Consider the following 72,089-nt stretch of genomic DNA (forward strand, 5'->3'; position numbering starts at 1 on the left):
AAACAGTTTTAGCTATAAAAAGGCCAATCAATCTCTGTAACGGGGGTTAGACAAATGTTGTAAAAAGCACTGGAAATACAAAAACAAAGAATCAAAAGCAGTTTTTGGAAGGTGATTTGTTTTTCTTCTCTTCGAGATTTCTTCTCACTGTTTTCATTTTTCGTTTTTTTGAAAGAATAAAAAGAAGAATAAAGAATGAAAGGGGCGCTTACCTGGGTTCGGGCGCTGGTTTCGAATGCCGTGTGCGGTGGCTCCACAACGGCGGCGGCATGAAGGGGCTAAGGCCGAACCCTAGCAGAGAGCCACCTCTTTTTTTCCCCCTCTGTTGTTTCTAAAAAAGAAAAGAAGATGATGAAATGAAAATGTTTGTTTTTTTGAAAGAAATTTTGGTTTTAATACTAAAGTAAAACGGTGCCATTTAATGGCTATGGATCTGCGTGTTTTGGCCCTTGATGGGCTATTTGCGCGTTGGGTCTTCAGTTTTTATGAAGTATGTTTAATTATTTTTTATATATTTGTAATTTTAACTACACGTTTTATTTATTTTTCAATTCGGTCCATGTTGCTGTGCAGTGTTTGGGATGTTTGGGTAAATTTCTCTTTGGGTCCTCCACTGTTGATTGCGTGTTCTAAATGGTCCATTCGTATTTTATTTATTTCAAATTTGCCCCGAATTTCTGTTTTAAGTTTAACTTAGTCTTTTTTTGTTATTAGTGCTATTAAATAATTTAATTTCAATTGAATTGTTATTATTATTATTATTCTTATATTATTATTATATTTATGCATATGCACGCATATGTTTTTTATTTTTTATAGTATATATGTATATATTCTAAATTTCTTTAAATGAATACACATACATATTCTATTATTATTTTATTTTCTTAGTTTTTACATACATATACATACATACGTACATACATTATTATTTTATAATATTTATACATTTTCCATATTTTTATAATCCTATATATATTTCTTTTATAATCTGCATATTTATACATTATTCAAAATTATTATAAATATATTTTTCGCATGTTTTTTGTGTATATATTTTCATATTTTCATAATTTACTAACATATTATACTTTTATTTTATTTTTTGTAAATGTATGAATATACCTTATATGCATTTTATTATTGTTTTATTTTCATGACTTTTGTATTCATATATATATATATATGCACCAACATTTTATAATACTTATGCATTTTTTATCTCATATTCATACACATACTTGCAAAATTCACTTATATATCATACTTATATATACATATTTTGTAAACATGTATACATATAATTTAATTTAAAATATTTGTTTCATATCACATCAATATTTTTTAACATACCTTTTAAAAAATATACATTTTGATTTTGTCAAAACATCTAAATCATTTTCTTTTGATTCAAAGGCTTTTAAAATAAAAGTGATATTCAAAGTTTGGAATTTTCGAGGAAATTGAGCCCTAACGTATTGGGTTCTGATTTTCTTTGCTAATCCTAAGTAACCGAGAATATTCTCTATTTAAAATGTATAAGTATAAAAATCATTTTCGAAAACTTAATTTGTGGTGTCCTAACGTATTGGGCATGACATATTGCTTTCTCGAAATGAAGATTTTCTTTAAAAACTAAAAAGCGATATTCAAAGTTCGAGGGTTTTGAGAAATTGTGCCCTAACGTATTGAGTCTCGATTTCTTTATTTAACTTGAACAATTGATTATCCTTTTCAAGTTTCATCATTTGAATTTTAAAATATTTTTAACCCTCGACATTAAGACATCAAATAATCAATTTGGTACTGATTTTTGGGCGTTACGAGGGTGCTAACCCTTCCTCGCGCGTAACTGACTCCCGAACCCGTTTTCTCAAATTTCATAGACCAGAATCGTTTTTAAGGTGAGCCGATCACACCTCAATAAAGGATCGGTGGCGACTCCAATTTTTATTTTTTAAAGTCGACAACTAAAATTTTTGTTTTCAAAAAAATAGTTTCGACAGTGTAATTGGTAAACTTCAATACATATTGTAATACCCAATTCTAATCCAGGCCCAAAACCATAAATACATAAACACCAAATTAAAACAAATTATAAGTGTCCAGTCCATTTACAAATCCAAACCCAATTCGGTCCAAATTATGTGGCCCAAATTATAATTAACCCCAGTCCAAATTACAGACCCAAAATCTGACCCAACTCAACTAACCCAAATACCCACAAAACCCAATTAAACCCTAGCCCAATTTGAGATGGCCTAAATTCAAGTTTCCAGAAACCCTAGGGGTTTTTGGAACAGTCGGCGCCGCTGAACGCGGAAACCAGGCCATCCACGCATGCGCTTCCTCCCTTCCACGGCCTCTGCACCTGCGAATAAAATGGAGCCAAGCAGTGAATATACCAATACAGCGCAACAATAACAGAAATATAGGAAATAATTGCGGAAAGATAACAAAAATGTAAAAAAGAGTTCTCGAGAATTACGTTTTTCTTTCTGTTTCGGCTATAAGAGGAGCCGATTAAATTTGTAAAAGGGGGGATTCTCGAATGAATGAAAAAAAAAAGAGAAAAGAATACAGATATTAAGAAAGGAAATTGAATAGCAGTTTTGGAAAAGAAGTGATTTTCTGATTGTTTTTTCTTTTCTTTGTTTTTTTTTTCCTTTTTTGCAAAACAAAAAGAGCAAAAGGGGATATACTTACCTGCGCGGAGGCGACGACGGAGCCCTATTTGCTCCGTCCAGGTCGGAGCTAGATGGGGCTTCGAATTGTTTGAGGCGGGAGACAAGAGAATGGGCCATGGGGCTGCTGTTGTTTCAGAAGTAAAGGCAAATGGCTTAGGGTTTTCTGATTTAGGGTTTAAAATAGCATTTATAGGTGCTCGAAACGTCACCGTTTAGGGCCAGACTCAGTGGCTCCAAAACGGTGCCGTACAGGCCGTTGACCCGAGATCCGACCCGAACCAAGGCCAGATCCGCGCGTTTCATCCTAGTGGGCTATTTTTTCTTTTAATCCTACTAATTTGTTCCATTGTTTTAATTTGGTTTTTCTTTATTTTCTGAATTTGCCCCGTCTGTTTCCAATTTTATTGTTTTAATCCCCTTTAAAACGCAGCATTCTGAAGGCAGGGGAATATTTCCCTTTTAATCCTCGCATTATTCGTGCATTTTGTTTCAGCCCCTTCATTTTGATTTTATTTCCATTTGTTACCTTTAATTTTACTTTAAGTTCAAATTCAACCCTTATTAGGTTATTTTTATTTTTAATATTTGTTATCCTATTATCATTTAAATATAATTAATTCTGAATCTAATATTATTTTAATATTTATACTTCATATTATTTTAAATTTATCATATCATTATTTAAATCTATCGAATATTATTTTTATGTATATATATTTTTATATAGGCTTAATATAATTGGTATGTATTTTATTTTAATAGTCTTATTTTATAATGTATTTATTTTTAAAATTTTCTTTTATATTTTTACATTTTAAAGAATTATATGATAGTATTCTCATACAATATTATTATATATATAATCACTTTTTTTATTCTATGAATATATTGTTATTTTTATATTATTATAACTATAATTTTTTTAGTTCCCCTTTTAATACTTTTTTTTAAAAGCTACTTATATGTATATAATTTCATTCTTTAAAATACCTTCTTCTATATTTTGTATATTTCAACTTTTACATGTTATTACATTTATCATTATTTATATTGAGTTTTCACTTTATACATATCATTTATTAGATTAATATATGTATATTATTTTGTATAGTGCTTATTTTAATTTTCCTCACATGTAATATTTATTTTAAAATTTGTTTAAATATTATTGTCTCACATAGTATTTATTTTTAACTCAATTTTTTGGTTATTTAAATTTCTTGTATATTATTTATTAAAATTTTTTCGTACATATTCTTTATTGATTTACAATTTCCATTTCTTTCATGCCATTTGTTTTTTTAATTATTTCAAAACTTGTACATTTGGTTTGCATTTGCATTAATTGACTCATTTTTTATTAGCTTTTGAATGTTGATATTGATATTGACATAATGTACAATTGAGATTATTGTTGCTATGTTTATTGGTATTTTTTATTATTGATTATTCATTACTCATTAGTGTGCATTTTATCTTTGAATTATTCTTTTGCGTAATATGTTGCCGTTCAGTCACACTACATTTATTTTAAAAATTATGTTTCATTAAAGCATTAAAATCATCTTATTTTGTAAAATTTTAAAATACTCAGTATTCACGATTCTCGAGAAGATTATGCCCTAACTTACTGGGCTTTAATTTTTGATGAATTTAGATAGCCAAGTATTTCTCTTGCAATAAAACCATGCAAATTTTAAATAAAAGTTTTTCGGGATTTCAAAATGTTGGATCCTAACTCACTGGATATGACATTTTGCGATCTCGAATTAAGAATTTTAAAAATAAAGGCAATATTCGGTATTTAGGAATTTAGGGGAATTGAATCCTAACTTATTGTGTTTTGATTTTTCATTTGACCAAAATAATTAAATATCCTTCTCAAAATGCATGGGTTTTAAAAGTCAAAAGATAAACTTAATTTTGAAGATTAAAAATGTTACGCCCTAACTTACTGGGTGTGACATTTTATTTCTTTGAAATAAAAGTGTTTTATTATTTAATTCAATTTATTCAAGTTAAAAGGATCGTATTTTAAAATCTTTTTAAAATTTCGACACTAAGACATTAAACAATCAAGTCGGTACCAATTTTGGGCGTTACGAGGGTGCTAACCTTTCTTTGTGTGTAACCGACTCCTGAACCTATTTTCTCAAATTTCGCAGACCAAAATCGTTTTTAAGGTGAGCTGATCACACCTCAATAAAAGATCGGTGGCGACTCTATTTTCAGTCAACCCCATCTTTTTAAATAAAAAAATGGTTTTGACACATATCTTTTACACGACCTTTCATTATTTTCTTTATGAACAAACTTTCCCAATAAATGGATGCACTCTCTGAGTAACATTGGTAAACAACAAAAAGGACACCAAGGTAACTTCGTGGTACTTCTCATTACGGCCTTCGTCTCATCAAAAGAAATTATTTTAGTCTGCATACATATTCCAATTTTAATTGGGTTAGAGACATTGAAGATCGTAGCTCAACCTTGGGGCACATTCTATTCTTTGGGCTTAACCCGATTGCTTGGTCCTTGAAGAAACAACATACTGTTGTGTTGCTCAATCTTCCACTAAATCTAAATATCGTTCTGTTACAAATGCTGCCGGTAAAACTTCTTGGGTCAAAAACCCTGCTATTAGAACTCCGCATACTACTACAAAAATCTCCCACGGTCACTTGTGATAATGTTGCTATCACTCTACTTTTGTGAGAAAACAATAATTCACAGCATAATGAAACATATTGCTGTGGACTTTCACTTTGTTCGCAATCTAGTCTTATGCAAGCAACCTAATGTTGTTCACATTCATGCTGCTGACCAACTCGCAAATACATTCACCAAACCACTCAGAAAAGCAACATTTAATCGCCATCTATTCAAGTTAGGCATTTTAGCACACTGCCTACCTTGAGGGGGTGCATATTGGCGTGGACCGAGTCTTAAGTTGTTGTCTAACAATCTTTGTTTGAATTTGATTAAGTTGTTTTTCATTTGAATAAATCATTTGGATTTCATTATCAGATTATTATATTGATGTGTACAAGGTAAACGAATAAATCATTTGAATTTCATTATTCATCCATCAATTTATAGATGTAATTAAGATGAATAAATTTGTTGGTTGCAAGTCAAAATAATGAGCTTAATTGGATTGAAAATCCTAAATTTTGTCAAATTTAGAGATAACCCCCCCCCAACCCCCCTGAAAATAGTAGTTGTATATCCTGCAGGAGTTGCACTGAACACTAGCAGAATACTAAAGCAGTGAAAGCCCCCGAGGCATTCAATACAGCAGTGGCATAGGCATCAGATTTTCATGCAGGTGTTGTTATCCGGGCACTTGCCAGTGTTGTTGCCACCATAGAGATCATAGGTTTTTTGCCTGGATTGATAACTTCTGCGTATTAGGCATCCTACAGTTAGATTATGTTAGCTGCTGAGAAATTTTCTCTCAACTGTCCGGCTTATGATGTATCACTTCCATTTCCTAGAAGCTAAACTTGCTGGAACACTAGAAACAGAATCTTGATATTTCATTATTTTACAGGAAAGAAAACTGAAGCTTTATTATGTCTAGTTTACATGAAATTATCATTCCTAGGAGAACTACCTAGAAAGATACAAACCTTCCATTGTTATATGTCTCCATTGACATCCAATAAAAGTGATGGCAGAAAAATAAGAAAAAAAAATGGGTAAAGTACTAGTCATCAACCAACTACTCAACGGAAAATAGTCATGGTACATGCGTTCTGCATACCACTCTGTCAGCAAGCCTCCTTATGCAGCAAAATCAAACTGTATCAGAAAGTATTCAAACTGCCTCGGTTTAACCTTTCCTGTCAAACATGTCACAAACTTGGTAGAATAAACTTCCCCATCCTTGCGCTTTCTCTAGTCTCTCTTCACTGTATAACATTACTTCTCTTGTAACTCTAGTGCTTAAACCCTTGGCTTTGAACAAAACATTCAGTATCCAAAAAAAAAATTTGTTTTCTTCAACTTGTAACCTCAACAACCTCAGCTTCACCGTCACTATAATCTCCCCAACACTTGCTCAATTTTGCATCAACTTGTATTTCACTGCAAGCTTCTTTTGCCAGAGTAACACCACCAGTCACAGGAACCACATCTGCAGGCTTTCCTTCATTTTCAAGAAGCTTGCTTTCATTGTCTAAAGATCGATCTTCTGGTGGTTTCTGCTCACTTGATTGATTTTCACCTTCAACATATGTGGAGGAAACCTCCAGAGTCTGCTCCGCTAGTAATTCTCCACTTCTGTTTTCAGCTTCAATATCAACAGTTATAACAGCTGGTGATTCTACTGATCCTATTGGGGACGTGAGAAATCCATTTTGTGTCACAGCAATACCATTTGGTGTCATTGGAGGCATCGGGTAACCATTTGGCGAAATTGGCATACCATTCGTAGAAGCCAAAAATCCATTTGGAGAGACAGGGTAGCCATTAGGAACCACCCAAGGTTGGCCAGGTACAAACTCAGCTGCATGTGGATTCATTATTCTCGGAGGACTGTAATGGTTCCCTTCTCCAGAATGTTCACTGCTGTGGTAGCTAGACTTGTTTCGTGGAACCCGATTTCCAGATCTGTTATAGCCTCCAGAGAGTCTGGGTCCATATGGAACTCTAGCTGTTGCAGATTGATGAGGTGATCTACGGGCAGAGTTGACTTGAAGCATTGGAGGTATATGCACGGGAGGGGCAGGAGTCCTCCATGGTCCTTGAAACTCGGAACTGTGACAGAGCTAAAAACTGGAATTGTTGACGGATTAAATGGGGGTGCAGCTGCAGAAAGTTTCTTTGTAGTCTCTTTACCTATCTCTGATTCCTCCTTTTCTCCTTCAGTTGGCAACTGCTTAACACTAACTTCAACTGGCAGATCTTGAGGATCTTCATCAAACACTTTTCCTGAGGGAATAGAGGCCTCTTGTTCTAGTGACCGAGCTGTATTTTCAGTTACAAAATCCGACGGTTCTGGGTTGGAACAAGTAACTTGGCATTTGTCTAAAGATCCAATTTCCGATGCTTCAGTTTTTGAACAAATAGTATTTGACTCCTTGGAAGAATCATAATGTGCAGACCCGTTAGCAGCTTCCTCTTTGATGGTTTCAACACCACTTTTAACTTCTACAGTCCCAGCTTCTATTTTGATTGCAGTGCTGCCTTTTTCCAGGGAAGCTTCAGTCATCACTGATTCACTTATCTGCTTTTTTCTTTCTTCATTAACAGTGCTTTTCATTTCTTCCTCAGAACCTAGAAACTCTTTGTCTCCAGTTGCTTTTGGAACTTCTTCACTAGCAACCATTACTGTTGCCATGTCAATAGGTGTGACATCTGGTGCTGTCTCCAGGCTTGTCTGAGCATTTTGTTCTGGAAGAGGATTTCCTTTTGGCAACTGCTCTGCAACTGCCTTTACAATTGTCCCAGGTGGTGCCAAAGCAACTTCTTTGTATGAGAATAGTTTTCCAGCTGCCTGCACACTGATTGGACTTGCTACTTGAGTAGGCTTGGTAACTTGATCAGTTGAAGCTGGGCTACCTGGGGCTGATTTTGGGTTTACCAGTTTTTCCACTCCACTAACTGCACTCAGGTTATTGAACTTTGGACTGAAGCTTGAACTTTTTACGAACTTTTTGGAAGCAGGAGGACTAGGTCCAGCGGAAGCAGTAGGCTCATTGGGGCTTGTTCTCGGAGATGTGAAATTATTAGGCTTTGCACGGTATCTTGAGGATTGGGACACATTCATAAAGTTTGTACTCAGTTTGGCTAGACTTGGCCTCCTTGAAGCAGAAGATTTACGAGCTGCAGGTGAACGACCTTTAGGAACAGCTTCTTGCCAGCCTTCATCTGAGATGTCATCCTGTTCTGGGTCAGCAATTTTAACCAACAACGGCTTATCTGCTTGCACTGAATCAGGTTTTTCATTACCAGATTCCACGAATTCAGCTTCAGATTTGTTTTCTTTATCACTAGAATTTTCTGTAACAGGATAAGTTGGTGATGGAATCTCATCATTCTGATATTCATCTGAGGTTGTCTCCCAATTTTGGCCTGGTTTGCCTCTAATCTGTTCATTGAATGAAAATCTTTGTTTAGATATGTTGTCAATGAGATAACAAATAAGCAAAAGGACATGTTAGGTGACAAACCTTTGCACGGGCTTTCTTTTGGGCATCTCTCACTCTCATATCTGTGTCCGGGGTTATATAATCCAAAAGATCTGATACACTGATACAAAGTAGGAAACCAATGTAAATAATTCTTACCAACACCTACAACAAATGAGAGGTGCAAAAACACAAGGTGACTCCGCAATTAAATCTATCTCTAGTATAAGGGGTTTCCTTTGAAGAAGTTCATTCTTCTCAAAAGGTTAACAACAAAAAACTGTCCAACAATTATAACAGCAAAATACAAGTAAAGATCAGGAAAACTTTCAAGCCCACAGTTCAAACATTTTGAATTGTCTTGAACAAACCATGGATGCAACTGAATGTATTCTGCTAGTAGATTGTACCTTAAGTGGCCTTTGCTGGAGATTGATGCATCAGGCTTTGGAGTACCATTCCGTGCAGCTTCTTGCTGCTCTAAAGCCTTAGACTCAAAGTACTCAAGCCATGCAGCCGCATCCTTCAGAAGAAAAAAATATCAAATTACCTTAGGACCAGTAATCACAATACAATTGGATTCAATCATAAAGCATCAAACATCAAATTACCTGTGTACGTAGGTCCTCAGACCCTAGTTTTGCCTGCAATATCTGTAGTGTAGTTTGTTCATGTTGAACACTTAAGGAGTAAGCTTCCATCAAGGAGAGGGCAATAGCAATGGCATGGTAGCTGGCAGCAGTCTGTAGAAGCCAGAAACACATTAAACATGTACCTTATTTCATGTCTACTTTCAAGTGAATTTAGATTGAGATTCTTTTGTGTTAATTTTGTAGAAAGATGCTCAAATTCAGAATAAAAGTTTCAGTTCATTCACTAAATACAGTATTCATCTTAGTAACGAACATAATTCAGTCTAGCACATCTAATTAAATAACAGACAGACAGATTAATTCACACTCAGTTGTTAATATGATAGTTTACCTGTATATGATCAGCTCCAAGTAGTCTTTGGTTGCACTTGAGAGCTTCATGGAGATATCTAAGAGCAACATGAACATTTCCTAACCCTTCTTCCATCATTGCTACATTAATATAGGTGGCTGCCGTATTTGGATGAGATGGTCCACATGTTAAATGCAAAAGATACAATGCACGATTTACATACCTAGAATGAGAAAAAGGACAAGATTAGGCCCAAATTCTAATGCAGTATTCATTCAATGACATGTCTTACAATGAAAGTCATATGACAAAATATTAGAACATTTGCTTCTCAAAGACACAGGCTTTGCTTCTCAAGAACCATGTTTCAATTCTAATGGGCATAAGTTTATGGCTGATCTAAGTTTTCCTAATAATTTCTACCAACACCACTCTTAGGACACAAATACCGTCACTGGAAATGCTAAGCCTCATAAAATATTATTTTTATGAGGTATAAGTTCTATGATTACTATAATGATTGACATTTATGAAGTCAGTAACCATATAAAAAATGGATGTTTATGAGCTTCACAATGTTAGCACCTATATTCTTTAGGACGTACTAACTTTTTAATGCAATATAAAATTTTCAATCACCCAGTTAACAATTGAGAATGACTAGTTTGATCAGATTATAGCTGATAATGGTCAACTTATGCAAAGCTGAAATTCTTGATGTTATTGAACAAGTTGTAAATTTGAACTTTTTTACCTCTATAAGAATTCCTAAGCACTAAACAGAAACAAGAAAAACACTATCTATCGCATGATTAAGTATATGACATAAATTCCGCAGCACAGGAATACCAAATAAACATGTACTTTCTATATCATATGTGCATAAGCATAACTCAATGTCTTCCCCTCTTGATCAGTAGCATGCATTCTTTTGACAGAAAAAAGAAGGTTGACTTCCTCTTTCCGTTAAGGCTTAGGACTAATTTTTAATCTCAAAGTTAAAAACAATGGGAGCTAAAGCAAATAAAGTTAAAAACAGTGGGAGCTAAAGCAAATAATTCCTTTAACTAGAAAGATGTAAAAGCATACTTTAATGCTAACTCTGTATGTTGAAGGCGGTAATAGAAGACAGCTAGGTCTCCATAACTCTTCATCGTGTCAGGATGGTCAAGACCAAGCTCTCTTTCATTGATATCCAATGCTTTCTGCTGATAAATTGTTGCCTAAATAAAATGAAAACAGATCAGTATATTGCACAACAGGGAAAGAATTATTGATGCGGGATAGAGATCAAAAGGTAGTAGCATATTTCTAGCAAGCATCAATCCTTGGTTCAATACTTCAAGAATCAAATATATAATATTTAAAAAGAATATACCAAATTGCCTAAGAGACAAAATTCCCAAAAATTAAAAGATGATTTTCACTTTATTCTGTTTTACATCTTTTGGTAATCAGTGGATTTCAATGGGTTCAAAAGTTTTGAGTCATTTGGTCATGTGTTGCATGGATAGAAATGTTAAAATATTTTAAAGCAAATACCTGATTAAAGTCCCCAGTATGGTAAAGCACAACAGCCAAAAGACTGTATGCTCCTGCAGTCATCCGATGGTAAGGACCACAAACCGACACAAGTTTTGAAAGTGCCTTTAAAATCAAAAGTCAAATATCGGCTTAGATGTTATTTATATATTGCTGAAGAATAAAGCATTTAAAACAACATACAGAGAGATACTTCATCATACCTTAGTGCCATAATTGACTGCATCCTCCAATTTACCCTTATCCAGAGAAGTCTTGGATGACTCCAATAGCGTTCGACCATCTGCTGATGAACATGCAACATGCTGCGGGAATGAAACAATGTCAACCAAAGTCCAAAGTAGAACTGCAAGACAAATTTTCCAATTTTAAATTCCATTTAGTATTTATTTACCTTGTATACGGGGACCATGCTTATGATATCAGACTTCCTAAAAGGAAATGGAGTATCCATGTCATAGTCCCTAGGAACAACCTCAAGCCCCACCTGAGAAATTATTATTTCATTTAGAAATGGAGATGAAGCATACATCTTAAGACTCCACATACTATGCCAAGATGACCATACCTTATGGGATAATCCACGAAGAATGGCGAACTTTCTCAGATCCTGACAGCTTTCTGATTTCCACTGCCACCCAAACCTCTTTGAAAGAAAGGTATCCACCCATCTCCATTTTAGTTTTTCATCATTAGTGATATCCATGTCACCGTTTTCAGCTGATGGTGTTCCCAACAATATATTTAAACATGCCGCTATTGATGCAGCCAAATCATCAATACTTTCAACTGATGACACAACAGCCTGTAACACGTGTTTATAGGCTCGAACAACCATTTCATGTATACAGAGTGACTGAACATGAGGCAGCTTGTCTGCAAGCTCAACCTGAAATGACAGGAAAGAAGAAAAGGTGAGGATAAGAGATGGGGGAGAGGAGATGTCAAATTTTCATCAGTATTATAGCTCATTAATATGTAATAATATAGAAAGCCAAGCCTCCTATCTGCTGTACAACTTACATGAGATCAGATACTCTTGAAAAAAAGGAAAAAGAAAATTCATTACAAGATAGTTTTGGACAATAACATGGAAGACCAAAATATCCTGTCAATTCTGACCACAGTTACATGAAACCATTTTTTTACGGTACAGATAGAAAAAGAACACAATGATCTTATAAATGCATTAATTAACATAACTGAGTTGGAAAAAATTACCAATAAGAGTTCAGAACAACAATCAGTAGAAAATTTTATTAATGGCATGGTTATAAAGGGTATGTTTCATATCTATGTTGGGAACTGATAATGACATGATTGATCCCTACTTATGTTTCATATCTGGAAGCATCCACGAAGAAAGAATTATTTGAGAAGAAAAAGGGGAAAAAGTCGCATTGCATTGCCGATTTTCCTGCATTTTTTTTTCATGATTTAGTAGGTTGAAGATGTATAGCAAATTAGTTTTGTTTATTGTAGATGTTGAAGTACAAGATTGTGTGCAAGATAGATGTTCTTAAATTTTCATGACTTTATCAGCCGTGACAGATTGGAATAAATCTAACTAAAATCTTAATGTAGTTTTCAAAACTAAATAAGATATAAGACCTCTCTAGCCCCTGTCAATTTCAATATTAAGCAAATTGATCCCTCTAAAAAAATCAGAGTAATTTAATCTCTATCAATTTTGAGAGTTAATCTCTATCAATTTCAAGAGTGAGAAACTAACAACAACTAATCACAAAGTTAATGTTTTTGTCAATTGTACATATTTTTCATTGATATAATAATAAATTTAGCCCTCAAAGTTTACATATTCTGCCAAATTGGTCTTGATTTAACAAATTTAGCCAATAACATTTACACATTTTATCAATTTGGTCCTGATTTAACATATTTAGCTTGAAACATTTACACATTCTATCAACATTTACACAAAATATATAAACATCGAGAATTAAATTTTTTCTTATACCAATCAAAATTATGTGCAATTGATAGAAAACATTAGCGTCATGTTTAATTGTCCTTGGTTCCTCACTTTCAAATTTGATAGGAATTAAATTGCTCCAATTTTTTTGTGAGGGGCCAATTTGCTCAATATAAAAAATGAGAGGTCCCGAGAGGTGTTTTTCCCAATAAATAAATAAAGTAATTTTGGTCTTGGCCCTTTCATTGGGTATTGTTCAACAACTTCAAAAAGGTGAAAACAATTGAGACAACCTATATTCCTCTTTTTATTTTATTTTATTTATTTATTATCTTTTGAGGTTGGATTGCACTAGTCTAAAAACTATTCAGATTAACTATTCAAAAGAAATTACATTTTCTTCAAACATATTGTACAAGGTGCATGACCTAATTATCTCCAACAATCATTTACCTTAATCATCAAAATATATTATCTTTTGACATTTGGTTGACATACTTTTTGATAGAATGGCAGAAGAAAAATAATACCATTGTATTAACTTTAATTATTTGTTGGATAATTTGGAACCATTAATATTACTATTATTTTCTTTTTGTTTCTTTGTGTTTCTACTTGCTACAGGCATAAAGAATGTATTATTTGGCTGGACTAGGAGTAATTGGAATTTCAGTAAGAAAGCTGACGCATGTTATATAGCTATATGAACATATAGATATGTGAGTGACAGAAAAATACTGAGATGGCTTATTTACCACACGCCCCAGGGAACACATTTGCAAACCCCTTGTATGCATAAAATCCGTCAAAGTCCTTCCATCAACTGGTGAAAGTTCAAGGGAGCCAAAATCTGCCACCTAGAAGATTTGAAGTCATACCAGCAAAATATGTTATGCCCTAAAACATCTCAGAGAAAAAAGGAACATTGATTGATAAGGGACTAACCAATTTTGGAAGAGCAGTATCAGCATAGTACTTATGTGCCATTTCAATCAACTCTTCAGGAGACTGGCATATAAACAGACAGAAATATTAATATATAAAAAATAAAAAAACTTACAAGCACCATGTTTTTCTTTATTTTGAGAGAGCGAGATACAGAACTGCTTAAAGTGCAAGAATTTTAGTAGTCATTGTTCTGGGAAAGTTGCAACTAACCTTAAGGTGAAAGCATTGTTCTGATTCTTTTAGTCTCAAATATGCTGCTTCAGGAAGCAGTTTTTTCCACATCATTTCTATTTCCTCATCTTGCTTCTCAAGTCCCTTTTCATTACTGACTTCTGATTTCTTCTTCATATCAGGGTTGTTACCTGTAGAAACCTCCATATTCTGATCATTTTTACCACCTTTGGTGTCTGTTTTCCTTTTTATTTCCTTCAGCAATGCACCCTGCTTTCCGAGACCCTTCACAGCAGGCTCTGGCTTAACATCTTCATTTTTCTTGGACTCGGTTTTCCCTGAAGCTTGATTTTGAAGATGTTGCACCCAGCATGCCCCTAGCTCCCATCTGATAGGCTTGGAGTTATTAGAGGGTTCATTCTGCAACTTCTGCAAACTAGCCTCTAACACTTTCCTCACTGAAGCCCTAGCAGAATGCAAGCTCCCAAAATCTGTACTCTGTGATCGTTGAGCTGTTGCAGGCGTGGATGACTTGTGCAATAGCATCCTTAAGCTGAAAAGTATTTGTAAGAAAGAGGCATTAAGATCTCACAATCCTATAGCATAAGCTTGGGGTCATAGATACCAATGCATTTGATTTTTTTTTTTTCCAAAATTAAGTGTGTGCACATTTCCCTTTGTGTATGCATTCATACTTTGATTTTTCTGTGTTATGGAGGGATAGTTGGTGCATAAATGTCTTTGTAATGAAATGGAGACGAAATAAACATTGACCTATTGACATTTAAAGCATTTGCCCCTCCTTCAGGCTGGTCCTCGATGTCAATTTCTTGAGGAATGGGATTCCCCTCCCAATTTACTTCAGCTGAAACTTTTACTACAGCTGTATAGCCACAATGTCTTACAACCACAACACCTAAGGTAGAAGTATCCTACAAGACCAAAACAAAAAGAAAAAGTAAATTTAGCAATGCATAGCCTCTTTCTCTGGTCCGCCGTAATCATCCAGCAAAAATTGTTCACTCACATGAACAGTTGCACTCTCATCAGCAGTTATGCCTTTAAGTAAATTTCTCCGAGCCAGCTCCTCTTGTGGCATTCCTAGAACCTGACTCCCCTCATTTTTACAATCTAATTTCACACTTGCATCAGGAACATCTCTTGTCACCTTAATAATCAAATCTCCCACTTTTTCTTCATGCAAAATTGAAGCAGAAGGGCCATTTAAAGCATCCTGATTGATTTCAATGATGTTCTTGATCGCCGCAATTGCTTTTAAAACTGAGGTGTCAACAAATAAACTATGAAGTAGAAAAGCTTTCCTATCTCGTATTTGCCTCTCTTCTGCTGTTTTGCAAGGCATAGCTGCCAAAATTGCAAACTCTTTTGCCCATTGCCTATTGTCATGTTTACCATCTCTTCCTTGTCCACCTCCATTTCCTCCCCAATTTTCATCTTCCACCGGAAGTGGGGGAAAAACTGACGGATTATCCGCTACTACGGGAGAAACAACCCATGTATTTGCCCGAAAACCGTAAGGAAGGTTGCCAAACTGCAATTTTAAATACAAAAACGATAAGAAAATAAAACAAACGTGAGTTCCCAACCATATTCTTGTAATCCATATAAAAGATGCAGCAACTCAATGGAAGACTTTACATACTTTATTATGCTCAGCGAAAGCTTTCATAAGAGCCTTGTACGCCTGCAAGGTAAATCAGTGATCCTCGCCATAAATAAATCATATACACAAAAAAAAATCAAAGAAAAATGAAACATATTCAAGGAGATGCAATGGAACTTACAGCATCAAAAACCCTGCTGATCTGCTGCAGAAGAGTGACTAGAGAGTGACAGAGAAGCGGTCGCTTTCCGGCTGGGTAAAACCCTTTCCGAGAAGTAACTATGGTCATCGGCTTCCCACTACAAACTCGAACCTACATTTTTAGTTGGATTCCATAGAATCTAATTAGCCCCAAATTTTGAAAAAAATAATCAAAGAAAAGGGAACAATTGATGGAATCACTTATACTCCACAGTGAACAGAACGAAAACCCAAAAAGGAAATAAGAAGATCAAGTAAAAGAATCCCACTTACATCAATTTGGAAAAAGTCATCTTCTGTTTTATCCTCCAGGAATGGACGACTCGATCTTCTAATATCTGTAAAATATAAAATGAATAAGAAAATAATTTCAACAACGAAAAAGAAGAAAAGAGTGCACACCTCTAAAAAAATATTACATTGGATAGGAGGAGTGAGGTGAGAGAAGGAGAAGAAATCGTAAAACTGGCCAAGCCGCGGCGGAGGACACATCGACACAGCTGCCGCAGTCGCCTCCGGTTTTTCTTTCGCCTTCGAGTTGTCGGGAGATTCAACCCCATTGGTTGGAGCGTCGTCGACAGCAGCCGATCCCTTAGAAGATGATTCTTTGGGAATGGTTCGAGTAGCCGATTTCGGCGAACCGAAGGAGGTTGTGCAGGCAACAATGTCGAGGAGTCGTCGGATGTGCGCGACTGCTAGGTCCTCCGTGTAGTCCTCTTTACCAAGTTAAAACTGTGTGGGTTAGAATTAGGTGAAAACATGAGTAACTAAAGAAACTATAAGGTAACTGCCGGATGGGGAAGGTACCTTGGACGATGGACAGCTGACAGGGTTTAAGAGACACGATGTCCACGGATTCCTTAAGTTGATTTCCTCGTACCTGTCGAAACACAAGGTATCAAACCATTGATGAAGTGGTTAAAGCTGGTTTTATATTTTTATTTTTAATTTTTACCTCGTGAGACAGGGAGATGTTGGTCAAATGACATGTCTCAACGTGGACCCCTAACAGTTTTCTTATATCCAAGATCTTGTCAGAAGATATTCCCTGCATTAATGTAAAAGGAACAAGTTTTATTATCTGAAAAACAAAAAACTCGACCAAACAATATATATTAAGATCATTTTTTGAATGGTATGAGAAAAGATTTTACATTCCTCCAACAGTGTGAAAAATGAGCATAAATTTTAACGTTTACTTATGAAATTTTATACATTATGTTCGCAAAATGTAGTTTAACATCTATATATAGAAATAGATACGAGAAGAAGGGAGGGATACCTTGAGAGTGACTTGGGATTCTTCAGGTGTTTCTACGGTAATTTCGATTACAGTAGGCAAAACTGTGAGCAAAATAAAATCCGGAGATAAGGTTTCCTTTTTCTAAATATTAAAAATCCACGATTTTAGGAACAAAAATTTTGAACCATAAATGATGATAGGGATAGGATAAGATAATATTTTTGAACCCTACGATATACTAAGGTCATATTAAAATGTCAAAGCAACAAATACCGATCAAAATCAACGTATCTCGGCATGATTACCGAGTTTTCTTGGGTTTTCCTTCATTTTCTCAGAGAATGGATTGGAGAGTAAAAACAGTACCTCTCTCTTCTTTTTTCTTCTTGTCTCCCTTAGCTTTGTGCGCTTTCATCTTGCCTGTCTTGGGAGCCATTTGTGCACCACAATTGAGGGATTGTTTATAAAGATATGGAATTTGTTTGGCAGCTTCAATTGATTAATCTTGGACGATAATAACTATGACCCAGATTGAATTTATCGACTGCTTTCTCTTTGCATGAGAAAATCTCCGTCTAAACACTCAAACCACCAAATACTGATTGCTAGAAGGAAAATAAAACAACCCACAGTCTAACTCCAGAGAAGCAGAATTTTGTTTTTCTTTTTCAAAGAAAAAATGTAAACAAGAGCATTGAAAAGATAAGATCATGTTTGGGAAGAGAGAAAATGAGGGGTGGATAAGATAAGATAAGCCCCTCGTCCAAGTCCTTTTGTTGTGATACAAATAGAAGGAAGAAGTAGAAATGTAAGGGGCTGGTACTGAGAGAATATAAATGAGTGAGAAAGGGAGAGTGTTCCGCTTTGATGCTAAGGGAAGAAGATATATAAAGAGAGAGGTGGATAGGATAAGGTGAGCCCGTAACTCCTTTTCTTGTACACAATAAGCAATCCAAAAGCCAAATGAAAATGTAAGGCTAGCAATTTCAGGCCTCTCATTTTTATTTCTTTCTTATTTTTCAACTTCTTCCTTAACACCTCAACCTCATCATCTGTCTCTCTGTTCCTTTTGTTTTTTTCTTCTTTTTTTTTAAATTTCTTTTCTATCTTCTATGGCTAGATTTTGGAAGGCTGTGATTGGACACTAGAAGCTGCTATATAGGTGGTGGGATTACCACCGTTACCTAAACATGATAACATTTTCATACATAAAAAACAAAGAAGAAAAAAAGTTCAGCAGTATATATAATCATTTGTGGGATTGAAAACCAAAATTTTCATTGTTGTTCGCTGGAATACATACAGTCTAATGCCAGAAAGCTAAACACAGAATATTGGTATAGCATTATGTTTTATAGGAAGGAAAAGTGAAGCTTTATTATTGTGTAGTTTACATGAAATTGATGGCAGAAAAATAACAAAAAGAATTGGGTAAAAAGGAGAGAGAGCTAAAGGTACTAGTCATCAGCGAACTACTGAATAGAAGATAGTGATGTGGAGCAAAATCAAAGTGTCTCATAAAGTATTCAAACCACCTCTTACTGTCAAACATGTCCCCAACTACCCTTGGGTTTCGACATATCATTCAGTATCCAAATTTAATCTCTTTTCTTTTACTCCTAACCTCAACACTCTTTATTAATCTCCTCACCACTTCATCAATTTCATACCAACTTGTATTTCAATATATTTGCAGATATCCACATTGTTAGTAATATAGAATAATCTGAATTTAAGTTAAAAATAATTTTTGACATTATATAAAAAAAAAACTGATCTTCCAATATTGGTTTTACCAAGCAGCACATATAGATATACAAATAAGTAATGTGAAATTCAAATTACCAAACTATTCAAGTGGTCCTTTATGTTACTAACGAACTCATTCATTACCCATCACTCTTTCCTTTTTAGTCTTTACCCCCAATGTTTTGTCACTTATCAAACCTCACTTCTTTTTCTCATTGAATCACTTGCTACCCACATAATTCATATTCCATTCATGTATCAATTTTTTTTATCCGTGAATAGTGTGTATTAATTATATATTAAATTATTTAAATTTAATGGATAGTAAAAAATTAAAATAAAGTATTTGAAAAATAATAAATTCAAAAAAATAGAGTAAACTATCAAAATAGTCACTTTTGTTTATCTCGTGTTACATTTTAGTCACTTATGTTTGAAATTGCGTTTTAATCACTTACGTTGTCGTGTTGTAACATTTTAGTTACTGAGTCGTTAGTTGCCATTAACGGTGTAACGGTAAGTTAACGTGGCACATTAAATCATCATTTCAAACGAAAATTTTAGGTTAAATTCTACAATTGGTCCTTATATTTTTTCATTTTGAGAAATTTGATTTTTTTTTCTTTTACGTTCTTTTAACTTTCCTTTTTTTTCTTACTTTTCATTCTCTTCTGCTTCTCCCTTTGTTTTCCTCCCTTCTTCATTTCTTTTAAAGTAATTTTTCTATGTTTTCCATTTGTAAAAAACTAGTCGACAAGCTCACCTCACTTGAAAAAATTAAGTTGTTCAAAAAAATAAAAGTATAGGGACTAATTTTAACAAATAGAAAACATAGAAAACATAGAAAAACTACTTTAAAAGAAATGGAGAAGGGAGCAAAACAGAGGGGGAATCAAAAGATAATGGGAAAAAAAAAAGAGGAAAGTTAAAAGAATATAAAAGAAAAAAATTAAATTGCTCAAGACGAAAAAATATGGGGATCGATTGTATAAATTAGTCTAAAATTTTTGTTTGAAATGATGATTTAATGTGCCACGACAACTTACCATTACACCGTTAATGACAATTAATGGCTCAATGACTAAAATGTTACAACGTGATAATGTAAGTGACTAAAATGTAACATTTCAAACATAAGTGACTAAAATATAACTTCAGGTAAACAAAAGTGACTATTTTGATAGTTTACCCAAAAATATATGTGTTAAACTAAGTTTTATTTGATAAATGTTTTGATATAACAAAGATAATGTTTTTGAATAAAACTTGATGAATTTCAAGTGACAATTCATTCCAAAATATTTCTAAGAAGATAAAATTTTAAAACTACTCTTCAAACACTTAGAAAATATTTTAAACAAGTTCAATTTGAGTAACAAATTTTTAGTATCGATGCCAATTTGAGCTTTGAAGTTCAAAAAATCGAGCAAAAAGCAAAAGTATCGATACCTTGCAAAAATTATCGATACCCCTACCTGGTACCGATTTCAATTTGAGCTTCGATGATTTGGAAAATTGAACAAAGATCAAAAGTATCAATATACTTAATAAAATATCGATACCTTCCAAAATTAATCGATACCCTACCGTTTTAAGTTCGATGTTTTGTAAAATAAATAAAAAAGTGTTCAAGTATCGATACCCTCCTTTAGGTGCCGATACCTCATATCAAGTATCAATATTTCCTATATTGTATCGACACTATAGGCTTTAACGGTCACTAAATTTAGGCATTAAATGCCCAAAGTATCGATACCCCTCCAAAGGTAATGATACCTATTGTTGCAAGAGACATTAATGCATTGGTTCTTACATCTCCAACAACTCTATTAAATTTCCCACCAACAGTGGGAAAAAAATATCAGCTTCCAAAGCTTCTAAAACAATAAGAGAGATTACAAAAAATCAAAAGTTATTAAGAAAGATCAACAATTCTTTTATCAATATTTTGTGCTTCAATTCTTCATATTTTCTTACAAACACTTGTAAGCAATTCTTTGTATTTTTATCAGCTCGAGTGTTTTTATTGTGTGAGTGCTTAATTGGCAAACATCCTAATCTTGCAAGGATTGTCGTTTTGTTTGCTCATTTATTTACTCTTTTAAGAGGGTTTAAGTCTTAAGATTTGAGTAGAAATCTTAAGAGAATTGTAAGGTTAAACCTTGTCTTTAAGGTTTATCAAAATAGTGAATTTAGAAAAATCCTTAGTTGTGAAAAGTTAAGTGGTGGAGTAGGCAATTGGGGCTGAACCACTCTAAATTCTTATGTTCATTATCTTATCTTTTCATTTTTGCTTCCACAAATTTTTTAAAAGGTCAATTCAGTCCACTTCTTGGCTATTTCGATTGATTGATCTAGCTAACAATGTGATAATAAAATAATTTGTAAACAATATTAAAAAAATATTTTTAAGTATTTATTTTAAATTTTTTACACTATTTAAATAACATTGGAGGTTAAAATCCACAAATCTTTGGGTAAATTCATTTTCTTAGTCTCGGTTGATTTTTGAATTTTATTTTGTTTGACTTCTAATATTTATATTCTAATAATAAATAATAAATTTAAAATTATTTTGCATTGATTAATAAATTTACTGTTTCATATCTCACCTCTTAAGTTGGGTTTAATAAAATTACAATATTGTTGAAATTGTTATGAATATTTAATTATTATAAAATGGATCTCTATTAGAATAAAAAGTAATGTATTTTAGGAATCTAATATTCATTAAGAGTAGAATTTATATCATTTTTACTTTTTATATCTATAAATATAAATTTTATAATTTTAATCCAAGTTTTTTCTTGATTTCCCTATTCGATTTGATGAAGATTCTATTAATGCCCATTACAATTTGCCTGAGGCTTTTGATGAACATTCTGAGTTTATGTCAAAGATTACAGTAGAAGGATTACAACAAGTTCTTCAAGATCTTTGTATTGAGGGAACTAAATGGATTATATCTCTTCAGAATTGCCACATTGTTGATAGAGTTGCCCTAAAGCCTCATTGTAGAGTATGGTATCACTTTCTGAAATCTTGACTGAGTCCCTCCACTCACAATTCTACTATTTCCAAAGAAAAGATGTTATTATTACATTCAATTATGTTTGGTAGAAAAATCAATATTGGAAGAATCATTTTCCAGGAAGTTCATCGTTTCACGGAAAAGAATGCCGACAGTTTAAATTTCCCATTTCTTCTTTCAACCCTTTGTAAGCGTGCCAACGTCCCTGTCCATAATAATGAGGAACAAAGATAGACGAAGAGCACCAAAAATAGACGTATAACGTGAGGAACAAAGAAAATTACGAATCGATTAGAAAGGGGAAAAATGAAAGAAAGGGAAAAGAATGGAGGAAGAAAACTCACGTCAAAATTTTAGAGGAGAGAGAGAAACTAAAATTTTGAAAAAAAAATAAATTAAATCTAATAATATCTATCCTAACCTCCTACTAACCACTAAATCCCACTTACTTTCAACTCCTTCAGACTTGCACTTCCACCGAACCTCTATCACACCACCGAAATAAAAATAACATCCACGCTCTTATAGGAAATCGAACACAAAACCTCCAACAAACTAACTCCTTACCACTCGAACCAACAGGCTCATTCTGATATAAGTTTACTAAAAATAAAACATAACCCAACCCACTAAGGTTAAGGCTAGGACCAAAAATAACAAAATTTTTCCAAAAGAGAGACTTGAACCCAAGACCTCACACACACACCCAGAACACTTAATCACTGAAGTAGACAGATACTTGTGTTAGATTTCACAAAAATAAACTTAAATTATTCAGGGTGTTACAATGCTAATTCAAGTAAATTATGTTTAAATGCACTAACATGTGTTGTTGATGGTGCTTAGGCTTGTGTCAAGCTTGTGGTTGGATTATGTTATGCTTAATCTTAATGTTGTGTATTGAAATGGTAAGTTATGTTCATGTTTTTCAAACTTACTAACAATTATGTGCTTACGTAGTTTTATTTTCTATTTCTATAGATAATCAAAAGCTCGATCAGTTAGGAAGCTCGTTAGAGATCTATCACACTATCCAATGAATATATCAGTATTTTTTGATGTTTTGGCTAAGGTTATAATGGCATATATAGGTGAATTTGTGTTTGATGTTACTTGGAAGTTGATTGATGATTTTGACATTTATAAGTTGTTTTGGTACCATTTTGATGATGGTTAAATTGTGTAAATTTAGTGCTTGTGATGCATGAATGGTATGGCTCAAATTGTAAGTTTATGTTGAAATTGTATAGGTCAAGATATGGTATGTTTTGAGATGGAAATAAACTAGATGTTTATGAATGAAATGTGGTCAAGCATATATATGTTTAGGTAAATTTGTATGTTTACATTTGAGGTGCCTTGTACGGCATATTGGTTGAATGATCTTGGACTATTGAATTGGTCATTTCATGTTGGTTTTGGTCATGTTATGATGCCTCATCATGTGCTCAAAATGCTTTTAGGTGGTTGCTTAAACTGGTGTTGGAAATGGCTTGAATTTGGCCAATTTCATGTCCACATGGCCTGAGACGCCGGCGTGTGACTCAACCGTGTGAGACACATGGCCTGGCCACACAGTAGTGTGTCCCTTGTAGGTTTTAATGCATACAAGTCAGGCAGTTACATGACCTAGCACACAGGTGAGGACACGGGCTGGGACATGACCGTGTGTCCCTATTTCGATTGTTGCACAACCTGAGACACGAGCGTGTGTCTTAGCCGTGTAAGGCGCATGGCCATGTAACCCCTGCAGTCTAAATTTTCTTAACTTTTTCTTAAAATTTTCAAATGTTTCCAATTTAGTCTCGGATTGTTTCTAAAATATTTTTAGGGCCTCGAGGGCTTGATTAAGGGACGATATATATGTGAATGAATGGATTATATCATGTTTATGTCAATGTTTGAAATGTATATATAACATTTAATTTGTACGGTAATGCTTTGTAACCTTATTTTGGTGACAGATACAGGTTAGGGGTGTTACACAACAATTATGGCATATGGGAACTTTAGCAAGTCTGCTGATAAGAGGTCCAGCCAAGATATAGAGGCAAGAGAATTATGTGAGAGTGTCTGGTATATGGACATACGTGGAAAAATAGGGTTTTCTTTTAAAATATTGGCAAATATGTATCCGCCATTAAAAGCCCGCCCGAGGCATCGAGGAAGTAAGATCATTCTTTAAATTCTAATTCTAAGTGTCTCTTGGCAAATAGGTTGCCTAAAAAGGGAAGTCTGCCAAGGAGTATATGTTCTGTAAAGCCTGTTATGGACTAATATATAAAGAGGATGTCAGTTAGGACTCTCTTATTTGGAAAGTCCGCCAAGGATTATCTTATGCGGGAAGTCTACCAAGAGCTATCTTATGTGGAATACCAAAGACCATCTTGAAGACGAAAATGTTCGCAAGGATCAAGGAATGAAAAAGGATATCTGTTAGGACTATCTAGCATTGAGAAGTCCGCGTTACATAATCTAGCGAAGAGATAGTCCATTGGGGACTATCAGTGGCTGGGAAGTCCATTAGGAATATCTGATTAAGGAAATATCTATCCGGCCTGTCAAGTAGAGGGAAAGTCCAACGTGACTATCTTACAGGTACAACTCCACAAGGAAATAGTAGTGCTAAAATATCCAGTAAATTTCATATTCAAAGGCCACATATGAAGATAAAAGTAAATAGGCTTCCCTCTAAAAATGGTACACGCACAAGCTACATTACAAGGAAGTAGATGACTAGATAATACAGTAAGTAGATCTTAGATTCGATACAGCATAAAGGAATCAATGTAAGAATTTGTCATTTCAATGTAGTGTGTACTAGTCTGTCAGAGTTCACCGATGATACAAGACAAGATATCTAACAAGTTTATCAAGAGGGAAAGGATCTAAATCTTAAACAAAGTTTAGATCTCTTGTAAGGGCCGACGAGGCATATACACTTAGAGAAATCTTACAATAGATGTACCCACCAACAATTTGTTCAAGAAGATCGTTAGGTGCCGACCATGCCAACCAAATTGCGAGAGCTTATATGAAACTTAGGGAGTTATTTACATGCATTAATCATTATTGTTCGTAACATCAAGATGTTATTATTTGATAGTTTATGTATGGAAGATCACTAAGTTCATTCAAACTCATGAGTGGTTTACCTTGAATGTAAGATCATAGGTTGTTACGAAAACTATAGGAATGGACCAAGTCAAGCCTCGCAGAATCCATGTGGGTTTCTTTGGAGCAGTATCATACATATAGAGGAGCGCCCTTAGATGCTACGCCTTGGGGAGTGAATATGTAATTAAGCAAAAATTTAACTTGTTAAAATTACGTGTATAGGTATATTTAGTAGATGGGTATGTTGTAAGGAACATTTTTTTACTTAGTTAGTTAATCGTATAGTAAGAGATTTAATACAATGTTCATTTATGAAAAAGCTTTGGTAAATAATTTGATTGGGTTAAATTTGTATGTGAATGTAACATTCAGTCTGGTGAGGAATTAAATAAATTTGGAAACATGTTGTTTTATAACGATTTAATTGTGACATTTGGTACCCGGACCCGACGAGCGGGTTGGCTATAAAGTGTTACAAAGTATCAATATGATGTAACACATCGGATATATAGCTAAAGGAAACGAGCATAAACCGAAGTAACACCCAGCTTAGATCCATGTAACACCCAACTTTGGACGGGTTCTAGATTTGATGAGTAAATCGAAGTAACTTTAGTATGGTAGTGTTATTCGTTCAATTATTGTTCTAGCATATAGATCAGACGCATAGTATGCATCGGATTATTAAACGAAGCTTGTTCTTAAAATGTATTAAGTTATAAAGAAGAATATATTTGGTAAAAGTGTTGAGAACCTTATAAGTAGGGGATTACTTCCAAAGGTGTTGTATGCTCATTTTATTAAGTTGTTGTGCTAGTTACGTTCTAACACGGTAGTTGGAAAGGAAAAAAGGGACAAACCATGAATATAAAAATATTAAATTTCTATTTATAGCTATAAACCATTTATAAAGGTAGCTTTAAAAGTGTGTGACACATTGTAGGTTCCAATAAGAGCTTGGGTTCTATATATAAAAGTATTTAGGTTTAAAAAGAGAGAGTTTTTTTCTTCCTTCTTTAAGAAGTATTTCTGTCTAGATCTAAAGGAACCCAAAGTATTTCTTTTTCTCTCTTGAGCTAAAGTTGTATATTTGGATCTTTACTAGTGAATACACTACGTCAAGGTAAGATTTAATACTCTACATAATATGTTGTGAAGATTAAATCTATTAGACTTTGTAGGTCAATAAGATAAAAGATAAAAGGGCCTTTCTTGGGGATTTTCAGTGTTAAAATTAATGAGAAAAGCGGTATATGAATAGATCTTGATGAGCTTATTTATTCTATAGTAGTAGATGCTGTTGATTTCACGATGAAAATCTAGATTTGGAGCTTTGAAATATAGTAGGAAAGTCTCAGGTGAGTTTATATGTTGATTCTTATTTGTATGGTGATGGTACTTGTAGATCTGTAAGAGAGTGGTTGAAAGATGATGATGTGATCCTTGAAGTTACAATATGCTATGTATGTGACCCTGTGTGGCTAATGAAGTATGCTTATGATCGTGCTAATATTTGTTGAGAATGATATGCATTTTTGGTATAGATCTGTTGAGTTCAAGTAGGTCGATAAAAAGTATAATTGCATCTGGACGTTTGGATTGTGTACATGCATCTTAGTTATATGTTATTCAATATGTTCTAATAAGAGTGGGTTTTAGCATGATAAGTTTGTTTCTATCTCCACAAAGTCGTCTAAAAGGGGTCTGTCAAGACTTTAAACATGATCATGAAAGGAAAAGTCCATGATACCATATTGTATAAGACCATAGCTGGGCTATGACATTATATGGAAAAGAACTATAGGAAGGTGATTACCCAAAAGGGGGTTCTCTGTGTGACCCAAGATGATGAGGGGCAAATCTCACGAAATGTGAGTCTAGGCGAATCCCTATCATGAACATGTTAGAAAAAGAAAGCCTTTGTGCTGATCTATCAAAAGAAAGCTTTTGTGGTGATCTATGAAAAAAAAGCATTTATGGCTATCTATGAAAAGAAAGCCTTCGTGGCAATCTATGAAAAGAATGCCTTTATGGTGCACTCTAAAAAATTACCCTTATGGCAACCACTCGAAGGAAACACCTTTGTGGTGGGCCTTGAGAGAAAGAAATGATATTCATGGCGAATTCTGAAGGAACAATAGTTGTAATGAACTCAGAAGGAAAAACCCTTATGGTGTATCATGTTACACCTTCAATGAGATATTTTAAAGAGCTTCCCTTGTGGCGAGCTTCGTATGAAATGTTATAGTGTATCATGCATAGTCTTAAGAAAAGAATAGAGAAACTGGAATTGGCTAGAGCATGTGGTGAATTCAAAGTATGAGCTAAGTAAAACAAAGGACAGACCTGAGCGAAGGCTATGTCTGATAGTTTGATGAAGGGCATCTATCAGTGAATCGTAACAAGAAAGGATAGTCAAAAAAAGATAAAGTAAGGAAAGCGAATTCAAACATTGTTTCGTGAAGAACATTGAGTAAAGGAATCATGATTAATATGAGTATAAAGGAAGAAGTCCTGAAAGGATGAAGCCACTGATGAAACAATGCTAAAGGAAATTGACCATGATATAGTAAATAGAAGGAAGGATTATGTTTCGTTAATAGTAAACTGTTCTTAGTGAGAAATAGCTGAAGATTTAAGAAAAGGCGCTGATAATGATGGACTATCCGTCCATTTATGGAAAACAACGATTAAGGTATAAATTATTATATCTCACTAAGTTCTTATGAACTTACATGGACTGTGTTTTCTGTTTCAAGTTGAATGTGAGGATGTGCCTAGGGGAAACGATGCCAGGACTATTCCCAAGGAGCATTGTATCTAATTATTATGCATACAAAGCAAGCTTGATGGCGTGATCAAATTTGTTTGGCACATGGAAACCTTTGAATCAGAACACCTACATTAGACCAGGACATCATTTCAGTAATACTTGTAATAAAATTCCCTGTGTATCATAACTATAATTTTTCAATGTTTATACTTATGTATTGCATTCTGAAGTGTTGTAATTAAATAGTTCAAGTCAATTGTAATTTATGTAGGCAAAGTTAAGTTTCACATGTATTAGAATGGTAACGCCCAAGATTTGAATTTGATTAATCAGAAAGGGTTTGTGGTGTTACAATCCATATATAGACTTAAGCAAGCATCCCGCTTAGGGAATTGAAGATTTGATCAAGCGATCAAGAATTTTGGATTTGAGCAAAACTAGATGAACCTTTTGTCTATAAACATATTGGGGATGGAAATGTGGTCTTTCTCATTCTATATGTCGATAACATCCTATTCATTGGGAATTATATAGGGACATTGTCATCCGTTAAATTGTGGTTAACTCAATAGTTTAGCATGAAGGACTTAGGAGAAGCTAATGTTTTTCTAGGTATTTGAATCATAAGGGATCGAAAGAACAAAGTGATAGCATTATCCTAAGCTTCATACATAGGCAAGGTACTGGAATGTTATGTATTTATCGATTCGAATAAGGGAAGTCAACCTTCTGTATTGAGATTTCATCTTTCTTTAGAGGACTGTCAAAAGACAATAGAAGAAAACATAAAAAAGGTTCATTATACTTCGACAGTAGGAAGTCTCATGTATGTTACGTTATGAACAAGTCTAAATATATGTTTCGTAGTGGGGATGGTGAGTTGGTATCAGGTAAATCCAGGACCAAGACACTAGCAAGCAATTAAGCGTATACTCAAGTATTTACAGAGGGATTATATGCTTGTGTGTTATAGAGGAGATCTTACTCCTACTAGATATACTAAAAGGCTAGAATTGGGTTAAATTGAAAAGTAACATTTATATGTGTAAAAAGGTGCTTGTATGAACTTAGTAAATGTTAGGATACGGTTGACATGCCAATAGGGTCTTCTGCGCGCTTGTATGAGATTTATTACAGATGTTACTGAAGTTCAGCATTTGCTGTGGATTCTCAAGTGTATGTGACACAGTTTTAGCTCTGACGAGCAACCTGATGTGTCGCTATAAAGGTTTAGCCCAGACGGGTAACCTAATATGTATATATTTAGCTTAGACAAGTAATTGATGTGATGTAGATACCTATGTATCTGAGTCCATTTATTGAGGTTCATCAGGCGAAACAAATTATATGAAATGAGAAATTGGAATAGGATGAAATGGACTTGATGTTCAAATGGAAAAATATTGAATTGATCATGAACAATGGATTGTAATAATGTCTTTGACATGTTTGTGATTATATTATCCTATGATTGAATGAGTTTTGAGATTAATTATTTAAAGTGGCATGAATTAGCATGATAAGTAAATGTGGCATCATATAGTTTTGATTATAAGTTAATGCTCACATTGTTGATGTTTTGATTTCCATGTCTAACCAAATGTTGTGCCAAGCTATGGTAACTTAAAAATGTTAGGTAAAAATAAGGTAAGTTTTGTATAATTCATGTGAACTTAATGAGCATCCTATATGATTACCTTGTTTGTTTTGCTTTCCCTTGTAGATCGTCACCTTATGGAACTCATCAAGTCGGATCGTCTCAAAGCTTACATTATAACACCCTAAACATCGCCTAGAAGTTTCGACCCAAATTTGGCGAGCTACATTAGCTACCGAAGTGGCTCTCCGTTAACTCCCAACCTAACCTCCAACGCATCACTTAAGTCTTAGCAAAAGTTGCGCTAACTCAAAACACAACAGCGAAAATAGTAAACAAACATACGAGGTACACAAACATCATGAGGAAGTTTGCATGCCTCATAACAATATACTTAAGAGTTTGCAACACAACATAGATTTCATCAAACGTCATCATGGTTCGCATAACATAAAACATTTGAGTTCACAACTTAGTATAACACTTAGGCTCGCATACATAAAAAACTTCACATGAAAACACATAGCGTAAGGGTTCACATAACTCCTAAGGTATGAACTTCGCACAAAACTAAGGGTCGTATAAAATCAGCAGTTCGCAGGAATAACATGCTTTTATAAATAAACAACCTTCACAATTAAAATTATCATGCGTTTAAAGCTATTAAAATTTAGTAGGGTTCATGCAATTATGAAAGTTCATACGTTTATGGGTTCGTATGCTTACATATAAAGATTAGCAAATTTTATTAGAGGTTCACAAGTAACAAAACAAACACTACAAGGGCGCACATGTAAATATGGCAATTATTACAAGGTTTCGCATGTAACTGTGGCACGCAACATACAGAGTTTGCAAAAATTTAAGCATAAATATGTCTAACATAAAAATAAAACATAACACTCTCATGCATGGATAACATCAATTTTATTCATGAAATAAATTGGAAATCTAACAAAATAAATTATCCAATCTTGAATTAACAATATTAAAATCACGAAATCATAAATAAATCTGAAACCCATAATAGCATTCTCATTGCTTTTAGGCCAGGTTCACCAATCACTACGCAAGAATGTCCTTGCCCAATCATCGACCTCACCTATGCCATCTACGACCTACTTACCTGAGGAAGAGTAAAGGAGGGGTGGGTGAGTTTATTGAGAATTCAGAGAATAATCAAAATTCTCAAAATATGTCTTAAAATAGTATTTGAAAGTAATAATAGATTTAGTTTGAAAACATTTTACATGTCGGGTTCGCGAGTGAGGTTGCGAGACCCAGTTCACCCTTGTTGTTAGGAAACATAACTTTTAGAAATCAGTTTGAAAACTCTTTAGCACTTTTTAAAAAAAGTATTTTCTTAGAATAGGGCCTGTCTTAATTTGCAAGACTACTTCATCTTTTGTCTCGGTGGACATAGTCCAACCTAGCTCATATAGAGCTGGGCTCTCGAAAGAGCACTATCACTTCAGCTCGCATGGGGAGCTTTCACTAATACACAGCTTATCCGTAAGCTTACAGGAGAGCTTCGCTGATACACAGCTTATCCATAAGCTCACATGGGAGTTTCACTGATACACAACTTATCCATAAGCTTACAGGGGAAATTTTCCAATACAAAACGTATAAAATCGTTCCTAAAACACTCTTTTAAAACCTTAGCTCACATAGGAGCTCACACAGATTATGCTAAAATCATATTTTCAAATCATAATTGAAAATAGAGTACCATAGCTTAAAACAAAGCTATTCAGATATTTTACTTTTGGGTTTTGAAAACAAGGTTTCCTTTAGGAAACTGTAGCCATTAGCGATTATAATCAGAATACCTTTAAAAACCCATAAACTGATGGTTATCGATCACTCATTGAAAAAACTAAAAACTTAAACAAGTTTAGCTTTGCCCTTATCCTTGCTGGTAGACGGCTCGGTTGGTTCGCAACAATACACATATATATCACTTAGACAAAACAAAACATACAGAATTCATGCAATGTGAAGCTGGACTATCACACCTAACAAGACAAAGACTTACCCTGATAGCTATGTACTACACTAAGAATAGAGACTTAGACTGAAGAATATTCAGTGAAGAATTCACAGAATATAAGGGTCTTATTTATAGACTTAGGAGTCTTAGAAATCTTAGGATACCCTAATTGACTTAGGAAAGTTTTTACTTGCACGTAAAGTATTCCTTGATTCACTATATCATTATTTCCTAATCCGGGTTTGACTGTATCTTTGACTGGAAAACAGCAGTTTGCAACTTACTTGGTGAACCCTAGTTCACCATCACACTGGCAAACCCACCTTGCAGAGAGACTAGCAAACCCCCTTACCATAACTTTTGGCGAACACCCTGCTCGCAAAACTTTTGGCGAACCCCCGGTTGTCGAAATACTGACGAACCTTTCGTTCGTATGACCAAAAGTTCCAGACCCATCTTTAGGGAGTTACAAACACTATCATCGAATCAGTAGTTATGCGATCATTTTGAGTCAAGGGTTGTGGCATGTATATTAGTGACATGGTGTGTATCTTAGTATGTAAATGTGTTTTCTACTTGGCAAGTTTGACTTAACCATCACATAAAATATGTTGATTTGGTGTTTTGATTCACATATGGTGTTGGACATATATGTATTTTTATGCTAAAAGATGTGAAGATCTATAACTATATGTATGGCATGTGGAATGGCATAAATTAAGTTAGAAATGGTAGTTTGGTTAATAGGTGAATGAAATGAACGTGTGTCTTTGAAAATTTGGTACCTTAAAGTATGCTTGAATAATGTAGTTTATTTTTTGTTGTTAAAGTTCATGTTTAAGACCTATAAGCTATAGATGTGTACATGTACATAAGCGTATGTAATTGAAGTGAATGGTATGTTTTAATGTGGTATGACATAAGTAAAGTGTGGTATTTGAATGATTTGGATGTTAAATCCTAATGACATTAAATTGTTTAGGTCTAATTAATGAATAAGTATTGATTGTCTTGTTAATAAGTTGAAATTGAATGTTTGAACTTGTTTGGCATGTGTTGGTATGATTTGAACCAAGTGAAAGTGGTATTTGGTGAATATATTGGACTAGGTACCAAGTTGTGCCTTTTTGCCAAAAACAGGGGACACATCTAGACAACCAACCTCCCTCATCGTAACGTCGACTAATAGTGAGTGACGACGCGACGTAAAATGGAATGAATTCGTGACATGACTTATTATTTTAGCGACATCATGACGTGTAAGTGATGAAGTCGCAACGTCGATCCTGAATTTTCAAAACTTTACAATTTGGACATATTTCGTACTCATGTTGATAAAAGAGCTTTCGTAAGCTCGTTTAAGACTAAAAAATGATCATTTAGCAAAAATTGAATGTGATTGACGTTTAATCACATGTGTGAATGATTAATTGCTGCATAATTTACTGTAATTACTCCGGCAACGATTGTAGCATACTATAGTTTGGACCCGGTGATCAGGTCGGGCCTTATGAAAAACTATCTCATTAAAAGATACGTCCCTATGAAAGGGTATCTTGTAAAAAGATACACTTACTTGATGCCTATATAAATGAATTTTCTATTATTCATTTTTACTATTCTGCTTAGAATGTGTTGAGAGTTTTGTTGTATCTTGAAGGCATATAAAAGCCTTAAAGGAAAATGTTTTACACGTCTCAAGTTGTTATATTTTAGTAACATTATTTTATTTTTCTTATTTCAATTTTCCAGACTTTCTTATGTTTCCTATGTTCTTCTCTGTTTCTCTCTCTCTCTCTCAATGAATATGTATGACTTTGGTTGTTTCCTTTATGATGCAACTGGCAAGAGCACCCCCTTTTCTTTCAGGAGACTAATCCACATACTAGTGTCACAAGCCACAGATCAAAACCCGTGATAAATGTCCAAAAAATGTCCCATGGAGGCCAACAGATTAAATGGGGCTCATTTGACCCGCTTAAACTTCCCTAACTCATGGAACATATGGAAAAGTCTATCTGCTTAAAGCCTTGGTGGCCTAGTGAAACACTCCAATAAAACTAGAATTACCAGGGTAATTATTGTAAATATTAAGGGACAAAGATGTATAGAGTTTAAATCCCTTAGGACTCTCATCTGACTATTGATGTAATTCAATTTGTATCATTGGATTTAAGGGAACTCAACTATAAATAGAGGTCTTCCCCCTCATTTATAACCACTCAGTTGTAATCTCTCATAGTAATTTAATACTATAGAAAGTATTTACTCAAAAACTTAGCGTGATTTTGCTTTCTTGTGGCTTTTCTATTCTTTCATTACTCTTTCAATTTGGAGTTGCTTTTGCTTTATTTTCGGTACATTAGAGAATTTCTATCTATAATTTTCATTTTGCAAGAGTAAGACTAACTTAAGTGGATTTGAAATCAAGAAATCGCTTAAGGCCACACAGACTGCAAGACTAAAGTTCTAACCTGTGATACTAGAAAACAGACCTTATGGTGGGCAACTTCAGATTTTACTGACGGTCATGTTAGCATACATGGGTAGAAGTGATATGGATCTAGTTCTTATTTCTGGAAATACAAGTAAATATTGCAGTTCAACTAAAGATATTATACGGCTAATATACCAATAGAAATTTTATATCTTTGGCTGTAAGGCAACAGTTTTTTCAGTGTCCCCAAGGATTGTTAAACAAAGATTTTGAGAAGCTTGACAAGTATTTAAACTATTTAAGCAAACAGCGAGAGATGGTTTTGGATTCTCCATATTTTGAGTCACGGGCTTTGGTGTTTGAGGATCCCAATGAACTGGGAGGGGAAGGGACTGGTAAAGTGTCTACTAGCTCCAATTTCTAGTATAGCATCACCATCTGTAGCTCAGTCTTTGTCCTTGGAGATTGAGGAAGGGGATTCTGCTGGTATAACCTCAGAAGCTATGTAAAGCGAATCTCGATCCCCCAGTTTAGGTGCAATCAGGAACTTGTGGGTAGTTTTTAATGTGCTAATGGTAAATTATGATGGATTTCCAGCTAAACAGAACAGTTAAGAGTTGTTGAACTTTGGCCTGCAGTGCAACAGCTGACCAACAGCAGCAGCAAATTTGCTTGGAATGAAAGACTGAAGTTGGATCGAATGAAGCAATCTGTTTTGTTCATTTTGTTCCTATGTAATTTTGTTTAGGTCATTTGTAATTTACTTACAAAGTTAGTAGGATTAGTTTTTGATGTGAACTTGATGTAAAAGCTTATATGTCAGCTTGTTTTTTGTATATTGATTAAGTCAGTATTAGTCTAGCTTAAGTGGGAGCTGTTAAGTCATTAGGTAACTGTCAAGTTAACATTTTGTAACTTATATTATTTCAAAATTTGAATGAAATGATGAGGTTCTTCAATTACAATTCTTGCTGTTGTTTTTCTTCTTTTCTTTGCTTCGATTTCATTGCTTTTGTTTTGCTATTTTTGGTTTGTTCTGCTGCCATTGTTCCAACAAATAGTAATCAGAGCCTGTCATCTTTGAAGGCCTCTGTTATTGGTTGTTGTTTGTCAAAACAAAGCTTAAAAAAGGGAAATTGAAGCCTTTGAACTTAGTTCAGGAAGATGAGTTTCACACCACCTCCACCACCTGTGTTCACTGGAGAGAACTACCATTTTTGGGTAGTCAAAATGAAAACATACCTTCAGGCACATAGCTTGTGGAATGTGATTGAAAATTATGCTAACCCACCTCCATTGAGAGCCAATCCCACTATTGCTTAGATGAGGCAGCATAGTGAAGAATTGTAACACCCCTTACCTGAAACCGTTGCCGGAGTCGAGCATGAGGCATTACTTGACTTAACTTAAAAGTTCGGGGCATAAAAATTTACTTTTAAAAGTTATTTCACTGTTCATAATAAGGCTGTCCACCTACGCAGCAGTCACTAAATCAATTATAAATCGAGCTACAAAACATGAAATTTAGATTCGTAAATTTTCCTTGAAACTATACTCATATATATTTTTACCATAAATTTTTTAGAATTTTTGATTCTGCCAATTAGTACAGTTTATTAGTTAAAGTATCTCCTATTTCACTGATCGACTGTCCTGACCTCTCGTCACTAAAATTCAATTATCTCATTGTACAGACTTCATATGGTGTTCTCACTTATTTCTACAGAAAATATACTCAGTAATTAATCTAGACATATAAATTACAACTCTTAAATATTTTTTTACAATTTTTAATGATTTTACAAAGTCAGAATAGGGGATTCCAAAAACCACTTTGATCTTGTCTAACTAAAATGTAAATATCTCAGAATACATAATTCCTTTGTCTACACCGTTATTTTTATATGAAAATAGACTCAATAAGATTTAATTTTATATATCATTCACTCTCTAATTCATTTTATACTGTCCTTGGTGATTTTTCAAAGTCACGTCACTGATGTTGTCCCAAAATTGTTTCATTGCAAATTTTTACTCTTTCATAATTTCTAGGTATAAACTATCACCTAGGCATTCATAATACCAAACATATTCTTACTTAGCCATTTTAATAGCTAAACATTATCACATATTTACACATCATCCTTTAGCAATATCATAAGGGCATACATTCAAAATGACTAAGTCCCTATACATGTCATAGCTCAAACATTGATCATCATAAAATATCGAGTTGTTGTAGTTGATAGTGTGAGCGCTCTCCGACGTCTTTAAGATCCCTGAATTAGCTTTGCAATACTATAAAAGAAGGAAAATAAAGGAAGTAAGTATAAAGCTTAGTAAGTTTACAAACAAATAAATAACAACATTTAACACAAATAAATATACTCAAGTGTCATGATCTCTAATTTCCTCTTTACTTAATCTCTTACTCGTTCACTTACTTGTTTACTTAGATAACTCATGATTATAACTTACTCTTCTCTTGCTGAAATGTTGGTTCTCAATTGATAACATAATATGTTCTTAACTCTTATAACTCATCTGAATTTGCTATTTATGCTTTTACCTGAACTTTCATGGAACATAATTTGTTTACTAGCCCGTTAAGCCACATTGGAATAATAAGGATACTTGGGTCTCTTTTCTGATAATACATGACAAAGCCATGTCCCAGACATGGTCTTACATGGGATGTTTATTGTACTGCCAATGCCATATCCCAGATATGGTCTTACATGGGAGTTCTCATATCGGAGCCCATGCCATGTTCTAGACATGGTCTTACGGAGGACCTCTCATCTCGGTGCCAACGTCATGTCCCAAAAATGGTCTTACATGGGACCTCTCATAACCTTAATGATGCCAATGCCATGTCCCAAACATGGTCTTACATGGGATCTCATTCCCTTAATGCCATGACATTTGTATCCAATACATTCCCAATGTTTCAACGGGGCTTTTTAATACTAATTCTCTATCGTCTCATACTTGAGTCAACATTAAATAAATTCATGAAATAAATATATAATTACTGGAAAATAACAGCATTAATAATAATTATTGAAATAGTACATTTATTTACCGTAAACTTACCTCGGTACAAAATTTGACCAAATCTAGCAACTTAGTCCTCTATCTTTTTCTTTCCCCGATCTAACTCCGAATTTCATTCTTCTTGATCTATAACAGAAAATATAACTTATTTAATACTCACATTCATCAAAACAGTCCTTGACTCGAACTTTGGAAAAATTATGTTTTTACCCCTAAACTTTTGCATATTTACACTTTTTCCCCAAAGCTCAGAAATTAAATTTCATATTTTATTCTTATGTTTTATGACATGCTGAACAATTTTCCCTTCTATGGAAACATCAAATTCCCACTCTAACACTTACTTATGAACATTAGATATTTTTACCGATTATGTCGTTTTACTCGTTTTCACTTAAAATCGGCTAGCAAAAGTTGTTTAACATAATTCCAAGCTTCATATTCTACCATAAAACATCAAATTAAAACCATTTCACCTATGGTTATTTTTCCAAATATGAACCCTAGGTTAAATTATTGCTAGAATAAGCTAAATCAAGTTACTATGACTCTAAAAACGTAAAGAATATTAAAAACGGGGCTTGGAATCACTTACTACGAAGCTTGGAAGCTTGAAAACCCTAACTATGGCTTCCCTCATGCTATTTTCGTTCACCATGGAGAAGATGAGCACATTTTGCCATCTTTTTCCCTTTTTAATTCTTTTTATTACTAAATTACCAAATTGCCCCTAACTTAAAAATTTCCTATTTCACTTATCTCATGTCCATTTTTGTCTACCAACTTAACCAATGGTCTAATTAACATATAAGGACCTCAATTTAAAGTTTCATAACAATTGGACACCTCTAACATGTAGAACTCAACCTTTGCACTTTTTTTACAATTCAGTCCTTTTGACTAAATTGAGTGCCCAAACGTCGAAATTTTTGAACGAAATTTTTACGAAATCATCCCGTAAAATCGTATGCCATAAAAATATAGTAAAAAATAAATTTTTCCTCATCGAATTTGTGGTCCCGAAACCACTATTTCGACTAGGCCCAAAATCGGGATGTTACAAGAATGCTCCAAGAAGCATAAAGTCATGGCCTGCTTGCAGAATGGGGTATCAGATGTGATATTCACCAGGATAATGGCCTGTGACTCACCTAAACAGGCATGGGAGAAGTTGAAGGAGGAGTTCATAGGGTCAGACAAAACGAGGCAGCAGCAAGTGATCAATCTCAGGAGAGATTTTGAAAATTTGAAGATGAAAGAGTCTGAGACCATCAAGCAGTACTCAGACAGGATAATGGCCACTGTCAACAGCAAAAGGCTCCTTGGAGTGGACTTCAGTGAGAGCAGAGTTGTTGAAAAGGTCATCACAACTCTCCTTGAGAAATTCGAGTCAAAGATTTCTTCACTTGAAGACTCTAGAGATTTGTCAGCCATTTCACTATCTGAACTGATCAACTCTCTGTATGCACTTGAGAAAAGGAGAGCAAATAGGCAGGAAGATAATTCTGAAGGTGCTTTTCAAGCAAGGGCTAATGGAGGCTCAAGCTCAAGTCAGAAAGGCAAAAAGCCTTGGCACAACAGAAAGGAAAAACCAAGGAAAGATGAAGGAAAAAGGGTATTTCCACCATGCATTCACTGCAAGAAGACCACACATTCAGAAAGATACTGTTGGTTTAGGCCAGACATTCAGTGTAGGAGTTGTAAGCAATTTGGTCATGTTGAGAAAGTGTGTAAAAACAAAAAGAAAGAACCTGCTCAACAACAGGCTCGAACTGCAGAAGATTTTCAAGCTCAGGAGGAGCATGTTTTCACAGCCTCCTACTTTGTCAGCACAACTAAAGTCAGAAGTGATTGGTTAGTGGATAGTGGTTGTTCACATCACATGGCAACTGATGAGAAGCTGTTTAAGGAACTGGACAGGACCTTTGTTACAAAGATTAGAATTGGAGATGGCAACCTGATCAAAGCTAAAGGTAAAGGTAATGTGTTGATTAGCACTGGTTCAGGTAACAAAATAATCTCTGATGTGCTTTTTGTGCCTAACATAGACCAGAATCTGCTTAGTGTTGGCCAGTTAGTTGAAAAAAGATATACTTTGGTTTTTAGAAATGGTTCTTGCACTGTTAAAGACTCAATTGGTCAGGAGTTAGTTACAGTAGCTATGACTGATAGATGTTTCCTGCTTGATGTGAGCCAAGTTGAGAAAAATGCCTATACTAGTCTTGCTAATAACAATGGTCTTTGGCATAAGAGATTAGGCCATGCCCATTTTAGATCACTTGATCTGTTGCAAAGACTGAATTTGGTTGATGATATGTTCAAAGTTGAAGTCAGTAGCACTGTTTGTGAGGTTTGTCAGCTTGGTAAGTAGGCTAGATTGCATTTTCCTGCTGATAGTGCATGGAGAGCTCAGGAGAGGCTTGAATTGGTGCATTCTGATGTATGTGGTCCAATGAAAACTCCCTCTCTCAATGACAACAAGTATTTTGTCTTATTTATAGATGACTTGAACAGGTTCTATTGGGTTTATTTTTTGAGGCAGAAGTCAGAAGTATTTGAAACATTCTGCAAATTTAAAGCTTTGGTTGAAAACCAAGCTGGCTGTAAAATCAAAGCCTTAAGAACTGATAATGGCTCTGAGTATGTGTCTGACAGATTTCAGAAGTTATGTGAACAGGCTGGGATTCATCATCAGCTGACAACTATTTATACTCCTCAACAGAATGGAGTATGTGAGAGGAAAAATAGAACTGTGCTTGATATGGCCAGATGTTTTCTATTTCAAAGCAAACTTCCAAGCAATTTTTGGGCTGAGGTAGTCAACACCTCAGTGTATTTGCTCAACAAGTTACCAACTCGAGCTGTTAAAGATAGAACTCCCTTTGAAGTTTGGCATGGACTCAAGCCAACTTTATCACATTTGAAGGTATTTGGTTGTGTGTGCTATGCACACATTCCAGTAGAAAAGAGAACCAAGCTCGAAAGCAGAGCTGTTCCAGGAATCTTTGTTGGCTATAGTAGTACCAAGAAGGGCTATAGAGTGTTTGATCCCTCAACAAAGAAAATTCTGATCAGTAGAGATGTGAGGTTTGATGAAGAGAAGGTTTGAAGCTGGAATGGTGTTGAAGTAGACTCAATTTAATATGATCAACTAGAATATGTCTTTGAACCAGCAGAAGAAGGATCAAACAGTGAAGCTGTTGATGATGCACCAGTGAGAGGCACCAAAACCATTGCTGATATTTATCAAAAAAGCAATGTGGCTATAGTTGAGCCATCTAAGTTTAAAAAAGCTGTTAGAGACAAACATTGGAAGAAAGCCGTGGAAGCAGAACTGGAGATGATCCACAAGAATGACACCTGGGAACTAGTGAACAGACCTAATCACAAGAAGGTCATTGGTGTTAAATGGGTTTTTAGAGCCAAGTATAATGCTAATGGCTCATTGAACAAGCATAAGGCAAGGCTTGTGGTGAAAGGCTACAGTCAGCAGTATGGGATCGATTTCATGGAGACATTTGCTCCAGTGGCAAGGCTGGACACAATCAAACTTCTGTTTGTTTTGGTTGCTCAGAAGCAATGGAAAATTCATCAGTTGGATGTCAAGTCAGCATTTCTAAATGGTTTCCTTAAGGAAGAGATTTTCATCGAGCAACCTGAAGGATTCAAAGCTGTTGGAGAGGAAGACAAAGTGTACAGACTAAGAAAGGCCCTTTATGGCCTGAAGCAGGCACCAAGAGCCTGGTATGACAGGGTTGATACTTACCTGTCTGAGCTTGGGTTTGAAAAAAGTGTCAGTGAAGCTACACTCTATGTGAAAAGATCTGAAGGTGAGACATTGTTGATTGTTTCCCTTTATATAGATGACTTATTGGTGACTGGAAGCAAACATGAAGTGATCAGTGAATTCAAACTTCAAATACAGGAAGTATTTGAAATGACGGACTTAGGAATTATGACATACTTCCTTGGTATGGAAGTGCATCAGTTTAATGGAGGCATTTTCATTAGCTAACAGGCATTTGCCTTAAAAATTCTCAATAAATTCTACATGCTAAACTGCAAAACAGTTAGCACACCTGTGGCTCAAGGTGAGAAGCTAATTAGTAATGGAGACCAGGAAAGAGTTGATGAGAAGCAATATCGAAGCATGGTAAGTTGTCTACTCTATCTAACAGCAACTAGACCTGATATTATGTTTGGTGTTAATCTTCTATCAAGGTTTATGCATTGTTGTGATGTAGTTCATTTTAAAGCAGCAAAATGGATCCTTAGATATGTTAAAGGAACCTTAAATTATGGAGTTAAGTTTGAGAAAACAAGGGAGCTTAGGTTAACAGGATACTCAGATAGTGATTGGGCCGGTTCTCTCGATGACATGAAGAGTACCTCTGGCTATTTTTTTCACATTGGGATTGAGTGTCTTTTGCTGGAGTTCGAAGAAACAGCAAACTGTTGCTCAGTCCACAACTGAAGCAGAGTATATTGCAGCTGCAGCAGTTGTTAATCAAGCCATATGGCTCAGAAAGCTCCTACATGATCTCAATGAGGATCAAGCTGAAGCAACTAAGATTTGGGTAGACAATCAATCTGCAGTTGCCATAGCTAAGATGTAACACCCCGAACCCGAGACCGTCACCGGAGTCGAACACGAGGTGTTAACAGACTTTAAACCACTTATAAAAAAATTTCCCAGACACTGCCAATCTGCGTACTAGTCGCTTTAAAAATCATATCTTGAGTTCAGAAACTCGGAATCCAGTTCCATAAATTTTCCCTGAAACTAGACTCATATGCCCATCTACATATTTGTTTCTAGAATTTTTGGTTGGGCCAATTAGTACAGTTTATTAGTCAAAGTCTCCCATGTTACAGGGATCGACTACACTGACCTTTGCGCATTACGACTTGGATATCTCCCTGTACAGGGCTTCAATACTGATGTCGTTTGTTTCTATAGAAACTAGACTCAAAGAGGAATCTATACATATATGGCATGACTCCTAATTATCTCTGGTTAATTTATAATGAATTTCCAAAGTCGAAACAGGGAATCCAGAAACCGTTCTGGCCCTGTCTTACGAGAACCTGAATATCTCTTAACATACTGTCCATATGATCGTTTCGTTACTTTCCTATGAAAATAGATTCATCAAGGTTCGTTTACATAATTTATTCACTATTTAATTCCATTCCTACTATTTTTAGTGATTTTCCAAATCTACATCACTGCTGCTGTCAGCATCTGCCTTTAAGGTAGACTTTACCTATTTCATAGTTTCCATGATTCAACTAGCCCTTTTAGCATAAATAGCACAAATTATGATAGTGATTAACCATTCCCATGGCCAATCCTTGTTAAGCATATCCACACCTCTCAATAACCATATCCATACCAAATGATTATAACATTATACTCAAACATATATAAGCCATTTTCGCATGGCTATCCAAAATTATACAAGTCCAAAGGGTCCATGACCCCCAACAAAAAGGGTAGTCCTATACATGCCATTTCGAAGTTCAACCAAAATTGTACCAAAAGGGGGGGGCTTTGATAGTGTGTGCGACTTCGACTTCAAAATCCCGAGTCCGATAGCTGGAGAACCAAAATCTATAAAACAGAGAATCAAGGAGACGGAGTAAGCAATTTATGCTTAGTAAGTTTTGAGCAAGGGATTCCAGCACAACAAAAGTATAGCATTCATGTAGCTAAACGGATAATTTCATATGCACAATTTTTCAATATCATACTTACTTCACATTACCAACCCTTTTATTCATACACAAAGATCAACTTAGCCAAAGGCTGGTAGCTCATTTATCAACTGAGCGAATACTTATTTGTAAGGGCTCAACTAATTCAAAGCACATACGAAACATACCTTAATGTTGGGATGTTTCAAGCGTATTAACTGAAATTTTTACAGCAAGATCATTCATTCCCAAATCACGTACCTTCAGAATTTAACCGGATATAGCTACTCGTTCAAATGCCTTCGGGACATAGCCCGGTTATAGTAACTCGCACAAATGCCTTCGGGACTTAACCCGGATTTAGTAACTCGCACAAATGCCTTCGGGCTTAGCCCGGAATTAGTATCTTCGGGACTTAACCCGGATTTAGTAACTCGCACAAATGCCTTCGGGCTTAGCCCGGAATTAGTATCTCGCACAAATGCATTCGGATCTTAGTCCGGATATGGTCACTTAGCACAAAGCCTTCGGGACTTAGCCCGGACATCATTCAAATAACCATGCACATTTAACAATAAATCATGGCACATTCGTATTTCATTTTCGTTAGCAAAACTCAAACACAAGACACTTATCATTCTTGCAATTTCGGCTCAATAGCCACACACAAAGAGCATGATTTTGATTTGCTTAAAACATGATCTAATCAAATCATAATTTAAGCTCTTTTACTCAAGAACTTACCTCGGATGTTGTCGAACGATTCCGATGGCTACTCGACCACTTTTTCCTTTCCCTTATCCAACTGGGGTCCTCTAAGCTCTTGAGCTAATTCAAACAAATTTAACTCATTAAAGTCTCATTTTGCTAGCTTATGGCCGAATATGACAAGGAGTTTGATAGGTCATATGGCCACCCTTTTAGCTCAAATACACAATGGTCATACGCATTTTTAATCACATCAAGCAATTTAATACAATTCATTCGAACATCAAAAGAGAAGCTCAAGGTACTTAGCCCATATATACATTAGACATTAGAGTCACATGTGTACGAAATCACGAATCGAATTCAACATACTAGCTAATATTTCCCCTTAGCCGAATTTTCTAAGTCAAACTAAAGCCATCAATAGGCTACCTATGGCCGAACATACACATAGCTTATGTACTTATTCATGTGGCCGAACATACATGTCTATGTTGGGGCCGATTGCAACACTTAATACATTCTACAAGTATGGTTACTTGTATTGACTAAACACCATTTTGCTTCAAGTTCAAAACTTGGCTAATACACACATATATACACTAGTAAAGCATCCTCTCCCTTTCCATCAATTTAACAAATGCATTACTCATTAATATACAAAAATTATATTCGGCCTTAGCACACAACTTGCTAGCCGATTCTTCTCCATCTAGCAACCAATGCACATATGTGCTCACTCAAAAATGCTAAAAAGAAGATTCAAGAATCATCAATCCACCATCACATGCATCATTAACAAGCTTCATATTTAGCATGCAATGGCATTAACACAAAATCCACCTAGGCCGAATATCATCCCCATGACATAGCAAAGATTTGAACCATGGGCTAATTAGAACTCAAGCTAGCAACTAAAAACATGCATGAATCTCATGGCACAACCTCAAACATACCTTGATCTAGATACAAGTATGGCCAAACCTCCTCCTAATCCTCTTCCAAACCAAACATGAAGCAAGAACTCCTTCCTCCTTCCTTAGAATTTTCGGCCAAAAGAAGATGAAAAAGGATGAACAAAATTTTTCTTTTCTTTTCTTTAACTCACGGCAATGGGGGGGGAACAACCACACACTTTTTTTTTTGTTTCCATTTCTTTATTACCCATACTCCTTATTTTATTTTTCCTAACATACCTCACTAACATAACATGTTTGTGACATGTTTCCACTCATAGCATGGCCGGCCACTATGCCTTAATTTGGGTAAATTGACATGCAAACCCATCATTTTCACAATATGCATTAATAGGCCACTTTGCATTTGCCTAGCACATTTCAAAATTTTCTCACATAAGTCCTATTTGATAAAATTCACTTACAATTAACAAAATTCAAACACGAAATTTTCACACATGCACATGTACATATAATGAGCATCAATTATGACGGTTAATTATTTTTATGACTCGGTTTAGTGGTCCCGAAACCACTTCCCGACTAGGGTCAATTTTGGGCTGTCACATAAGAACCCTATGTTTCATGGTAAGACCAAGCACTTTAAGATCAAATTCCATTTTGTTTGAGAGGCTGAACAATCAAAAGAAGTCAGCATTGTTCATTGTAGCTCAAAAACTCAATTGGCTGATATATTGACCAAGCCATTAGGAGCTACCCGATTTGAAATTTTAAGAAGGGCTATTGGTGTTTGTTGCATACAGTCCAAGGAGGAGTGTTGAACTTTGGCCTGCAGTGCAACAGCTGACCAACAGCAACAGCAAATTTGCTTGGAATGCAAGACTGAAGTTGGATCGAATGAAGCAATCTATTTTGTTCATTTTGTTCCTATGTAATTTTGTTTAGTTCATTTGTAATTTACTTACAAAGTTAGTAGGATTAGTTTTTGATGTGAACTTGATGTAAAAGCTGATATGTCAGCTTGTTTTTTTGTATATTGATTAAGTTAGTATTAGTCTAGCTTAAGTGGGAGCAGTTAAGTCATTAGGTAACTGTCAAGTTAACATTTTGTAACTTATATTATTTCAAATTTTGAATGAAATGATGAGGTTCTTCAGTTACAATTCTTGCTGCTGTTTTTTTTTTTCTTTTCTTTGCTTCGATTTCATTGCTTTTGTTTTGCTATTTTTGGTTTGTTCTGCTGCCATTGTTCCAACAAGAGTGAGGAGAAGTCTTTAGAAGGGGATACAAAAGAAGTGTCTTGTAGAAAGCAGGGTTTGGGCATGTCAAGAAATTACTTATTTGGGGAGTTGATGCTTCATCTTCCCCGAATTGCATCACTCCCATAGTTGTTTAACATTTCGGAAGAAGATGAAGAGAGAAGCTAGATAAGAGAGTTCTTTGGTTTATTGACCAGTTAAAATGATTAATATCTCCCTCATGTTAGTAGTAGTATCGATGGTATTTATCAAGACTTGGAAAATCATTTTTAATGAAGAATTCTTGTAAAACCCATATATAAAACATAGGTGTGTTTTGTGGACAAAACCAAACAGTCCAATGAATCAAAAGGGACGATTATCTTGCAAGTTCATATGAACCATGACACTAGGGCAGAGCTGGTCTGGGAGAGAATGGCTTAAAACAAGTTCATTAATCCTTGCAATGATGCAATATGTGTCCATGAAGCCTGTAAAATTAGATTTTGCATAAATTTAAGGTTGAGGAAGCTGAAATACTATCCATTTATGTCTTGATTTTCTCCTTTCCTACTACTAGTAAAACAACAAAAGAATGCCAAACTATCAAGAAAAAAAAATTGTACTTCCTATGAGAATGAAATAATACGCAGGGATTTAAGATAAACTACTGGCACATATTATGCAAGGCGGATCTCTACACTTCTCTTCAGTTATTGTCTGCCGTAAGCACATGCTATGAAAGACATGACCACATGAAAGAACAGCATTCTCTGCAGGATTGAGACTCGCCATATCTAAATAATATTCAGGTTCATTTGCAAGGTCACCGTCACATAATAGACAGCTCTTTTCAAGCGGCACGATGTCATCACCAAAACCTGCAAAATTAGAAAGAAATGTGATGTAATTAGCTCCCATGACCTTTACTTTTGGTGTGAATGTGAAAAGATATTATCCATGTATACAAGTCTTGGATGAATGTGAAAAGATATCAGTGTCAGATTAAGAGTAGAATAAACCAGAAGGAACCTATGGACATACCTTCCCACACTATATGATCAATGCTAATATGTTGCTTTTGTCTTTGACTGTCCAAGGTTGTTACTTTTTTATGTGTAGCCAGCCTACTTCCGCTCACTGCGCCAGCAGAGTTTTCGGAAGGTTGCTTCTTTTCCTTTTTCTGAATGAGCTGCGGACTTCTAGCGCTAGTTTCAATCTTCGTAACCGGTGATGCAGAGTCTTCTGGCCAATGGATTGCTTTCTTGTTCTGCATACTATGCGTTGATGCTGGAATTACACTAGTTCCAATGTTCTTGACCAATCCTAGAGGATTTTTGGGATATTGGGATTTTTCCCGTTTCTGCATAACATGCTTTGATGCCGTAACTCTACTGGTTCCACCATTCTTGAAAAAGCCTGCGGGATCTTTGGGAGGTTGGACTGTTTCTTTGTTCTGCATGGCATGCTTTGATGCCAGCGTTCTGCTGTTTCGAACATTCTCGACCGTTTTCGGTTTTCGCGAAGATTGGGTTGTTTCCGATCCACTAATTTCATTTGCTTTGGCCAATCCTGCTGGATCTTTGAGAGGTTGGGCAGTTGACTTCAGTGTAAGCTGCTTTGATTCCATAATTGTACTAGTTCCTCTACTTTTGAACAAACTTATAGTAGCATCCTTGGGAGGTTGTGTTGTGTTTTCTTTCTTGTTGGACAGCCTAGAAACTGAAGTTGCATTAGTTCCACTCTTTTTAACCAATGGGGTTGAATCTTTGTTCGTCTTTACCTCATCTGATTGATTCTGTTGAGTCGAAACTGGTTTATAAGAACTATTAGTTTTGAATTTCAACCAGAGAAAAAGGCCAAACATGGCTTGTGTATGCATCTGACATAACATGTAAGAAATCAACAATTCCACGAGCAGAATAATGGTAAGGAAATTGTTAAAACAAAGCATGATCTTACGTTTGGGAGCCAAAATAGTAGGTACTCTACTTCGACTGGAGCCTGAATCCCCGCCGAGCAGGTGGTTGCCAGGACGGTGAGGATGGTGTGTGCTGAGGCGTTGAGAATTCCTCCTGGAGCCATGAAAATTATGTGTTAGGAAAGCTATTTCCAGAATAAGCTTTTTGCATGTACTGATGTAGAACATTAAAACCGGCCCCAGTCGAACGGATGGTATGATAATCAATTACACTCGTAATTATAAAATAAATAGAATGCGGCCATTATTTAAGTCCCTCTAAGGGGAAAACCAAGCAAAGATCCTTTGCCTGTTTGTGTTGTCCAAGAAAGAGCATCTTGGATCTTTACTTGGCTGATCATCTCTTGACGCCATTGAAATTTAAGAAATCCTGAAAACTGAAATTGCAAAGATATGTTGTTGAAAAACCCCAAACCTCAATCCCACAGACTGAACTGAAAGATTAATAAGCTGAAAACAAAATCGTACGTTTGAGAAAGAAAATCTGTCAAAGGCAAGTATTTGATATTCAAGATAAGAAGCTACTTGTTTTATAAGATTATGAATGTAGGATTCATCGTTGAGAGTTTGATCATGTATATATAAACCCTTCGGCTTATGAAGCCAAGCCCACTACTGCTCTTATTATTATTATTATTATTATATCTTTTTTTAATCCAATTTTTAATTTTCTGCTAAAAATTTTATTGACCAATGATATTGTCACATATGAAATTTTTAATTAAATAAAAATAATATTTAATATTAAATTAGAATTTCATTTAATTTCTGCCAAACTCTGCGTCTCCCTCCCTTCGTGCTTATCATCTCTCAAAGTTGCTAACGTTATAGGCTGAAGATCTTCCCATGTATTTACCAAAATACCATCAGCCTTTAGGATCTCTTATGGTTATAGATTGGAACACCAAAAAAGAAAAACTCACGACTAGGAAAATGATTAGAAAAGCAAAGGTCACAAAAGAGCAAACACAAAGATAAGAAATAAAGGAAATAGGTACAGAGGCCAAATGAAATCAACACACAAATGACTGTTTTTTTTCCATTTTATTGTTGAAAACTTATAGGGATGAAAAACTAGCTTGGCAATTTTTCCTGGAAATAAACTTTACTGTTTACACTAAAAACAGTTGAATTAGATGGAAGTGAGAGGTGATGAAATTGGGAAATTTCTTGGATTGTTTGAAATTGTGTGATGAATCTAGAAAATTGTCTGTTTTGAAGAGAGATTGAAGAAGAAGGTAGTTAGGGTTGGGAGGAAGAAGAAGAGTGTGATGAAAGAAAAAAATGTGGAAGAAAAGCAAGTGAACAAAATAAAAAATAATTAAAAATGCCACTATTTTCTATCAAAAAACACTTTAAATACTTAAATGGAAAAACACAATACTTTTGAGGGCCAAAATTTGGTTTAAGACTTACTATTATTATATAAAGTATAAGCCTACTATAGGATTCCCATTATTTTATCTTGGGTAAACTACACAAGTAGTAGTGACCTAATTATTTACGCTTTTTTATTTTATTTTGGCAACTCAAATTTAAAAATTTTATTTTAGCCATTAATATTATTGTAATTAGATATTTTGATCATTCTTTTGTTAAATCATTAATGAAATATTGACGTTAACAAGTTTATCTTAGATTTGTTATGGGCTCAAATTTTTTCGAGCTCAGATCAAGCCGAGCGAACTCTAACGAGTTCAAATAATCTTGAATTTTATAAGTCATAAAAATTTAAATTTTAAATATAATAATTTATTTTATTTTTTTATGATGACAACACCATTCAAATTTTCCTTATAAAAAGCATAAATTATATATATTATATAAAGTTATTTTATATAAAATAATTAAAGTGTTTATCGTATGTAAAATTTATTATTCTATGATATTATATGAATTAACGAAAATATCTTTATTGTTCATTATTATATTGACAAGGCTTCATTATAAATTTGGCTACTAATATTTGCACGTTTTGTCAAAAAGACCCTAATTGTATTTTTAAGTCTTTTTTGGGCATCAACCTTTGATTTTTTTTTCCAAACTGCTTTTTCTGATAGATTTAATGAATAAATTCAAAGTTTCAATTTTCTTTTCAAAAGTTTTCAATCTTTCATACGTTTATTTACTAAGAAGTTTCTCTACTGAGTTAATTTTTTTTAGATAATTGCATTTATTTTCTTTAAATTAAGAGTTATTTTTTAATTTAATGTATTATTTATTTTATTATTTTCCACATGTAATTATCTTATAAGGTTATTTAAGTAATAAATTACATCTCATTAAAAGAATTCCACATCATCCCCATTAACTTTTTTAATGGTACTTTAATAAAATCTGTTTGAAAAAACAGTTTGAACAAAAAACAAATGTTGATGGCCAAAAAGGCTTAAAAATATAATTAAGACCATTTTGACAAAACATGCAAATGTTAGTGGCCAAATTTGTCATTAAGCCTATTGACAATTGCATAACTTTCTGTATTTTTTATTAAATTTACAAACCTGATACTTATATTCTAAAATATTTATTTCAAAACCTAAATATATTATACTAATGCTCTGTTTGTTTCATTGAAAATAGTTTTTGAAAAATATTTTTTGCGTTTTCCCGTGTTTGTTTCATGTAAAACAGTTTGGTCAACGGGAAATAACTTACAATATGGAAAATAAACCTTTTTTTCTGTAAAATGACTTACTCTCTTGAAAAAATATAAGTCATTTTCTAGAAAATAACTCATTTATGGTGATTTTATTTTTATATAAAAATTAACTTAAACTCAAAATAAACTAATAATATACTCATTATAACCCAAACTCAAAATAAACTAATTATAGTCCAAAATAAAAAGAAATTAAACCCAATATCCAAATACAATTTGTACAAGCTAAAACGCAATTCAAAATCTAATTTAATAAAAATAGTATTTTATTAAGATATTAAAATTTTAATAATATTTTATGTATTACTAGTTATAATTATAAATATATATTTAAATATACTATATTACACATAACCATTTATGCTATATATTTTGTTATAATCTTTAATATAATAATAGTTATATATATGTATTAATACTTACAAAATTTATTTAATTAATTATATATTACTACATCACACACTATAAAAGTAGAATAGTACATAATATTTTAATTTATCATATTTTATTGTTTATTATGATATTGGTTGAAATATATTCTAAGTCTTTATACTTTTCCTACATTTGAAAGTTAACCTTCCTGTTATATTATATAATGCTATATTATATCACATAATATATAATGTCGAAACCATTTTTCAAAAAAATAAAAATTTGATTATCGACTTATTAAAAATAAAGAAAATGGAGTCGCCACCGACCTTTTATTAGGGTGTGATCGGATCACCTTGAAAATAATTTTAAGGTCCGCAAATTTTTGAGAAAACAGGTCCGGGAGTCGGTTACGCACGAGGAAGGGTTAGCACCCTCGTGACGCCCAAAATTGGTACCGAATTGATTGTTTAATGTCTTAATATTGAGATTAAAAAATTTTCAAAATACAATCTGATACGGGGTTGCGCGCGGACCAAGATCGAGTTGCCAAGTCACGGGAAACTCCTACGAAAATCCTAAACAATCAGATCCGAAACGAAACAGAAAAATTAAAAGATTAGAACTTTGAATTTCCAGATCTGAAATAAAATCCCCAAATCAGCATTTATATTTTTAAATAAAACAATGGCTCTAAAGAAATATCTCAAATAACAAAAAAAGAAAGAATATCGCTTTGATTTCGCGCAAAAGGGACTTTTAAATTTCCAATTTCCACGGACCGGCCTGGGCAGTACTCGGCCGGGCTCATTTTTTTATTTTCAACTCAAATAACTCATTTTTTCTATGATTCTGCGATCTGGCTTGTTGTAACAAAAAAATCTTGTTATTGCATTGAATCAACAATCAGAAGCGGAAGAAGTCCTATTTCCGTTCCTATGATATAGAATCAAAATATTATTTCTATTCTTTTTCTTTCTTCCTATTTCTTTTTATTTCCATTTATTTTTTATTTTACTAGAATAACTAGAATAAATAAATAAAAACTATGGATTTTTGGACAATCCATTTTTATCTTTTTCGTAGGAGTTTCCCGTGACTTGGCAACTCGATCTTGGTCCGCGCGCAACCCCGTATCATTTGGTATCAGATTTTGGGCGTTTTGGGTGTTCTTGGTTGATTTCTAAACTGATCTCTATTTTTTAAAGCATAAATAGCAGTTTTACCCAGAAAAATTGTTCAAAAAAAATTCATTTGAGTGGGTAAACGTTGTCCGATTGATCTGAAATTTTACATACATGTTTTTGGCACTGTGATTGAATATAAAAAAATTTATTCCCGCAAAAAAATCAGTCAAAAAGTCAAAAAAATCAAAAAAAATTGAAATTCAATAAAAATTTTTAAAAAAAAAAGATTCAGCGGGTTGAATTTGGTGCCCAAAATTTCCAGATCAAAAATTCAATATATAAGGACACTCCAGATTTAATTTCGTGATTTTTGGAGATCGGGAACACCTCGAACGAAGTTGTCAAGTTACTCCGCAGTTTTTCGGGTTTTCTGTTTTCAGCAATTTTTATTGATTCTTAGCTGTAGGTTTTCATTTGTTTACCTTTATTCTTCCTTTACTATCTAACACCTTCTTGTTTTTTGTGTTAATAGGATTTAAACGTGTGCCCAATTCTTCCTCGGTGCAACACGAATCAATTGGTGTCTCGTCAGTTTTTGGCATCCTAGTGCACATTAGGATTCTTTGGTAGATCGGTTCATCCACGCTCTAATTGGTTGATATAAACTTTGATAAAGAACTCACAAGATTGAATTCGACCTCATTGAGAATTTGATTTTTCTTTTTGAGTGATTAACGGTGAGGTTTGATAACTTTTATTTTTGAGTGTTGAGTGTTTTGCAGGTTTTAAAAAAAATGTCTACAGGTGATAATAATAGTGACATATTTAAAAAATTCCAACAACAGTTGGATGAACAGGCTGCTGCTCTTCGAGCTTTGACTGCTACCATCAATGAGGTGCAATTGAATCAAGAACCTCAATATCGAAATCCAATCAAAGAAGATAGGGATAACCAACCCCAGAGGCGCGGCCCTCGACGTGTCACTAGAATGGATGATGATTTTCATGATCGTGGACAATCATCTTTGGCAAAACCAAAGAGCGAGCAGCAACGAGAACATCTCTTTCATACTCGCTGCCATGTACAAGGTAAGCTTTGTAGAGTTATTATTGATGGTGAAAGTTGCTCGAACATAGCCAGCACGACGATGGTGGAAAAGCTTTGCTTAACCACTACCAAGCATCCACAACCTTATCAACTACAAGGGCTTAGCAACAAAGGCCAATTTAGGGTCACTCAACAAGTGCGCATCGCCTTTTCTATCGGTAAGTATCAAGACGAAGTTGTGTGCGACGTAATGCCTATTCAAGCCTGCCGTTTGTTGCTAGGAGAACCATGGCAACTGGATCGAAAAGTCACTCACGATGGTCGTACCAATAGGTATTCTTTCAAGCATCAAGGAAAGAAACTCACCTTAGTGCCGCTCACTCCGGAACAAGTCCATGAGGACCAAATCAAACTGAAAAATTCTGTTAAAACAAGTGAGGAAAAAGAAAAGAGAATGAAAAAGAGCAAAAAGAGATTGAGAGTGAAAAAGAAATTGAAGAAAGAAGAGAAAATGAATTAGAAAAAGAAACAAAAGAAAAAGACGTGGAAAGGGTAGTGAGGAATGTTTCCACTAACCAAGATATGAATTTTTCTTGTGTTGCTACTTTTCAGGTTCCCGAAAGATCGAAAGATAACTTTCAACTTCAATACCTCTCAAATGAAAGACGCTTTCATACGATCAACTTAGGCAAAGATGAAATCACACTACATGATCCCGAAGGTAAGCGAGGTAAGGAAATTTTAGAAACCGAGTCCAGTGCAGATTTGAAAATTATTGATAAAACTTTTGGTGACTTAGTTCTTAAAAGATCCCTCATTTTGATCCGATTAATTGTTACTCTTCGATTGTGGTTGATAAAGTCATTACGAAAAGAAGCGTGATTTGTTATTCTCTTGATTTACCTTGTGTAAAATCCTCGAATTTGTCCAAATCTGTTTTGGAGAATAAGGTAACGAAATTTTCCAAATTTGTTTTCAATTTATATTCGTGCCTTAAACAGTTTATGTGGTTGTACATGAAGTTTGAGTTCCATTTGACAAAGGTTAACTCAACAACGGAGATTCGACTACACTATGCCCCCGATGAGCGAAGGTTTGTTTTAAATGAAAAAGGTAAAATCGACCCTTATTCTTCTGCTTATCGAGGTAAGATGCTTGAAACCTTTGAAACACTTTTGTACTCCTCGGATAGTGATAAAGATCGTGTTGATGAACACTAAGATCGAAACGTGCTTGACTGTCCTATTTTATTTATTGATGATCTATCTATTTTGATGGTTGATAAAAAGATTCTTGTTTTTGATAATGCATGTGTGAGTGAATCTATAGACCGTCGATTAATGCATGGTATGATTATGCAACTCTGTGAACCATGTGAATCTTTTCAAATACCTACTTGTGACGATTATGTTTACCATTTGATTTATTACTCGCAATTTATTCATGGTTTGTGGGAACAATGTGAGACGACTGAATGTCTTAAAACATGTCCATCTTTGTTTCAAATATTTGATGAGGCAGTGGTGAGTAAATTAGATTGTTTGCATGGTAATCTGAATCTGTCCATTCACATGCGTTATACCTGTTCTGTTATGCTTATGATTGGACTACAAGCTTGTTTCCGATGCTATTTACTATCTCATGGCTATTCATCTTAGTGGACTCAATTGCCATTAGTCCCGTTCGATAGAGGAAAGTCTAGTTCATTTGATTTTTCAGATTCGAGGATGAATCTTTTTTAGGAAGGGGGGAATGATACGAGTCACAAAAGCCCAAATTCTTGAAGGCGAGGCCCAATAAGCAAATTCCCAGCCCAATCAAGAAATCCATCCATACTTAGTTGAAAATCAGGCCAAATTGTCAAAGTGGCCCAAGTTGTAAAGTTTTATTTTTATTTTTATTTATTTATTTACTTAGTTTAAATTTTTATGTCAATATTCAGTCCAAGAGTCCCAGATAAAATGACCTTTGACCGAATTTCCATATTAAAATAATTAGGAGTTTTTTTTATTTTAGTTTTCTAATTAGATTAGGACTAGTTATAAGGCCTATTTAAAGGCATGGCTGTCCACCTTGTAAAACACTTATCATTATTATTAAAATTTCATATTTGTTGAGAGCAGAATTTTCTTTGAGTTTTCTCCAAGATTTCTCTCTTGAATTTTCTTTAGAAGTTGTTTTAACAATCTTTTGATTGTGGGAGCCATCTTCAACCTTCTTCTTGCCATTGATATTCTTTGGAGGGGAGATTAGAGCCGTTTGAAGGGAGTTGTGAGATCTTTCGAGATTTCAAGGCTTCTTAGGACTTATCTTTTAATTTCTTACTGTCAATTCTTTCTTTATTTCTACTTGTGCTGAATCATTATCTAATCTATTTTTTGTTCTTATTGTGTTTTCAGCCTTTTTCTATCTTAAGGAATCAACCCAAAAATCCCCAATTTCTAGGGTTTTTCCATACTCTTTTTGGGTGAAATTAGATTGTCGAAATTTGGGGAAAACTATCTTGGTGTTCAATTGGGCAGAATCACAATCTCCTTGAGGGTTTCAAGAACCCTAACACTTATTTCTATTCTCAATTTGATTCTTTGCTGATTTGGGGATTTTATTTCAGATCTGGAAATTCAAAGTTCTAATCTTTTAATTTTTCTGTTTCGTTTCGGATCTGATTGTTTAGGGTTTTCGTAGGAGTTTCCCGTGACTTGGCAACTCGATCTTGGTCCGCGCGCAACCCCGTATCACAATCCTTATTATTGTTATTCATTATGCAAAAGATGCTCGTATAAATCGATGTGAATGCTAAAGACCATCTCATCTCAAAGTACTAAAATGTCATACCCAATGCATTAGGACACAACATTTTTAGTCATTGAGAAAGAGCTTGTCTTTTTGCCTTTCAAATTTTTTGAAGTTAAAAAGGGATATTCAATTGCTTGAAATCAGGTGGAAAGTCGAAACCCAATACGTTAGAGCACGATTCCTCAAGATTTCTAGCATTGAACTCAACCCTTATTATTATTAAAAAAAACCTCCTTTCGAGAAGCTGACATGTCGCATCCAATGCATTAGAACACGTAGTGTCAAATTCCGAGAATAAGTTTTTATTTACGCATCTTGATTGTAGAAATTTCAATCATTTAGATTCAACGAGAAAATTGGAACCCAATGAGTTAGGATCCTGTTTTCTCGTGAATTTCAAATGTCGAGGGTTGCATTATTTTGAAAAACTTTGTTTTTTGGATAAAAATGCTTTTGACATATGAATGTTATGAAATGTAATCTTTTGAATAAGTAAAAACAATGGAACAATAACAGACAACACGAAATAGTAATTCGTAAATTGAAATGCGCACCAATAAACAATAAGTAATTAGTGAACCAATAATACTGTACTTACAAGGACCATAGTTACATACAAATACTACATCTAAAAGCTAAAGAATTAAAATCAATAATAAACATACATATGTACACATATATGAAAGTATACATACAAAAATATATACCTACACATGTACGAAAATTTTTGAAACAAATCAAAAATAGTGTTTAAATAAGTACCACCTAAATTAATAGTATCTAAATAATCTTAAAGCAAACCAAAATACATAAAATAGTATGTATTAATTTCGACAAATCACATGCAGAATGATAACCTTAGCATAAATAATAATATGTATATCCACATATACGAAAGGTTGAAACAAACAAAATATGTAATAAACTGTGGTTAAAAATTTTATAATAATAGAATTTTAAATAAGTAAAAAGTATATGAAAATAAGTTTTAAATGGTAAATGTAAATTGATTTGGAGCCATTGGTATAGGATAAAAAATTAATAATTTAATATATAAAATAATACACTAAACAACCAAACTCAATAATTAAATAAAAAGAAACAACCCGTATGATACGAGTCACAAAGGCCCAATCCAAGTTCAAGAACGTGATGGGCTCAAATTACCACAAGGCCCAATAACGAGATCAAAGGCCCGACAAATGCGTTTCAAACTAAATGGGACCATTCAAGAGTTAGTTAGCAAGGCCTTAGAAGAAAATCAAGATTCACTTTCTTGTTTTCAAGAGAATCAAGAAACCGAATCTTGGCCCAATTTTGTTGTTTGGAGCAATTTCAAGAATCAAGAAAATCAAGATTTCAAATCTTGGAAATCTTGGTCCAAGAAACCAAATCTTGCAGCCAAAACGCATTGGATCTCCGTTACGAGCATCAACGATCCAATTTCAGTAGGAGATAGATCACAAGCCCAAATTCTTGAAGGCGGGGCCCAATAAGCAAATTCCCAGCCCAATCAAGAAATCCATACATACTTAGTTGAAAATCAGGCCAAAATATTAAAGGGCCCAATTTGTAAACATTTTATTTGTTAATTTAATTTTTTAGGCTCTAGAGATATTACATGTTAAATTCGGCCCAAAACAGCCCATTTAAGTGTTAGGCCGAAATTCTTTTATTATTTTTATTATTTAGGGTTAATTTTTAAGTTTCCTAATGAGATTAGGATTAGTTTGAGGCCTATATAAGTGATGGCCGGCCACCCCTGGTATACACTACTTAGAAGTAGATCAAAAATTTTAGATTTGTTTAAGTGCAGAATTCTCTTTGAGTTTTTCTCCAAGAATTCTCTCTTGAGTTTTCTTTAGAAATTGTTTTAACAATCTTTTGATTGTGAGAGCCATCTTCAACCTTCTTCTTGCCATAGATATTCTTTGGAGGGGAGATTAGAGCCGTTTGAAGAGAGTTGTGAATTCTTTTTGGGATTTCAAGGTTTCTTAGGACTTTTAATTTAATTTCTTGCTGTTCAATTTCTCTTCTTTATATCTACTTGTGTCGAATCTTTATCTAATTTATTTTCTGTTCTTTTTGTGTTTCTAGCCCTTTTCCATCTTAAAGAATTGAATAATACTCCTCTTGTCGCAGCAAAGAATCGGTCAAAATCCTCAATTTCTAGGGTTCTTGCCGATTCATCTTTAGTCTTCTTGGGTGCATTCGATTGCTGTAATTTGGGGAAAACTTTCTTGTTGTTCAATTGGGCAGATCGCAATCTTTTTTGGGGTTTCAAAGAGCCGTCTTATTCCATCAAGTTCTCTCTTTTCTTCTTATCGCAACAGCCCTTAGAATTCTATTAAAATCTGATCGTTTAATTTGCTTGCTGTTTTGGTTGTTTCTTGACAGATTCGGCTTACTGAGAAGCAATCTTGGAGATTGTTTTCGTGTTCTTGGTTTCAAGAAACCCCTTTCATAAGTGTTTCAATTCTTGATTATCTCTTGCTGTTCTAGAGTTCTTATTTTAGATCTGGAAATTTTTAAGTTTTAATTTTCTACCTTTTTTCAGATCTGATTGTCTAAAGCTTTTCGTAGGAGTTCCTCGTGACTTGGCAACTCGATCTTGGTCCGCGCGCAACCCTCTATCACCGTAAAAGTTTAAAATGATATATAGGGGAAACAAACCATTAAAGATGCAGAAAAGAAGGGATCAAATTGAACTAATTAACATGTATATACTAAATAAGAAAAATATGAAAAGTAGTACTTAATTTAAAACATTGGACAATAAGCAGTCAGACAAATTAATAAAATTTAAAAGAAGAATAAAACAAAGATATTAAACAGATTTATAAACCATAGATAAAATAATCGAATGACCACATCAAAATCGAAACTAAATTACAAGAAAAAAAGAAATAAAACAAAACAGAGGGCCCGAATGTGATGCGCGAATGACATGGGGTCAAGCGGCAAATATTCCCTATTCCCAAAACGCAGCACCTTTAATGTGGACCGGAGCAATATCGAATAAAAAATATGGGGTCAAATCAGAAAATAAAAAGGATCGGATTGGAACCACAAAGCAAAACAAAGGGACCAGTTGCGCAAATAGCCCATTGGCTTTAAGACACGCGGGTCCCTCGCCCACTGGGTCGGATCGTCGGGTTGAAGGCCAATTTAGGTCAGTACGGCGTTGTTTTGGAGCCACAAATCAGACTCCAAACGGCGCCGTTTAGATATCCCTTGAGAAACAAAAATAAAAGTAAAAAAACCCTAAAGCTGTTCAGCCATTCACAAAAATAGATAAAAAAAATCTTTGTTCCCCCCTCTCCCCTTTTGCGCCGTTCTCGGGTTAGAACCATTCACGGTTCTTCTGGTAGCCGCGAAACCGCCAAGAACGACGGTTGGGTCACTGAGGCAGGTAAACTCCTAACTTAAACTCCTATTCTATTTATTACTAAGAGATCCCAAAAGAAATCGAAACGAAACCGAAAGAAGAGGGAAAAAATCTACCTTTTTTATGTATTTTTTTATTTTTTTTATTCTCCTTTCATTCCAAACAAAAAAGGGTACATCTTGGGGTTTTTATAACCTGAAAATAAAATAAAATACAAATTTTATTTCTGTTTTTCTTATTTTCTCTCCTTTTCTCTGCCGATTTCTGCCTCTTTTCGTTTTTGTGGTCCGCTTTCTGCTGCGTTTGCTCGTCTTTGGCAGGTACTGTGTGAGAGGTTGTGGATGTTGCATGTACGGAGGAGAAGGCGCGCGTACGAGGCTCATGCGAGTGGTGCTACGTGCATGCGGGGGGACGTGGTGGCATCTGTTGCGGCGCTAAGGGCCTTAGCTGCTAAGGTTTGCCACCGTGTTAGGAGATTGGGCCATTTGGGTTGAATCAGTTTGTTGGGTTTAGGTTTAGGGCTTAATTTGGGCCTACTGTTGGATTTTTGGGCTTGTATTATAATTTTGGGCTGTGGACATTTTAATTATATTATTTTTTTGGGTTATTTATTATTGGGCCGGGCAGAAATTGGGTCTTACAGCTGCCCCTCTTTGTTCATTGTCGTGTAAGAAGAACTGAGCAAAAACTAAGAAGACCAATTTTGCCCGGTCTCGCTAATCCTTGACTTGTTCTAGTGCTTCTAGTGGCTTCATTCCATCCTACCGCATCTTCAAAGGTATAGGAATTGGTGCTTCGATCCACTCCACCACCACGTCTGGGAGATAGGATTTGTAACTCTGAAAGAACAAAATTTGCTATCTCTAGTCGGCAAGACTCGATGTGATCTGCTCTACTGCAACTTCAGAGAGATAAGATCTACTTACTTTAATCCGCTCCACTACAACTTCAGGGAGATAGGATTTTCGGCTTCAATCTGCTCCACTGTAACTTCAGGGAGATAAGATTGGTCATCTTCGATCTGCCCCACTGCAACTTCAGTTGGGATAAGACCTGCTTACTTAGTCTGCTCCACTGTAACTTTAGGGAAATAAGACTTGACGTGATCCACTCTACTGCAACTTCAGAGAGATAAGATCCATTACTTTAATTCTCTCCACTACAACTTCAGGGAGATAGGATTATTGACTCCAATCTACTCCACTGTAATATCAGGGAGATAAGATTTACTTCACTGACCTGTTCTCTGGGGTACATGACTTGTACGATGAACTTAATTATGCCTAATGATTAGGATGGCATGATCAAAATGAATCAAATGCTCCTAACTTAGACATGTGTGATGTTTGTATGAATGCAAGATGCTACCGGATTACTCAAAATCTATTAAGACTTTTGTGACAACCGTGCTTTAACACCCTCCTTCCTAACTGGTGTCCTCAACAAAACGTTAAATTAGCTCCGCTATAAGCCTTCAAGCTCAATTCATTAGGTTGTGTTCAATGTGCGACTCAAAAAAGGGTGGGGAACTCTAGTCCCTTCTTCGTATTTTTATCACAATTGAAGGATACCGAATGTGTAAACCTTTGGTAAACCACTCTCAAGATGCCATGCTTAGCATAAAGAATTTTCCTCCAAGGAGATCTCTCTTTTCTAACTCATGACTATTGCTGACATTTCATTCAATTGACGCTTCCGTCAACGAAGTCCGAAGGGACTGTTTAAAATCAGATTTCTCTTAGATTTCTAACCTTTAAACCTAGTTCGCTCTAAACAATAGTCCTGTTTCAGGTTACCGTATTATTTAGAGACTTTTTCAAAGTAATGTGCAAAACTTGCTTTGTGAAAGTTTAGTAGTCCATTAATCTTTATTCCAATGCAACATGTTTGCTGAAAGATTATAACGATGGATAAATGTTGGTTCTGAGCGTAGCTCGAGAGAGATAAAATATCAACAATAGCGAAAGAAGAATAACAAAGAAGTTGATTGAAAAAGGTATTAACACATTCAATACAATAAGAACTAGGTGCCCTAGTTATCGCAGCTTGAATTTCTCTGTACAAACTTCTGAAAACTATTCTAAGTTTAGCATGTTTTTAGGAGATCTGCAGTACCCTGTCGATGCTCCAAGATGTCGTATGCCCTTTCTTCTTGGTTCAGGTATAGCAAGATCATCGTGTGCCCCGATCAAAATTTGAACAGTTCTAATTTTCTCATGCCCTTCTCTGACCAATATTTGAGCCGCCCTTTTCGGGTTTTCGACTCAAATCTCCTTTGACCTTAAGGCGCCCTTTTGCAGGTTTTCGCCTTGGCCTCTCCAAATCCTTTTTTTTAGGAAGCAAAGCGCCATTTGCGGGTTTTCACTTTGGTCCCCTTCTTTCAAGTGAAGTATTTTTTGACAAAATCTGCGTTTACGGGGTTTGGAAAACTTTTACCATCCATCTCACTTAGTTACAAAGCTCCGCAAGAAAAGGCATTCTTTACAACATAAGGACCCTTCCAATTTGGCATCCACTTTCCTCTAAAGTCCTTTTGCATAGGAATGATCTTTTTTAGCACCACGTCTCATTCGTGAAATTCTCTAGGGTGAACCTTTTTATCATAAGCTCGCATCATTCCTTTCTGGTACATTTGCCCATGATGAATGGCTCTTAACCTCTTCTCCTCTATTAGGTTCAACTGATCATAGCGAGATATAACCCACTCAGCTTCGTCCAACTAGAGTTCAGATAATACCCGTAGAGAGGGGATATCAACTTCAATGGGTAATACTGCCTCCATTCCGTAAACTAAAAAAAAAGGTGTTGCCCCGGTAGAAGTTATAACAGATGTTCGATAGGCAAGGAGAGCAAATGATAACTTCTCATGCCAATCTTTATAAGTCTCAGTCATTTTCCCCACAATTCTTTTAATATTCTTATTGGCCGCTTCCACTGCGCCATTCATTTTTGGACAATACGACGATGAGTTATGATGCTTGATCTTAAATTGGCTGCAAACATCAGCTATCGTGCTATTGTTCAAATTCAATACATTATCGGATATGATTCTCTCAGGCATTCCATATCGACAAATAATCTCCTTTTTCAAGAATTTACTGACTGCTGACTTCGTGACATTTGTGTATGAAGCAGCTTCTACCCACTTGGTAAAGTAATCAATGACCACGAAAATGAAGCGATGCCCATTAGAAGCCTTCGGCGATATCGGCCCAATGACATCCATACCCCACATGGAAAACGGCCATGGAGAGGTCATAACATGAAATGGCAAAGGGGGTGCATGCATCTTGTCCCCATAAATCTAACATTTATGGCATTTCTTGGTGTAATTAATGTAATCCCCTTCCATAGCGGGCCAATAGTATCCAAATCTCATGATCTGTCTGGCCATGGTGAAGCCATTGGCGTGTGTCCCACAGATACCTTCATCGACTTCCTCCAAAATTTTTTTAGCTTCCACGACATCCATACATCTTAACAGTATTTGATCTTTCCTTCGTTTGTATAGCACTTCCCCGTCTAAGACATATTCGATGGCTATTCTTCTCAAAGTTCTCTTGTCGTTCTCCGTTGCTTGACTAGGGTACTCCCGATTCTTTACATACTGTAGGATACTCTGATACCAATGGTGATCGTCTTTTCCCTCCTCCTCAATATTGTAGCAATGAGCTGGGGTTTCATAGATACTCATCTGAATAGGCTTCATTACCTCAAGCCTGTTTACCTGAATCATCGAAGCTAGAGTAGCCAATGCATCAGCCATTTGGTTTTCCTCTCGTGGGAGATAACTGAAAGTGATATCATCAAACTCATCAACCAACTCAAGGACCAGCCTTCTATAACTGATTAATTTAGGGTTTCTAGTTTTCCATTCCCTTTTGAGTTGGTATATCACCAACGCGGAGTCCCCATATACTCTTAGCACTTTGATGTCCCGTTCGATGGCTGCACGAATGCCCATAATACATGCTTCATATTTTGCCATATTATTTGTGCAATCAAAGTCCAACTTGCTAGCCACTAGGTAATGATCTCCACTCGGGGATACCAAGACTGCCCCAATTCCATTATCCATAGCATTCGAAGCTCCGTCGAAATTTAACCTCCACTCATGATCTCTTTGAGGATTTTCTTCAGTGCTTGCCATATACATCAAATCCTCGTTTGGAAAATCGAAGTTCAAAGGCTCATAATCCTTCAAGGCTCTACTAGCCAGAAAATCAGCTATTGCACTCCCTTTTATGGCCTTCTGACTTACGTATACTATATCAAATTCAGAGAGCAGGATCTGCCATCTAGCCATTCTCCCGTTTAAAGCAGTTGATTCCATCATATATTTTAAAAGATCTAACCTTGAAATCAGCCAAGTCGTATGATACAACATATACTGCCTTAGTCTTCGTGTTGCCCAAATTAAAGCACAAAACTATTTCTCGATTGACGAATATTTCATTTCACAGCCAGTGAATTTCTTGCTGAGATAATATATCGCCCTTTCCTTCTTTCCCGTTTCATCGTGTTGGCCCAATACACATCCCATGGAATTCTCAAACACCGTTAGATACAATATCAATGGCCTGTCCGAACTTGGTGGTGATAATACGGGAGTATTAGCCAAATATTGCTTTATCTTATCAAAAGCCTGCTGACATTCCTCATCCCAATCACCCGGGTTATGCTTCTTTAAAAGACGGAATACTAGATCACATTTCTCCGTCAATTGTGCAATGAATCGAGCAATGTAATTCAATCTTCCTAGGAAACTTCGGACTTCCTTCTGAGTGCACGAAGGAGGTAGGTCTCGTATTGCTTTTACTTTGTCCGGGTCCACCTCAATCCCCTTCTTACTAACTATGAAGCCTAATAACTTCCCTGATCTGGCTCCAAACGTGCATTTTGCGGGGTTAAGCTTAAGCTGAAACTTCTTCAATCTCAAAAATAATCTTTTCAAGACTTGAACATGCTCTTCTGCAGTCTTAGATTTGGCAATCATATCATCAACAAAGACTTCGACCTCCTTATGCATCATGTCATGAAACAAGGTCACCATAGCCCTTTGATATGTTGCTCCCGCATTCTTCGATCCGAAAGGCATTACTTTGTAACAAAATGTTCCCCATAAAGTAATGAATGTTGTTTTTCCCATATCCTCAGGGTGAATCTTTATTTGATTGTATCCAGAAAAGCCATCCATGAAAGAGAATAATGAGTATCCCGCCGTATTGTCTACCAAAGTATCAATGTGAGGCAACGAAAAATTATCCTTTGGACTAGCCTTATTCAAATCCCTGTAATCCACGCACATTCGTACCTTTCCATCTTTCTTAGGAACGGGGACGATGTTAGCTACCCGATCCGAATATTTGATCTCCTGTAAGAAGCCAGCATCGAACTGCCTTTTGACATCTTCTTTTATTTTTAGCACAACATCAGGTCTCATCCTCCTGAGCTTCTGCTGAACTGGTTTACAATCCCCTTTTATGGGCAGACGATGTACCACAATACTAGTACTTAGCCCGGGCATATCTTGGTATGACCATGCAAAAACATTTTTGAATTCTCGGAGCAATTCAATGAGGTCTTATCTTGTCTTTGTAGCAATTTCAGTTCCAATTTTCACCTCCTTTCCCTCCTCTAGGCTCACGATTTCTAATGATCCCCTATAAGGTAGGATCTGCTCATCCTCTTGTTCTACCATTCTCGACAAGTTTGGAGATATACTACAGTCTTCGTTATTTTCAATGTCGTGAGATCCTTCTAAACACATGTCTTACTCAAAAAGGAGCTCCGGGTTTGAGACAGCGTCACTCATGTCATTGATATCTGAGGGCCTATGAGGGCATATCAAAAAATATACCAAGAATATATAAATTTATGAACAACTATTAATATAATAAGGTTATAAATGAAAGAATAATTTGTAGGACAATCAATTAATATTTACTTGTATGAAAGGTAAAATAAAAGAATAATTGTTCGAAATGAATGTACAGATGTATTTCATTTAGAATAATGATGTTCAGGCTCAAGCCTCTTTCACAAAGGATTTTCCTATCATTACCAAGCTAAAACAATAAGAATGTTCTGAGCATTACTCTGAATAAGCCCTAAAGACTACAGGGATTTCTTCCGCAGTCTAGTTGTTTAGCTCGCTTCCAGGTTCGTAAGGGCAGATCTCCAGCAAGGCCCTTTTCTCAGATGTTTCAATAGCATTGATATGGACATCTTTTAACATTTCTCCAATGTCTTCACTTCTGGGCACCCCACGTTCAGGATGAATAAATCCACCCAATACAAAAAATGTAAATAAGTGGGGAAAGGACATAGGTTTCCACTTGACCTATTTTCCGCTCAAACGTGCCCTTCTTCTCTCTTGTCTTTTTTTCTACCTCCTTCTTCTTCTGCTTCATGTCTGGCTTGTATCCTAAGCCATAATTGTCAAACTTTTCCTTCAGCATTGGTGCTTCAATCTTTCCATGAAGGTAATTTCCTAAACCTCTCCCGGGTGAAGCTCATCTTTCAATCATCAATTGTAGCCCCATCTTAGTGGTACTGGATATTTTCGGTACCGGAACTCTGCTTCCTTCAGTAATGAACATCGCGTTCACAAATTCTAAAGGCCGAAAAGATCATTCCACTACCTCATCATCAATCTCCACGTAAGGTGCATCGCCAGTTACTGTCGTGATGATCTATTCCTCCGCATTTATGGTGATCACCTGACCTTCTGATACTATCTTCACATCCTGGTGTAGCGATGAAGGTACTGCCCCAGCTGAGTGTATCCATGACCTTCCCAATAAACAGTTGTAGGAAGACCTAATATTCATCACCAAGAAGTCCACATCATAAGTAATTGGGCCAATCCTTAACGGTACCTCAATTCTCCCCATAACCCTCTTTTCCGTTCCATCAAATGCCCTTACTATGCTCTTGCTCGTTTTCATGTGGGAACTATCCACCGGTAACTGACTAAGAGTAGATAAAGGCAATACGTTCAGTGCAGATCTATTATCAATCAGGATCCCTAGGAGTATATATCCCTTGCATCGGGCAGTGACGTGCAGGGCTTTAGTGGAACCTCTTCCTCCAGATGGTATTTCATCATCACTGAAGAAGATAAAATTGTCAACATTTATATTGTTGGCCAACCGATCTAGCTTGTTCACCGAAATATCATCCGCCACATATGTTTCATTTAGTACTTTCAACAGTGCATTTCGATGCACTTCTGAACTTAAGAGCAAAGCTAATATAGAAATACGGGCCGGCTGTTTGCGTAGTTGTTCCACAACGCTATATTCACTATGTTTTAAAAACTTCAAAAATTCCTTTGCCTCATCTTCTTTTACTGGTTCATTAACCAATGGCTCAACTTCCACAGCCTTCCCTTTCTTCTGCTCCTTCTTCTAATTCTCTTCTCTTGACGATTCTGCCTGAACATCATATCGCTTCCCGTTGCGTGTGTAAGAACCTATTTTCTGATTTTTTTCTGCTTCTTTCCCCAAAATTATCACGTTACATCCATAATTCTATGGCACCATTTTGTTATCCTTGTATGAGAAATTTGATAGTTTCTGGATTTATAATTTTTGGTGTCATCTGGACCCTAGACTCATGGCTCCGAGGGCGTGAAATAATGACCACAGGATAATTCGTTTCCGTGGTCTTTGCTGCCAACTCTGATGCGCAAATATTTCTTTTACCCTCTGCTTCTTCATAAAACCTCATCTCTTTGTTGTCCATCATGCTTTGGACCAAAGCCCTGAATCCCTCACACTCTTGAATTTCATGTCCTACCTCATGGTGGAATTCACAATAGTTTTCAACCTCATATCCTTCTTCAGAATTTGAAATAACTAGTCCCCTCTTTGCCATCTCTCTCCAAACCCATTTCAACGGAGTTTTTACTTCAGCAATGTCGTTCTTAACTTCTTCTTCTCTGCTTTCACTTATCATATTCACCCCCTTATCAGCATGATTAGGCAATGGATTTTCTGCGTTAGGTGAGTCGTCAAATTTGACAACACCCATGCTGATGAGTCTCTCAACTACCTTCTTGAAAGCCGTGCAATTCTCTATTGAATGCCCTGTAATTCCCGCATGGTAATCGCATTGTGCATTCATATCATACCATTTAGGAAACGGGGGTTGTAGAGGGTTTAAGTGAAAGGGAGAGACAACGTGTGCATCAAACAACTTCTCATACAGCTCCTTGTATGACATTGGAATTGATGTGAACTGGGGCTTCTCAGTACCCTGTCTTGCGCTAGATTCTTGTCTTGCTGAACCTTATTGACTAGCAGCCACCTTTCTTGGCTGATTCACTGTAACTGACTTGTTGTAGGCATTTACATTGTTTACTTCATTTTCCTTTCTTCTCGAGGCTGACCTTTTGTTGCTCTCTCCTACTTCTATCTTCCCGTTTCTTATGGCATTCTCAATCATTTCGCCATTCATTACTATATCTGAGAAACTTTTGGTTGCACTTCCCAGCATGTGCGTGATGAATGGGGCTTTTAAGGTATTGATAAAGAGCATTGTAGTTTCTCTTTCTAGAAGCGGTAGTTGGACTTGAATAGCAACTTCCCTCCATCTTTGTGCGTACTGCCTGAAACTCTCACTTGGTTTCTTCTCCATGTTCTGTAACGTAATTCTATCGGGGGTCATATCCGTTACATGGTTGTACTGCTTCATGAATACCTGTGCTAGGTCCCTCAATAAACCGATTTTGGTACGACTCAACTGATTGTACCATTTAGATGCTGCCCCTACCAAACTGTCTTGAAAACAGTGGATTAACAACTGATCGTTATTAACGTAGCCAGTCATCCTTCTACAGAACATAGTGATGTGGGCCTCGGGGCAGCTAGTTCCATTATATTTCTCAAATTCAGGCATTTTGAATTTGGGAGGCAGTACCAAATCGAAGACTAAGCTTAGATCTTTAGCGTCGATTCTCGGATTACTATCAGCGCTTTCCAAGGCTTTGAATTTTTCCTCCAACCACCTATACCTATCCTCCCATTGTTTCGGCAATTCTGCGCTTGTTCTTCCTTCTTCAGCTGTTTCATCTAAATCTGGAACAGCAGGATTGATTGGGTTTTCTCCCGGGTTTAAACTCGATCGTCCTTGAAATATTGTGGCACCAGTTTGTAATTGTTGCAACCTAATTGTGACAGACTGTCCTCTCAGGTATATTTCAGTTTGGGTTCGTACATTTGGTAGAGTAAAACCTGGAGGATATAATGGATCCTCACTACCCTCTCTATGATCGGCCAAGGGCCCTTTCCTTTATCTACTCCTCCCATCAATAGATGGGTCAATTCAGCCATGGCATCTTTTTGAGCTTTGATCATTTTTTCTGTCATGTCCTCTTGAATTTTATCTAGTTGCTCTTGCATTTGTGCTTACAAGCGTTCTTGCATATCCCTTTGCATTTGCTCCAATTTCTCTAATCTTTGGTCCATTTCCTTAGTTTTCCGTCAAGTACCGTATTGATGCTTAATTGGTGAGCCTTTGTCGGTTTCCAGGTTAACTGTAATAATTTTAACCAATTAGGGTCGTTTGGTGGACTTGGATGCATATGATGCAGTGTAATGCAATGCATGAATGCAAAAAGGCGTCGATTCTGATTCAATTTCATTTAGGAAACTTTACTAGAAAACAAAATTCTTTACATAAAACAGGTTACATATATGCTCTTGCCTTGATGCTTAGAACTTTAATTTTCCTAAGTAATGAGGCTAATTCCTGTCCTCGACTTGATTCCAGTTCATATTTTATGCTCAGTGCATCGGCTTGTACCGCCAAAGTCTTCAGGTGATCAGCTACCTCCCAAATTTGAACCACGGCCTCTCCCATGATACGATCCCTATTCTCCACTTGGTTCTGAAGGTGATAAAGCTGCTCACTTTGACGACTTTCATTGGTTTCCAAATACTCAGCCCGGATCTCGCAACTTCGCAATGCCAATTCCAACTCCTCTATTCTTCCTTTCATTTCTTCAATCTTGCTCAAGCTCGCCCTCAACTCCATTGCTGAATTTTGACTTTGATACTGATGAAAAGATCTTTCTAACTCAGTCACCCTATCTTTTAGCTCGCATTTTTCCTTTCGGTTTTCTGATAAACTCCTTTCTAAAGCCCCGTTTTGCGTTTGGACCTCTCAAAATTTCTTTTCCCATCCATCAGCCTTGACCTTTTCTTCCCAAATCTCTTGACGCCATTGTTCTGAAGTTTTCCCTAACCCAGTAGTTCTTATTGACAACCTCAACTTTTTAAAGTCTGTCTTTAAACTGTCCAAGTCTTCCTCAGCCTTGTTCTTACCCTTTCTTAATTTCTCAGTCTCTAACTTTTGAACGTCTACATCTAAGCCCAAGTGCATCTTTTCTTCTTCCAATTGCTCAATCTTCTTTTCAAGCTCTGCATTCCTCTTTTCAAAATCTTGTTTCATAATTTCCAATTCGGAGAGAATAACCCGCAAATGTTCCTTTATTGATTGACTATCTCCTTGACCTGACCTTAGGATGTTATCATTGATCCTTCTAACCCAGCATTCATTATACCTGGTCGGGCCTACGGCTAATCTCTTCATCTGTCGGGTTTGGTCCCATGCCCTGGTTACCTCTCGGATCTTCTTTTTATAACCATCGTCTTTGTATGAGAATTCAAACTCCACTAGGCCTTGGGTTGCAGGTATAAACTGCCTTGACCTATACTGCCTTAACACCATCAATGGAGCATAACCAACAGCTCCCCAAATTCCAAGTAATGGGATTCAATCAAAATTACCACATCGATACAAGATCTCATCCAGAAGCAACCACGGGGCCCTCCACTCAATGTCCTCCTCTTGAAGATTTTGAAGAATGGCCAACCATTTCTCTTCTGAGATGTTATCTCTTCTTGGTGTAGCCGCTATCTCTTTTAATGGCGAATAGTTTCAGAGAAGACTCAATACGAAACCTTATCGACCTTCCAAAAATGGCTGTGGAACCATGCAAGAAGAAGCTGCGCGTAACCGATGAATCTGCCTTCACCTGCCCTTCTACACGCATTTAGTGACCTGAAGGTTTCTGCCAGAATGGGTGGGACTGGTGTAACCATTTTTTCAAGTTGGTCAAAGAGATCCGAGGCAGCTTCATCTACGTGCCCTAGTGCCTTAGGAAAGATTACTAGCCCATAAATGCTTAGAGCAAAAATGTCGACCTTTTTCCTTGTATCAGGGTGTGCCAAAATCAGCTCCTGTAGGCTTCTCCAAGGGATGATCTGCTTTCCCCCTTCTGCTTGATCCGTGCCGTGACCCACTGCTCCCCCATTCCGGTGATGTTCATCAACTTCTTCACAAAGGCTGGGACATTAACGGCTCTAGAGTAGACTTTATCAACTTGGATCTTCGGGCAACGAAGCAAAGTTGTATATTCTTCTATAGTGGGTACTAAATCAACCCTTCCAAAGGTGAAGCAACTATATGCGGGGTTCCAATACTGAACGAAAGCCAGAAACAAATACTCATCTACTTTAATGTCGAGTAGATACGGAAAATCCCCGTAACTAGAGTTTAACAGCTGCTTAGTTTCGTCGCTCCAATGATCCCATATTACTTTTAATTCCTGAAGGCCATTTTGCGTCACACTGATGCGGGTGTAGTCCCATAACTCTGACGTATACCCCTCGGCTAGACTATCTCCTTTCTCTGATTGTGCCTTCTCTAACCACACATGGACAGCAACATTGTCCTCTACTTTATCAAGAAATCCGTTCTCCATGCCAAGCTTTCTAATTTAGTAATCGAACCTGAATCGACACTCTTTTGTATATGAAATGACATGCAATCAAAGCAAAAAGACCACACGTTAGCACAACATAGAAACTCAACTTCGAGCAAGTAAAAAGCATTAAACACCTATCTGGGTAACCGCTAGGGTTTCTGCAATATAATCAAAGGTGGGCTCTTAGGGCTTTTTATATGTGGTTTGGTTCTAGAGTTGAGGTACCCGAACCAGCAAATTCCTCGATCCTCACCCATTATAGGCTCATACGGACCGAGTTCGGTTCAAGAGAACACATTTGCCTATGGCTGCACGAAGATGAAAATCTCACGAAGACATACGTACGAATGTGTCCCGGGAGCGATCCACTATCCTGCACGGAGGTGAAAACCTCACGAAGGACTAGTTTCTCACTCCCACTTAAGAGGGCAAGACTAACAGTCTTATGCAATATGATGCCAAAGTATAAAACAGCAATTATCATACAAACATATGCAAAGGGAATATCATAAAATTAAATTTTAAAATTTCGACAATAAGACAAAAACAATCAATTTTACGGCCTGACTCTCTTGGTGTCCCCAGTGGAGTCGTCAAGCTGTTGAAACCATTTTTTAAAAAAAATAAAAATTTGATTATCGACTTATTAAAAATAAAGAAAATGGAGTCGCCACCGACCTTTTATTAGGGTGTAATCGGATCACCTTGAAAATAATTTTAAGGTCCGTGAATTTTTGAGAAAACAGGTTCGGGAGTCGGTTATGCACGAGGAAGGGTTAGCACCCTCGTGACGCCCAAAATTGGTACCGAATTGATTGTTTAATGTCTTAATATTGAGATTAAAAAATTTTCAAAATACAATCCTTATTATTGTTATTCATTATGCAAAAGATGCTCGTATAAATCGATGTGAATGCTAAAGACCATCTCATCTCAAAGTACTAAAATGTCATACCCAATGCATTAGGACACGACATTTTTAGTCATTGAGAAAGAGCTTGTCTTTTTGCCTTTCAAATTTTTTGAAGTTAAAATGGGATATTCAATTGCTTGAAATCAGGTAGAAAGTCGAAACCCAATACGTTAGAGCACGATTCCTCAAGATTTCTAGCATTGAACTCAACCTTTATTATTATTAAAAAAAACCTCCTTTCGAGAAGCTGACATGTCGCATCCAATGCATTAGGACACGTAGTG

General features: G+C 35.5%; 2 protein-coding genes and 1 long non-coding RNA gene across 5 annotated transcripts; all 3 read right to left on the reverse strand.

Moving 5' to 3' along the window:
- Positions 1 to 1,941: 1,941 nt before the first annotated feature.
- LOC107898422 (uncharacterized) lies at positions 1,942 to 3,373 on the reverse strand. The gene is made up of 2 exons (XR_001684395.2): positions 2,707 to 3,373; positions 1,942 to 2,371 (listed from the first exon to the last, which is right to left on the reverse strand). It is a non-coding gene; the product is annotated as an uncharacterized lncRNA (long non-coding RNA).
- Positions 3,374 to 6,205: 2,832 nt separating this feature from the next.
- LOC107899383 (protein TSS) lies at positions 6,206 to 18,401 on the reverse strand. Its single transcript, XM_016825082.2, is given in 24 exon segments — positions 6,206 to 7,413; positions 7,416 to 8,781; positions 8,864 to 8,942; positions 9,232 to 9,344; positions 9,433 to 9,564; positions 9,806 to 9,989; positions 10,856 to 10,989; positions 11,309 to 11,413; positions 11,512 to 11,613; positions 11,703 to 11,795; positions 11,877 to 12,197; positions 13,997 to 14,098; positions 14,187 to 14,249; positions 14,400 to 14,913; positions 15,135 to 15,292; positions 15,388 to 15,912; positions 16,024 to 16,065; positions 16,166 to 16,297; positions 16,459 to 16,523; positions 16,605 to 16,901; positions 16,993 to 17,065; positions 17,141 to 17,233; positions 17,468 to 17,529; positions 17,795 to 18,401. Coding segments are annotated over 24 exon segments (5,547 nt in total). The 5' UTR covers positions 17,865 to 18,401; the 3' UTR covers positions 6,206 to 6,691.
- Positions 18,402 to 46,159: 27,758 nt separating this feature from the next.
- On the reverse strand, positions 46,160 to 48,346 carry LOC121216022 (uncharacterized). 3 transcript variants are annotated; one of them, XM_041091150.1, is made up of 5 exons: positions 48,192 to 48,346; positions 47,705 to 47,817; positions 47,526 to 47,554; positions 46,787 to 47,464; positions 46,160 to 46,623 (listed from the first exon to the last, which is right to left on the reverse strand). In XM_041091150.1, exons 4-5 carry the CDS (start codon positions 47,370 to 47,372, stop codon positions 46,400 to 46,402), a joined length of 810 nt encoding a protein of 269 aa, XP_040947084.1. In that variant the 5' UTR covers positions 47,373 to 47,464; positions 47,526 to 47,554; positions 47,705 to 47,817; positions 48,192 to 48,346; the 3' UTR covers positions 46,160 to 46,399. The 3 variants fall into 3 exon arrangements, 2 of the variants coding, with proteins under 2 accessions (XP_040947084.1, XP_040947085.1); XM_041091151.1 differs by having other exon boundaries at positions 48,139 to 48,277; XR_005911999.1 differs by lacking the exon at positions 46,160 to 46,623 and having other exon boundaries at positions 47,325 to 47,554.
- Positions 48,347 to 72,089: the final 23,743 nt, after the last annotated feature.

This window comes from Gossypium hirsutum, chromosome D04 (assembly GCF_007990345.1).
Source record: "Gossypium hirsutum isolate 1008001.06 chromosome D04, Gossypium_hirsutum_v2.1, whole genome shotgun sequence".
Lineage (NCBI taxonomy): Eukaryota > Viridiplantae > Streptophyta > Magnoliopsida > Malvales > Malvaceae > Gossypium > Gossypium hirsutum.

Excerpts from the sequence above, each read along its gene's own strand:
- LOC121216022 (XM_041091150.1), bottom strand. The coding sequence starts at position 47,372 with ATGGAATCAAAGCAGCTTACACTGAAGTCAACTGCCCAACCTCTCAAA. Across the intron at positions 46,624-46,786 it reads TGATCATATAGTGTGGGAAG|GTTTTGGTGATGACATCGTG; the intron begins GTATGTCCATAG and ends CTAATTTTGCAG.